Below are 72,089 nucleotides of genomic sequence, written 5' to 3'. Positions count from 1 at the left end.
CCCGAGGAAGCGACGTATACCAACCATGCCTTGTCAGATGGAAGGAAGGATGCACTAGTTGCGATCCTCCTGTGAGGGCACAGACCTCAACCTGCGACCATCATCATCCTACGGCTACCCCAGGCAAGGTCTCCCGCACCATAAGGTTTGGGGGTTTCTTTGTTTCGGGGAGCGGGCTTTTCCCAGCCAAGGGGTTCATGCAATCCGGCCTTTTCCCACTGGGGCGGGGTCGTAGTGTACATGCACCACGTTCGCACCACCCCGTTGGGTCGAAGCCTGACGCGAGCAAGTCTTCTAATATCTCACTTCTAGTTTTCCGTTATCTTCTTTGAAGATCACCATGGGGTGTCCCCATTCTTCAAAAAACTTCTTTCTCCCTAAGTGGCGTCTCTCTCTCTCTAGGTGGAACCATAGTTCTTTTCTGATTTTGGCCTTCCCTTCATGTAGTCTCGGAGTCTTGTTCGAATAGGCCGCTTTGCAGCGGGCCAACCACACCTGATGGTTGACCTCTGCCAGTGTCAAGACAAACTGCTTGCGCCCTTCCTTTAGAAGCGGGGTGAAGTAGCGCACGGTGGGGTATTTGATCCCGGGGAGGCCGAAAATATCTCTCAGACGCTCTAGGAGTGCTGCGGGAATTAGGCAGTCAAGAAAGATGTGCTCCGCTGTCTCTCGGGCCAAGAAGAAGGGACACAGGTCAATAATTCCCGGCGTTGCAGGGACGAAGGCACGCCTTCTGATTGGTAAGATGCCTTTTGCGAACCTCCACATCAGGGAGGCTCGGCGTGCATCGAGGAAGTGGGCGGTTATGTACTGCCAACTGGGTCTTTCTGCACGTAGCATGTAGCTTGATAGGCGGGCAGGGAGCGGAGGGGTGATCATATTGATAATATCTTTCAGGTGCATGGTTCGTGGGTCAACGTTAGACCAGTTTTCTTTCAGGTACTCATAGTCCGTGGCTGCAGTTCGGTAAAATGACAGGGGTTACCCTGCATGCGGGGTGTTGTGGTGTAGGGCGTTCTCAGTGAATGTTCGCAGCCGTGTCGACAGATAGTACAAAGCCATCGTTTTTATTAGCGGCATGTCGCTTTCGACGGCTCTGAATGTCCATTTGATGTGCAGAGCCCGTGCGAGAATATCCAGATCGGGCAGCCCCAGGCCACCTTTGAATCTGGGCAGGCAGACAATGGCTCGCTTTGCCTTATCGGGGGCTCCCTGCTACAAAAAGCGGTATATATGCTTCTGGAGCTGTTGTTTCTTGTCTGGGGGGATGTCAAGAATGCTGGCCACAAAGCTGAGGGTAGAAATCAGCATTGTCTTGATGATGGTGGCCTGCGCAGTCAGGGGACATTTTAGAGCACAAAGATTGTGGGTTTTGATTCTTAGTTGCTCTTCAGCACTATTCCAATTTCTAGGCGCTGGTCCAGCGGAATCGAAGAAATATCCGGGAATTCGTGTCTCGCGAGTAACAGAGATCGATTGGATAGCGGTAGGGGAGGGGGTCGTGTTCAAGGCCATAACAGTGGACTTCTTGCAATTGAGGCGAGCCCCACTCGCTTGGCAGTACTCCGTAGTTAGTTCAAGTAGTCTCTCCACTGATGTTGTGTCTGGCACCACCACAGAAACGTCATGCGCGTAGGCGAACACTGGAGTGCAGGGAAGGCCCACTGGCAATGGTGTTTTGCGGATGCCGCCATCTCTAACAACCTTTTGCAGGAGGGGTTCAATCGCTATGACATAGAGCAACGGGGAAAGGGGTAACCTTGTCGGACACCCCGTTCCACGGGGAAGGGCTTGAGATGCGCCCCTGGACAATGACTGCTGCTTGTGGTGCGTCATAAAGTACCTTGCACATATTAATGTATTGTACGGGAATGCGCGCGAGCTCAAGTGTCCTAAACAGGTACTTGTGACTCAGGCGGTCGAATGCCTTCTCTTGGTCCAGGGAGCAAAGAAAGCCATTGAGGCTGCGCGATTCCATCCCTGTCAAAGGGTCTCTCAGAGCCATGCCATGGAGTTCTACCGAGCTGCCTGGGACACAGCAAGCCTGGTGCGGGCCTACTATTGACGATAGAGCAGGCGTCAGCCGTAAGGAGAGACATTTGGCAATTGCCTTGTAGTCCGTGTTTAGAAGGGTTATTGGCCTCCAAGCTTTAAGGTCGCTGCTCCTGGAGGTGTCCTTGCATAGGAGTGTAATAAGGCCTTCGTTCATACTTGGAGTTAGTTCCCCTCGCTCTAGGGCGTCGTTTGCTAAGTTGGTGAAAGCGGTCTGTAGCGACAGCCAAAACTTTATGTCAAAGGCTGGCGGGAGTCCGTCCATACCCGGGCTTCTGTTTGCCTTCATTTGTTTTAGAGCTATGCGTAGCTCTGCAGACGACAGCCATGTGTAGTGCAGGTTAGGTGCGTCAGTTGCTGCCTGCAGCTGAAACGATATGGGGGTGCCGGGCTCAGCAGCATAAAGTTCGATGTAGAAATCGCGTGGTAAACTCAATACCTGCTCAGGTTTCCTAATAATATGGCCGATGAGTGCATCTTCGACTGCAGAGAGGGTTTCGTTCTTTCTGGCAAGGCGACGGCGTAGCAGATGACGGGAACACCATGCCTCGGTTTCCCATCGTTCAGCACGTGGTGTTCCGCGAAGTCTGTCCCAGCGCCGATTTAGAAGACGATGGAGCTCCTTACGCAGGGTGGCCAACGCCGCAGGGATGCTGGGTCCCTGAGAAAATTGGACCGATAGCGCGATGATGGCATCCGAGACTATTCGGATTTCTTTTCTCTTTTCCCGCGCAATCTCCTTCCCAAACTCTCGGAGGCAAATCTTGATGGAGGTTTTCATATAAGCCCAGCTTTCTGCGTCCATGTTAGGGGAGACGGAACGCTTTATAACTTTGATGACTTCCTGCTGGACACGCTCGTCATCCAGAAGTCCCGAGGAAGCGACATATGAAGCGACAAAGAGACATACTTACTGCCCATGGAGGCAGCTATCTGTGACTAATTACAGAATGTTTTTGTATGAAACGTATTTCCACGCAACAAAGCAGGTTACCTACTTCTTTGTGACCTAACAGTTGTTTACCTTTGCGTCGGCACTTGTTCATTAGTCGCATCCCCTCTCCACAAAAGTTCACGCCTGTTAGCCTGGACAGTCGAATGATGCAGTTAACAAATATTAGCAAGGGTTTAACTCCGTTTATATCTATTATGAGAAGAGAAGTCAATATTATTATTAATAATTGGTTCGCAGGAAAGGAAAGGAGCAGTATCTGTCAGGCTAGTTTTGTGGACACCTGCCCGCGCCGCAAGGGAAGGGACGAAGATGGGAGCGAGAGAAGAAAGAGAGAAATGGATGCCCTAATGGAAGTCTGCGGAGTCTTTTAGGCCACCTGGTGATTTTTTACGTGCCGACGTTGTTGTGGCTGTAGGAAGAAGGAAACAAAAATTCACAGGCCTGCTACTGGCTCTGTAGCTGAGCCACCTCCGCTGCCTCGTGCTGACAGAGAGAAAAAGTAGAGAAGAAAGAAAAAGAAAAGGGAGAGAAAGACGCACGCCGCAACAGCCGTCGTCCACCTAGAGTGAGAAGTGGTTCACTGCGGCAGTGGTCCACAACACACAGTGTCAGGACTCACGTTTCAGGCCCACAACACAACATACGCGGAGGAAATCGCGATTGCGCTCGCCATCTCCTTCCAATAGTAAAACGCATCATTACTGACTCCAAGGGGCCTGTCGGAGTTATGTGCTGGGTTGGATACCTCTTCTAGCCAAGCGCATCTTACAAAATTCCTGCTTAAGCGACCCTCAAAATTGTTATTTCATCTGGGCTCCCGGCCATCAGGGACTCCTGGGCAATGAGTTAGCCAATCAGCCGGTCCGCGCGCTTTCTGCCCTGGCACTCAAACTTTCTCGGGAAGTCTACTCCGAGCCCACGCAATGTCTTATTACATTCGAAGAAATTATTACATATTAAAAGGACAGCCATCGCCGTTTTCCGAAACCTTGTAAAGGTTTCCGGAGAGCGGACGAAAAGCTCCTTCTTAAAATTTTTACTAAATCAATGCTGTGCCCGGCAGTCTTGAAGCACTTCAATACAGACTTTGAGGGGGGCTGCAGCCTGTGTGGAGCGACCTTTTCGGACGTTTTCCACATGGTCTGGGCCTGCCCGTGCAATCCCCACAGTTCCCAATCCTCCATTACCCACCCCTTCTATGGAGGCGTGGGAGGCGTCGCGGCTCAGCTGCCATCACCTACAGTCGCAGCGGACCTTGGTCGCCAGGGCGCGAGTGGCGTTAGACGCCATTGGGGCTCCGAACAGTAGCTCCACTTAGATTTGTGAGGGCCTGTACCAAAAGGGCCCCGGTCCAAACACCTCCTAGTAGTAATAGTAAATAAATGTTTGTCGTCATCACCACGATCACCTAAGCGGTGTCAGGTGCAATGACGGCCTACAACTAATAAAAAATTGGTGGCATGCTAGCCCCCGTCGCAAGCCGCGTTGACCTACCAGTTCCAGCCCTGTAGCCCCAGGAACAACCACCCTTCACCCAACGTGTCGAAGTCAGAGGCAAGCCTGAATTTTAATATAATAATTGTAATTGGTTGGCGAAGTCACTGACACAAGCCTAAATTTTTTTATAACTGTAATTGGTTGGCAGGAAAGGAGCAGGGTCTGTCACTTTTTATTCGTGGACACCTGACCGCGTCGTAAGGGAAGGGAGAAAGGTGGGAATGAAAGCAGAAAGAGGGACTGATATGGTTTACTGTAAGTTTGTGGATTAATTTCGACGCCTGCTGATTTTTAAGATGCATTGACGTCGCACAGAAGATCGGCGCCCCTATGTTCGCCTTCATCGAGACGTAGCCACAGGCGGACTGGTTGGTTGGTTGGTTGGTTGGTTCATGGGAAGGGAAAGGCGCAGTATCTGTCACACTTGCTCTGTGGACACCTGAACCGCGCCGTAAGGGAAGGGATAAAGGTGGGAGTGAAAGTGGATAGAGAGAAAGGGGGCCGTAGTGGAGGGCTACGGAGTAATTTCGACCACCTGGGGATCTTTAACGTGCGCTGACATCGCACAGCACACGGACGCCACTTCGTTTCGCCTCCATCGAAACGCAGCCGCCGAGGCCGGGATAGGCGGACTGGTTCGATTCGTTTTGAGGGGTTTAATTTCCCAAAGCGGCACAAGCTATGAGAGACACCGTTGTCGGGGACTCGGGAAATTTCAACCACCCGGGAATCTTTAACGTGCACTGCCATCGCACAGCATACGGGCGTCTTGCTTTTCGCATCAAACCCGGTCATTCGTGCACAGTCGTCGGGAGTCTTAATCACTGAGTTAAAGCGGAGGGGTACTTTAGCACTCAGAAACTATGAGGAAATGGGCCTGGCTGCTCCAAGCCTTCCAGTGCTGGTAACATAAGGGGCCTTCACCCGTGTTTGTGGATCGCCTTGACACCGGTGTGTCATCTTTTGCGCGCGCAGCAATTACACTTCTCGACACTTCATAGGCGCACGACGCCTGTTTTGATGCGGGTCTTTTTCTTTCTTTTAATATTTTTCTCTCATCTCTCAGTTCTTCTCTATACGCAGGCGCATGTGGTAGCCCAGCTAGAGCCCATTAGCAGAGCCGTATATTCTCAGGGCGAGCCTCTTTCTGATAGCTAAAGTTTCGAGAAGTTAACTAGGCTTCATCCGGATAGCGCGATCATGACTGACGGAGTATATGTACCATTTATCTTCCAAAGAAAGACAGGAAAGGGCAGACGAGGTGAGTGGTATAAGGAGTGAAAGAATGCTTTCTTGAACATTACTTTGTCTGAATCGGGACCTTGTGAGCTCCTGAGCAGAAGACAATAAATTAGAAGTATGGAAATTAACAGCATGAAAAACATGATCAATCGGCACAAGAAGCAGGATGAAAGTGTTTACGAGTTTGTAGGAAGAAATTATTGATTTCAAAGAACCTGACAAAAGAAAAATGCATCGAAATAGTTGAGACTGGTCCAGAAATGATTAAATGTCAAAATATGATCTCCGAAAAAGTTAATACCGAAAACTAAGGATAAATAAAAGAACGTGACTAAGAAGTGCAGGTAAAGTGCATTTCAGAACAGTGAGTACAAGGCGAAAATTCACCTAAAAAGCGGGATTCGAGTACACAGTCAGGAGTTCTGAAAACTCTTTTCAGTGAAGAGGGGGAGCAGAATTAAACGACAGGTTCCACAAAGGGAAGACAGGAAAATTAATTGAATAAAAGGAATTGGAGAGGCTGAAAAGGACAAAAATATGGTTTGCTACGCATGCAAAAGGGTGAAATATAAAAAAGAAAAGGTTTCAAGACGACATCAAGTTATTGAAAAGACAGAAATGGATAAAAAACGTATTTTGGAAAACCTTAGAATTTTGGCAGGGAAATATAAATGGGGGATATGCAGGAAATATTTACAAATGATGCTGAGCACATTTTCCTTCAAAAGAACCCTGGTCAAAAAGGTGTTTATTTCAAAGATAATTTTTTTCAAGACATTTATTTAAAGAAATAAACACTATTTCACCAGGCTGCAAGGGGCGCCTGGCCCTACGGCGCTGGGACTGGTAGGTCATCGCCGCTTGCTGCGGAGCCAGCCTGCCACCGGATTGTTATCTGTTAGGGCCATTTTGGGCCATTTTTTTAACCTACACCAGCTATATTAGTGTAGCAAAAATCATTGCAGGTATGCAAGACTTGCTCAACTAGTGTAGGTGGTATAGGTTAAACAAATGGCCTTGCTGGAGACCGTTATTGCACCCACTACCATTTTGGCGGTGGACGAAGGCTGTTGTCAAGCGCGTCTTTCTCTCTTTTCTTTATTTTCTTATTTTCTCTTCTGTCCGCACAAGGCAGTGGTGGCTCAGCTACAGAGCCAGTAGCAGGCGGCTGTAGACCGTCATTGCACCCCGGCGGTGTACGAAGGCTGTTGCAACGCGCGTCTTTCTCTCCCTTTTCGTTTTTCTTTTTTTCTCATTTTATCTTTTATCAGCACAGATCAGCCGAAGTGAGTCAGCTACAGAGCTGGTAGCAGGCCCGTGGGGATGGTGAAGTGTGGCGGTTCCTGGCTCAACGGGGCTGGGGCGGCAAGTCAACGCCGCTTGCGGCGGGCGCTAGACAGCCGCCGAATTTTTATCTGTTGTAAGCCGTCATTGCACCCGCCACCACTTAGGTGGTGGACGACGGCTGTTGCGGCACGCGTCTTTCTCTCCCTCTTCTTTTAATTTCTCGTCTACTTTCTTCTATCCGCACGAGGCAGCGGAGGGGGCTCAGCTATAGTCAGCGCACGTTAAAGATCCCCAGGTGGTCAAAATTACTCCGTAGCCCTCCACTACGGCTCCTCTTTCTTTCTTTCCACTTTCATTCCTCCCTTTTCTTACAGCGGGGTTGAGGTGTCTACAGAAAACAAGTGAGACAGTTACCGTGCTTGTCCCTTCCTATAAATCAATCAGCTACAGAGCCGGTTGCAGGCCCGTGCATGTTCTTTTCCGTCTTCCTACAGCCACAACAATAACAATAATAGCAGGCCCATGCATTTTCTCTTCCTTCAGTCGCAACAACAACATTTATTCCTGCTGGTTCTAATGTTTTCGATTTATGAATAAGAAACACCCTTATTTCCGCCTAAAAGATTGAAGCCAGAATGTATAACGTAATCTTATGTGCCTACTACCCACAGGGGGTTTATTTAGAAAGGGATCGGTTGAAGCAGGACCAAGACGAAACCTACAAGCGCCCTTCTGTCCTTCCTCTTCTTTCTCCTCTTGACCGTTTTCTTCTTCCAGCCCTGATGTGAGAAGGTGCGTGACTATAATTTCCTGTTTGCAATGATGAGAAAAAGGCAGTGTCTGATCATTGATTAGGATGGAAATTGAATTTTCTGAAAACATTTCTATGTATTTGTCGAATTTAGTATGTAGAATCACGGCTGTGATGTATACCAACCCGGGGGACGTTTCTGCATCCTGTTCTGTGTTGCGGGACGTCTTCAGAAACGAATGGTTAGACTTCAGTTACGGTTGCGGCTGGTTCCCGAGGTTTCCTGATGTGCGGTTCAATACCGGATGGTGATTGATTTGGTTGCCACAGTTACCAAGAGTCACCACCATAGGTGCCTTCACCCAGGTCGGCAGACGTCCCTGTGTCCAGCTCCCTTGAACTTATGTGGCCTGGATGCCTTTTCTATTCCATGACTTCATATGGTGTCCTCACCTGTAAAACATAAGACACTGATCCCCAGCGTGATGTCGCAGTTGCCTCCAACCATTTGAGACCTCGTCTAGCGTTTCTCACGAACACTTTCACTAACGGCGAAATTTCTGTGGAGTTCTCTTCGACTGTATGTATTTTGACACTGCTTTTGCTCGACTACTGAACAAGCACTAGGCTTTAGAAAATCGAGCCGCGTTCTGAGGAGTCACCCTATCAAAAGCGTTGCCGGCGAGGGCTGAATGGTAGCATGCGGTGTGGTCCGGTATGCTACAAGGTAAGAGGCCAGTCTCTTTTCAATGGACCAGACTAGCCACTGTAACCAGACTTTGATGTATTTTCCGAGAGCTTCCTTCAATGTTCAGATGAATCTTTCAGGTAAGCAGTTACTTTGTGGATAATATGGGGCTAATCGCAAATGTTTTATTCCGTTTATCTTGAGAAATAATTGAAATTGTTCGCTGCAAAACAGGCCTTTTATCAGAGACGATACCTTCTGGTAAACCGAAACGGCCGACAAGGTCACGAAGCTTACCGATGGTAGCTTCTGCCGAAGTAGAGTACATGAAGAAAACCTCTGGCCACTTTGAATCGGCGTCTATTGCAACTAGAAAGTTGGTCCAAGAAACGGCCCAGCGAAGTCCACATGGAGTCGGGCCCATGGCCTTGTAGGCCAAGCCCCCGGATAACGGGGACATTGGGTAGGCAGCGTACGTTGCTGCTGGCAGGCTGCGCACGTCTGTATGACGTTCTCTACGTCGACATCAATTCTTGGCCACCAGACGTAGCTTCTAGCAACTTCCTTCATCCGCACCACGCCTGGATGCCCCTCGTGTAGGTCGTCCAGGATAGTCTTCTGTAACGAGCGAAGAATCACAATGCGCATACCCCAGAATAAACAGCGTCGATTCACACACAGCTCCAGTCGTTTCGTAACGAAAGGTTTCATGCCAACATCTATTCATGTACGGGCCATTGTATCATGACTGCGTGAAGAACCTGTCGTAGGATGGGTCGCTTGAAGTTCCTCGGGCAATGTTCGCGCTTGTTGTCAGAAAACGTTTCCCAGCGAAGTGCGTAGAATGCGGTTACTTCATCATCCTTCTCGCGAGTATCGGGTAGTGGTAGACGCGACAGACAGTCTGCTGCCACGTTGCTTGCCCCTCAACCATAGGCCAAGTCGTAACGGTAGGCCGATAGCATACCCAAGACGCGGCAATGCTTGGTATGCCTGCCTTTGGGCCAAAGATGGTCTCTAAAGGCTTATGATCAGTTACCAGGCTTATTTTTCGGCCATAAAGGTAATAATGTAATTTCTCAATTCCGAAGACCAAGGCTAGATGCTCGCTCTAGCTGGCTGTAGTTCCTTTTACTGAGTGACAATGTAGCCGACACAAACATGCTCGGCCGTCTAGAACCATTTCTATCCCCGTTCGCTAGAACGGCGCCCAGCCCAATGATGAAGCTTCACACACTGTCCAAAGCTGTGCTTTCGGTTCACAATTTGACAACACTAGGGCTCTTGCTAGCAGTCTTTATCTTTTTGAAAGCCATATCGCACTCTTCACTCCATACCCAAGGCGCATTCTTACACAGCAGGTAATTTTGTGGAAACATTACCGTTGACAACTCTGGCAGAAATTTTCCGTTGTATGTTAGCATAACGCGTAAAATTGGGCGGGTTGGCACATCTCTTGATATTTATCATACCTGTACGTTTCCAAACCCGTAAAAGTTATCAGCTGCTTTTTAATCTTGGGGACCGGAGCTTCTAATACGGCCTTGACCTTCTCTGGCGTTGCTAAAATTCCTTGCTTTCTAACCCCATGACCCAGAAACTGCAATTCTGGTTTTAGATATTCACACTTCTCTGCCTTAACAAGTACTACCCTCTTCCAGTAACCGGGTTAGTAGCGCACCTAAGTTCTAGAGGTGTTTCTTTTTGCTTCGCCCCATGACCAGAAAGTCATCTAGATAGCATAGGGCTCCGTTTAGCAGTTGCTAAAATTCCTTGCTTTCTAACCCCATGACCCAGAAACTGCAATTCTGGTTTTAGATATTCACACTTCTCTGCCTTAACAAGTACTACCCTCTTCCAGTAACCGGGTTAGTAGCGCATCTAAGTTCTAGAGGTGTTTCTTTTTGCTTCGCCCCATGACCAGAAAGTCATCTAGATAGCATAGGGCTCCGTTTAGCCCCTTTAACATGTTTTCCAGGATCTTTCGAAAAATGGATCTTTTGAAAAATGCACTCTAGCGGGTAAATGGCCAAGCAGGCGAAAATTTAAAGCTAGTTTGAAGCACATGTGCGGGGAGTGGAAGTCGTGATAATTTTACCGCGGCCACTCTTTCGGGTCTGCGTATTTTGCCACCGATTAAGCGCGTCAGGCGGTATCGTTGTTGACACCGAAGCAATGATCACGTAGCGTTCTTTCAAGTAGCACAGATCGGCACCATGGACTAAGCGATGCAACTCCCGTCTGCATGAACATGGCGCGGTGCCGCGACTTCGAGGAACGCGAGCGCCCGAATTACGCACTGCGCTGGTAACCCAGGCAATCTCCATTTGGTAATCGACACCTTCGAAGGCCTATGAGGAGACATGCGGCATCTGGGCATGCGTAATGAGGTATTGCGGAAAGGCAGGAAAGCCGGAAGGTTAAGGAGGGTGGTGAGGAGGGGGTCTTGGCGCCTACATATGTGGCTGACTGTTTTATCAACATACTGTGATGTTTACGAGATACGCATGGGTCACAATGCGTGTGTAGTATCGTGCGACTTTCTATTCGATTGTCAGGATGTAAACAAAGCACTGAAGAGATTTAATGCTGCAAAGGCATTGCTTGCTTCACTTGGCGTCGTCACTGAGCAAGAACATGAAGCGGTGACACGTTACGCATTGGGTGGAGGAAAAACTTCCGTTCAGATTTTGACATGCAAGGTCTCTGACCGATGTGATGCTCCGTATATCCAGGTGATTTTCGCGAGTCTCTCAACTCCGGAAAGTAAATCACGTAATGTTTAAAATGCCAATATATTGTGCATTGCACGTTAACCTGAGATGGCGCCACTAAGTATGTCGGCTGCCTAAATGCTGCGTATGAGTATAGCTTAACTATGAAAGTTGAACTCCGAAAATCATAATGTTTGCATTCTTCCAATGTTTGTGAAAAAAGGTTATAATGGTTCATATATGTGCAATGCTATCAAGTGCACAAGCTATCGGCAGCATTGTGAGTTTCGGGCTGAGTTCACTGTTAAATAGTCTTCGTCATGTCGCATGTTGCATTAACAATCTGTTGGTCACCCGTTAATAATTAGGGGGATTATTAACGATGCGCCCTTAACGATGCGTACACTCCCAGACACCCTTAGAGTGAGTGGGGGTAGCTGTTCCGGTCGCTGAGCAGATGCCCTCGACCTGCGTGGCAAGCTCAGCTGGAATTCAACTACATTGTACTGACAGAAGGGGGTGGCCGTTTGGTGCCCGGCTGTCGCCGGTTCAAGCCAGAGTAAAGATCGGAGTCAGAAGTAACAAAGAAAACAAACTTTATACACAGCAAGAGATGATACAGAGGAATGCACAAACACTAAAATTGCACAGACGAGAGGTTCACAGAAAAATAAAGGCTAAGCATACAATTACAAAGGTATTCAATAACACAGAGGATTTACAACAGATCAAACACGAGAGAGTCACAAAAACAAACACCAAATTGTTCACCGGGCCCAGTGAACGCGCCCGGGAAACGCGCCAAAGCTAGCGCGCACATGTGCGCGCTAGCTTTGGCGCGTTTTAACTTACAGACGCGGCGCGCCCTATTTAAAGATACCGCGCCGTTTGCGTAGTCAGTCAATCAGTCAGTCAGGGGTTGCGGCGTGTTCGCCAGTGCTTCGACTGGACTCCCGGGGATCACCTGCTGCTGGCAAGCCCACGGACCTGCGAGGGAGCGGCGCTGGTCTTGCATGGCGGCCACATCGTGACTCTCGAGGCGTCGGACTGCATGTAGCAGCCGCACAGCGCAGTGACCCACAGCTGCATCGCCTTCGATCCTCGTCCACGTCGCTGTCCTTTGCTGAAAGTACGCGGCCGTTTTCCTTCATTCTGACTACTGCGAGACATATACTGGTGTTCCGCGCCCCTACGTACCTTTGGCTTTCCACTGCGCCATATGTGACAATTTGCACCACATGAGCAACCCTGGTATTCGTGCCACACAGAAGCTGGTAACACTTCGCTTCATTTGGCCGAGCACGATTGCCGATGTCCGTGACTAGGCACGAACCTGCCTTCAGTGTCAACGAGTGAAAACTCAATGGCATAACGTCATGCCTGCCTCTCTTTTTCAGCCTCCTGATGCGAGGTTCTGTCACATCAACATAGACATCGTGGACCTCTTCTGTCATCACGAGGGACATCGTACCCGCTCACATTTGTGGATCGTTTCACCCGCTAGCCCGAGGTTATACCTATTTCTTGCACTACTGCAGAGACAGTTGCTACGGCTTTCATGGCCGTCTGTTGTCATCACCGACTGCGGCCGCAACTTTCATTCAGCCCTGTTCACTGCGCTTGCCAAAATCCTGGGCGTCCAGCACCGCCTACCGTCCTTGTGGCAATGGCATGATGAAACGTTTTCAACGTCAACTGAAGACTACTCATACCACTTATCAAACGAGGAAACACTGCTCCGACCATATTCCCTCATCCTTCTGGGCATCAACTGAAGACTACTCATACCACTTATCAAACGAGGAAACACTGCTCCGACCATATTCCCTCATCCTTCTGGGCATCCGCTCAGCACTGAAAGCTGACATTGGCTGCTCTTCTGCTGAGTTGGTCTATGGCGTTCCCTGCGAATTCCTGGGGAATTCTTATCTCCTTGGTCCCCTTCCATCATCTATGATGCTTCACCCTACTTCCTCAACCTCTGGAACACATTTCGACACATCACTCCGGTCATCCTTGCAAGTCGTCACCCTCAATCCATGTTTGTGAGCCAGGATCTCGTTTCCTGCAGCCATGCTTTTGTTCGCCGCAACCACGTCCATGCTCCCCTAACACCGGAGTATGACGAACCGTTCCGCGTGCTCCAGCGAGCGACGAGGACATTCACCAGAGAAATCAATGGTTGTGAATATGTTGTGTCTGCTGACAGGCTGAAACCTGCCAATATTGCTACTACTCCAATCGTCATCTCTACACTCATTCTCGCCTTTATTCTGCGGACTCGGCCACCAAACTCGTCCACTGCATGCGCAGATCCTGTGGCTTCCGCTCTACGGGGGGAGCCCTGTAGCGCCCCTCGCGTCGCGCTCTAATCGCAAGCTACAGCCCAGCGCTGGACAAAGAAGAAGAGGCTGGAAGTAGGCGCATCAGCACGAGCAGCGCGACAAACAAACAGTTAGAAACATAACGCTGTCGAAGCTGCTTATTCCTCGTCTTAGCTCCGACACTGCCATTGAAGTGCACCCTCAACATCTGAATTTTATGATATATAAAAACTAGCAAATAATATATCAGGAGGTATCAGGGCGAACCTTTGAAGATTCGGTATTTATGCCACTTACGCTGGTTTCATATTCGGCAGCCTCGAATGAATTGATCTTTAAGCACCCAAAATATTACGCAGGTACGCCGCTGTTTCATATGATGAGCTTTAAAGAACCGATTAGATTGTGTCTGTCGCTTAGCGCATGTTTTAGCTTGTAAATAATATGTCACGTGCCAACAAAGCACAAAATTGCAGGTTGGATCTTACGCAACGTAAGTGCCTAACGCTCTGGCATTGTACAACCAATCTCTAGCTTTATTCTTTTTTTTAAAGCACTCAAAGCTGATAAATGTCCATCTTGCATTAGTCAATGTATAGAGGCTATACATATGCATCGGAATAGGAAGGCTCTTTTTTTTTCAAAGAACAAATAGTTTGCAGGATGCATTCATTCAGTGTAAATAAACGTAATGCAATCGACAGAATAAGTAAAAGAATCCTGCACTATACTTAAAAGGTCTAGACTTCAAAGAAAGAACCGAAATTATTTTTGCAGTGCGTACCGCGCTTCTTATTCCAAAACCGCTTTTCTTTCCGAGCCAAAGAGGAGGAAGAAGATACCGAGCCAGTGGGAGGAAGATGACGAAGAGGAAGCGTGAGCTGGTGAGCGAGGACATGGTTGAGTCGCAATCTTGAGCTTAAACTAGCGCGTTAAATACAGTCTTTCTAGACACCATCCCAGACCTCAGTCTTTGGGTGCGTGCTCGTGGCCCATTTTTGAACACCGGTGGCAGACTCGCGTCCTTTATAGGGACTTTTGTTTGGGATGGCAGGACAGCGCTAATTGCCCGTCACATCCTACACCTTCCGAGGAGCAGGGGAGGCCTTGGCTTGCCATCCATCCCGACAGGTGGCTCGCTCATCCTGTACTGGAAGAACACGGTGTGTCATGTGCCTACACCCGAACATTACCTCGGTCCACAGACGGACAGACCACTACATGTTTACCGCGAGGTTGCCGAGACAAAGGCTACTCTCAATGCAGACCTGTCAGATGTTATTGTAGTCGACCTACCAGCTATACGCATCAGCGATCTAGTTGCATCCAGATACATGGACGGCATTTGGTAGGTTAATCCGCAGTCGGTGCCTGTGGCAGACTCGCGTCCCTTATAGGGATATTTGTTTGGATTGATTGGGCAGCGCTAGTCGCCCATCACATCGTACACCTAGTGCGTAGTAGTGCGATGGGTGATATTACATTGCTGCAGGAGGGAGGAAACCAATTCAGATAAGAATATACGACAGCGATCACTCAACAGTTCCCGTGGCGCTCCCTGAGAAAGTATGAAGTGGTATAAGATGAAGGTTGCAACATCGCGTGCCGTAGCAGCAGGTAGAGCAGGCGGTTTCGGCATAACGGGTGAGATGATCAACCGCTATAATGACCCATCGGTTTCCGATTGCAGTGTATGGAAGCGGGCCGTAGAGGCAATGCCTACTCGGTCGAAAGGTCTTGATGGGCAAGTAAGAGGCTGCATGGGGCTGGTGGAATGGCGATGGGCGACATTCCGGCGTTTGCAATTAAAGCAGGAGCGAACGAACTTGCAGACGTAAGTGTATATTCCACGCCAGCAGAAACGCAAGCGAAGCCGAGTATAAGTCTTGAATGCGCTAGCGTGAGCGGCTTGCAAGTCAGTGTGAAATGAAGCGCATATTTCGGAACGCAAGTGTCGAGGAATGAAGAGCAGCCATTTGCGGGTGGAAGATAGATAATTTCGGCGGTGTAACAGACCATTGCTTATTGTAAAATGAGCAGCTTGGCGGCGAATTGCACGAGGCATCGAAGTGGGTGAAGGGTCCGAAAGGAAAGCGAGAAGGGAGGCGATGCATGGATCTCTGGGCTGCTCGACTGCCATGTTGGTCATAAGACAAGGAACTACAGTCAATGAGGAAATTGGAAACACTTTCCGGGGGTAGCGGGGAGCGAGACAGTACGTCGGCGTCGTTATGCTTCCTTCCAGAACGATACACAACACGAATATCATATTCTTGAAGCCGTAATGCCCAGCGAGTGAGGCAGCCAGTTGGATCCTTGAGGAAGGACAGCCAACATAGCGAATGGTGGTCCGTAACGACTTCAAAGGGTCGGCCGTACACATAAGGGCGGAATTTCCCTATCGCCCAAACTATGGCTAGGCACTCCTTCTCTGTAACTGAGTAGTTTATCTCTGGCTTCGGAAAGGTGTGGCTCGCGTAGGCGATCACATAGTCAGCACACCCGGGTTTGCGTTGCGCGAATACCACCGATATCTGTGCCGCTTGCATCAGTGTGGATCTCTGTACGAGAATCAGGATCAAAATACCGCAATATGGACGGCGAGGTAAGCAATCAGCGTAGTGTACTAAACGCCTCGTCGTAGGCAGAGTCTTCCCGTTGAGGATGCGCAATGTGCTGTCCATCATGCGCTCGAACGTGGCAGGTGCGTTACACAGTCCGAACGGCATGACGTTGAATTCGTACAGTCCGTCTGACGTCACGAAAGCTGTCTTGGCACGGTCTGCATCTGCAAGCGGGACTCGCCAGTATCCAGAACGAAGGTCCAAAGATTAGAAAAATTCTGCGCCTTCTAAAAAGTGAAGAGCGTCGTCAATACGCAGAAAAGAATAGACGTCCTTGCGGGTGATGTTGTTCAAGCGCCGATAGTCAACGCAAAAGCGGATGGAGCCATCGTTTTTGGTGACAAGAACGACGGGAGAGGCCCAAGGACTGTGCGAATGTTGAATGATTCAACGCTTAAGCATGTCGGCCACTTGTTCGTCGATATTTTCTTTCGGTCGCGGAAACGCAGTAAAGTCGTTAGCGCAGGGGCAAATGGGTACCGGTGTCGATCCGATGTGTAACAACCGATGTGCGGCCTAAATTATGATGTGGCAAAAGCTGCACCGGGCGGAAACAGATTGCAGATGTAGCAAGAAACCAGTATACCGCACCGAGTATGAAATATATGCAGAATGTTTTAATAAGGCAGCGCCTTTTAGGATAACTTGAAGACTTGCCAGATAATTTACTTTTTCCAGAATCATTATGTCCCATGTGAGATACGAACACAGAAACGACCGCCCTGATGGCTGAATACTTATGATGCCCGACTACTGTATCGGAATACCCGGGTTAGAAGCCGACAGCCAGCAGCTACGTTCGATGCAGGCTAAATGGAGTGGCGTCCGTGTACTGTGCCATATCTAGGCACTTTAAAGAACCCCGGGTGGTCAAAATTTCCATAAGTCTTCACTAGGGCGTGTCTCATTGATGAATAGGTTTGAAAGGTTATACTTCAGAAATTTAACCGCACACAGACAAGAATAAGGAAAGATTGTTGTTGCTGCAGGTCATGTATCCTTTTATCGGTCCCCGTACGTCTCTTATATGGCCTTTAATGATTATAGAAGACAGCCACACTGTCACCGAATTTCGAATCCTCAGTCGTTATATGTATATTTTAAGCCGTAAATTGGTTTATAGGACAGCATATGAGCAGTTTCCGCCGCGCTTCTCGGCAGACACTCGAACAGCAAAGTAAGGGAAGCGAGGAAGATGGCAATGAAAGAAGAGAGATAGGGAAAGATAGTGGCAAGGTGACATCGCACAGTGCAGTGACATTGCACAGCATATGAACGCCTTCGCTCTTCGCTTTCATCGAAACGTGTCCTCCGCGGTCGGGTTAGAACGCGTGTATTCTGGTTATGTAGATCTGCGTCTTAACAACTAAGCTATTGTGGTGGGTACGAACATTTTTTTATTTAAAATTCTGCGTATATTTTGCGGCTGCATTTTAATGGAGGAGACACGGAGCGGCGTCTGTGTGCTGAGCGATGTGAACACACCGTAAAAAATACCATGCAATTAAAATTACCTGCGCCTTCCATTATGCCACCTCTAATCGCCTAAGTCGCTTTCAAACTCAAATTCAGCTTTGGGATGTTAAACTCTACAAACTAAAGCAAGCATTACCAGAGCCTTCATATGTGTTGCGTGTGTCAAACTTTGGAAGCTTGATTTTCTTTTTATTTTGCTCATTTTCGCTTCAAGAATGCAATCGATGATTACAGCTGCAGGCGATCATGGGAAGGCAATCAAGCAGGCTCGTCAGTGCTGCACATAACCGGGGGCTTTTTTCTCTCCCTCGAGGAGGACACAATCTAACGTGTAAACTAACACATGTATACCGGCATCACTTCCAAATGCATAGACGGCAGTTGGTAGGTTCATGCGCAGTCGATGTCCTTGGCAGAATCGTGTCCCAGGGACTTTTGTTTGGGATGGCAGGACAGCGCTAGTCGCCCGTCACATCCTACACCTACCGAGGAGCAGAGAAGGCCTTGGCGTGCCGTGCATCCCGACAGCTCGCTCGCTCATCCTGTACTGGATGAGCACGGCGAGGCGTGTGCTTACACCCGAACTTTACCTCGGTGCACAGGCGGACAAACCTCTACATTTTTACCGCGAGGTTGCCGAGACAAAGTGGACTCTCGATGCAGACCTGTAGGCGACCTACCAGCCATACGCATCAGCGAACTACTTGTATCCAAATATATAGACGGCATTTGGTAGGTTCATCCGCAGTCGGTTCCTGTGGCAGACTCGCATCCCTTATAGGGACTTTTGTTTGGGATGGTAAGACAGCGCTAGTCGCCCGTCACATCCTACACCTTCCGAGGAGCAGGGGAGACCTTGGCCTGCCGTGCATCCTGACAGTGGCGCGAGTACCTCTGCCTTTTTACCGTGAGGTTGCCGAGACAAAGTCGACTCTCGATGCAGCGGCACTTGTGCAGTTTCTGCCTACTCATGCGCTGCCACGAATTCGGCTGGCCGCCACTCTTGCAGTGTCGTACGTTTGGCTGGGACGTGTTCGACACGAGTGGCGCCATGGCTGCCTCGTGGTGCAGCGAATATTGACAGATGCACCTCTCAGTGCAGCGATATTTTACCCTTAATGACTGAAAACAAACTGCGACGACTATCATGAAAGAAATGAGACGAAGCATGTTAATTGGCACATTCGAAAGAAATGTTCAATGTGATATCAATCTCAGTACCAAATTATTTGTGCTGGTCTTGTCATCGTCATCATCATCATCAGCCTGACTATACCCACTGCAGGGCGAAGGCCTCTCCCATATTTCTCCACTTAACCCGATTCTGTGCTAGCTGAATCCACTTGACTCCTGCGAACTTCTTAACCTCATCCGCCTACCTAACTTTCTGCCGCCCCCTGCTACGCTTTCCTTCCCTTGGAATCCAGTTTGTTACCCTAAACGACCATCGGTTATCCTCTCTTCGCACTGCATGTCCTGCCCATGCCCATTTCTACTTCTTAATTTCCACTAGAATGTCGGTAACCTGAGTTATTTCTCTGACCCACTCTGCACGCTTCCTATCTCTTAATTTTACCCCTACCATTACTCGTTCCAGAGCCCTCTGTATTGTCCTCAACTTAAGTAGAACTCTCTTGGTTATCCTCCACGTTTCAGCCCCATAGGTGAGTACAGGTAAGATGCAACTGTTATATACTTTCCTCTTTAGCGATACCGGTAAGCTGCTTGTCATAATCTCTGAGTGCTTGCCAAATAGGCTCCATACCAATCTTATTCTTCTTGTTATTTAATTTCATGGTCCGAATCTGCGGTTACTACCTGTCCTAAGTAGACATATTCGCCTACTACTTCCAGTACTTCGCTACCTAATGTAAACTTCTGTTTCTTTCCGAGGCTGTTGAACATTACCTTAGTCTTCTAAATATTGATTTTCAAGCCTACCTTTCCACTTTTCCTGTCTAGGTCACCAATCATTATTTGCAGTTCATCCCCCGAGTAGCTTAGAAAGGCAATGTCATCAGCAAGTCGCAGATTGCTGAGGTATTCTCCATCTACCCTTATCCCTAACGGCTCCCATTCCAAGTCTCTGAATACTTCCTCTAAGCAAGCAGTGAATAGTACTTGGGAGATTGTGTCTCCTTGCCTAATACCTTTCTTTATGTGAATTTTGTTACTTTCTTTATGCAGAACTATGGTTGCTGTGCAGCCACTATATATACATTCCAGCACTTTCACGTACGGCTCGTCTACCCCCTGATTTCGCAATGCCTGCATCGCCGCCGCGGTTTCAACTGAGTCAAATGCTTTTTTGTAATCAATGACTGCTATGTATAAAGGCTGGTTATATTCCCAACATTTTTCTATCACCTGATTGATGGTATGGATATGATCGATAGTAGAGTACCGTTTCCGAAAACCTGCTTGATCCTTTGCTTGATTGCAGTCTAGGGTTGTCCTGGTTCTATTAGCGATTACCTTAGTAAATACCTTATACGTAAAAGACAGTAAGCTGATTGGTCTGTAATTTTTAAAGTCCTTAGAGCCCCCTTTCTTATGAATGAGGATAATGTTTGCATTCTTCCATGGTTCCGGTACCGTCCATGACACCAGGCACTGCGTATACAGGGTGGCCAGCTTTTCTAACACGATATCCCCGCCCCCCGTCCTTCAACAAATCTGTAGTTATCTGATCCTCTCCAGCTGATTTCGCCCTTTTCATAGTTTCTAATGTTTTCTTGACCTCGTCCTTCGAAACTGGTGGAACGTATGACTGTGTTTCCCTGCCGTCAATCTCCATACGGTCCTAACTACTTTGGCTGCTGTAGAGATCTGTATAGAACTCCTCAGCTACTTTGACTATAATGTCCATATTCGTGATGACGTTGCCCTCCTTGTCCCTTATCGCATACATCTGGTTTTTGCCTATGCCCAATTTCTTCTTTACCGTTTTAAGGCTTCCCCCGTTCTTTACAGCATGCTCAATTTTCTCCATGTTATACTTCCTTATATCGGCCACCTTGCGCTTATTGATTAGCTTTGATATCTCGGCCAATTCAATCTGGTCTATTGGATTGGAAGCTTTCATACTCTGGCGTTTTTTAATCAAATCTTTTGTCTTATTAGACAGCTTACTGGTATCCTCTTTAACTATCATACCGCCTACTTCTACCGCACATTCAGTAATTTTATCACTGAAATTATTGTTCATTGCTTCTAGGGTAATGTCGCCATTCTCGTTTAGAGCTGAATATCTATTCTGTAGCGAGGTCCTGAACTCTTCTGCCCTCCCCCTTACCGCTATTTCGTTGATGGGTTTCTTTCTTACTAATTTTTTGCGTTCCTTCTTCAGATTTTGACTAATTCGGGACCTCACCATCCTGTGGTCACTGCATCGCACTTTCCCGATTACCTGTACATCTTGCATAATGGCGGAGGTTGAACACATTATGTGCTGGTGTGGTGCCCTACAAAGCTGAAGCGCCACAATCACAAGAATTAGCGAGAATGCGCTGCCGTCCCTCGTTACCCGCTATTTGTATGAAGATAAGATAGCCTCCGAGACCTGCCGATACTCCAAGGCCCCGGATATAGAAAGCAGAAATATTAACGGCACGAGTATTTCTCACGTTCGTCTGACTCATGTAGAGCCGTTCTACAAATGCCTCGTTTGACATACGTACTTCCTGCACCTCGACGCGGAGACATCTGCACCTCAGGAGCCATGCGCTTCAGCTACAGTGCATTTCAGCCGACGAAACGCACCATCAAACGCTCTCTCTGCATTACAATTCTAGAGTCGGATACAAAAATAGTCTCCAACAAAGGCCACGCTCAATTGCCCCGTGGAAAACAATAGTTTGCTGTTTAAAATTTTCTGGCTACCTAAGTACAAAGGTCATTATCATAAGATATTTCATTATCATTATCATAACAAATTTTAGGCTTGGGATTTTGGATGCATCTGGCTTTTTTGGTATAAGTAAATATCAAAAACTGATTTTGTTTACTACTCAAAGGAGTAATACGCACGCTGCATACAATTTTCCATAATTAGCAACTGCTCTAACCTTACGTTTATAGTGTGGCGACATTTTTGGGAATTTGCAAAAAAATATGTCTACTTTTTGTGACATTTCGTCCGCTATCTCGCGACATTGACTCAAAACTAAGGGGCAAGCCTGATCCTTCCTCTACACTTGCCTTTTGGACGGGCAACAAGACGTTTGTGCAATATCTCTGGCCGACGACCCCTTTTGTAATTCAAAAGGTAAATAGTTTTCGTTGTATGTGTAAATGAACGCGTCTGTGTGTCTCCCTGCATTCTCAGGCAGGATTCATTGTCGCTCGATTCAACGCATTGTATTTGGAGATGTTCGCAAACTGCGGAAATGAAAAGTCTCATCTGACGCGTTGTGAGAACGCCAGCGCAGCTCAAAGCTATGCCTGGAAGACCATATATGTGAGCAACCCCGTCTTTTCATCTCGTCATACGTGAAGTACATGCTATATATATGGGCCATTTGCACTCTTTCAGCAGGAATAGACAATGGGACTACTTCTTGATAACCTCTTTTTTGGAACTGTCAAGCTTGACAGGGGGGGGGGGGGGGGGGGGGCGCTAAACAACGCTGAACGAATAGTCAGTATTTTAATTTTCGACTTTGGTGAGACGGATCTTCAGAATATGGACCATATCAGTATATCTACCAGCGGGTGCGTCGGGGAGCACGTCGGTCATCCACCGCTCCTTCCTTAGATATCATAAGCGCTTGCTCTTGCAATGCTCAGGCCAGTTAAGGCTAGTTCACATGCAAATGATTGCCTTTTCGTCATAAGCGGCGGCATTAAAGCCAAATATTTCGAACCTGTTGGAACCTTGTCGTTTTCCCTAATTGATCCGCCGCAGCCGCTCGGAATACTTTTTTCTGCAATGTAGCCGCAGAAATGGTGAGCGTTCTAATTTGCATTGAATCTCCCTTACACTTTTCTATCCGTGAAAAAAGGGGTGGTTTTTGGGTGGTGACATTATATTTTTGTCAAGAAACCTTGCTTGGTACAGAAGTGTCTAGTATCAACTTGTAGAAGAGGAATTTCTCTTCACAATGGTATTAGTGACAATCAACGTATTTATTGAATAAGTGATGAAAAAACAACAACAAATATTTTAATTAGAAAAAACAAACACACGGACGCATCAAAAGTTCTTGAAGCAAATAAAAAGTTGAAAAAAAATTCAAATTATACGTTTTTACAGGAGGTACCAATGAAACACAGCAGAAAAATTCTAGCTTTCTGTGTAAAGTATTTGCTGAGTTAGGAAAGAAAACAGTGATCGATGTCGACTACCCCGAAGTCGACCTCTGGCATTCCCCTAGTCCTCTAGCGGAAAACGCGTCTCCTTGAGCAACCGGCGGCAAGTAATACTGCCAAACGACGCTGTCACTCTGCAGATAACAGTTGTGACCTTCAGAACAGTGATCGCTTTCGATCAGCGCACAGCGAAAGCGGAACGTTTTGGGAGCGAAACCGAAACTAATCAAGGCATGGCTGTCGACTTTTCTGGTCGGTTTCATGTAGTTTCCCTGTCAGTGCTAAAGTCTGAAGAACTGAATTAGTCTTGCGAGTCATCAGTGTTGCTGTTTGCATCCCAAAAAGAGCTCTCCGATGTGTCAACTTCTGCTGAACCGCGCCGTTTCCGCGCAGCAGGAGCGCGCGACCTCACGCTTTGGTGTAAACACGGAGCGCCGATCACCTGACTCCGGAAGTCATCTGGACAGGCGCGGCACGGCGGAAAAAATAAAACCAAAAGCAAAACCTAAAGAAGGCTTTCTCATTGTTGTTACTTGATGACGCCACTTGTCAAGGAGCGCTTCAAAGCGGGAAAATTCGAATCATGAAACCATCGATAGCGCGCTATTGATTGAAATATGCGGGGACAGGAACATTGGTGCGTAATGCTTACGTACTGTTTTTTTACGTGGGCAGTTTTAGGCGCACAAAAAATCTTCCAGGTGTACAATTCATACCTTCAGCTTATTCTAAGTTTTCTTTCAATGAGAAACCCATAACTGCTTTGTCAGGAGGGTGTCACATGGGATTTTTCAATTCATCATGTCTTTTTCCGAGCTACGGCATGAGCAGAGACGTAAGTTTCTGTTTGCTTTAAATTATGCTGTAAAAAACAAGGCTGCATTGAAGTTCATGCATTCCGCGGATTTAGCCCCCTAGGCGAGCGCCTTTGCATGAAATTACATTTACAAAGTGAAACTGTTCAAAAAAGGTAGACATGTTACCCCTTGTCTCCAATATATATATATATATATATATATACAGATCAATTAAGGGGAAATGAGGGTGCTCGTTATAATACATGAAGGTAAGAAGACAACAGTCGGCGAGGCCAAGGAAAGCGTTGGGGATGGTCCTCTTACGTCTTTTTTTTTTTTTTTTTGGTGAACACTCTCAACGTTCGTATATAGACAACACAGATACCCAAGCAAGTAGCAGGGGGGACAGCTGCCGATGTAGCTCAGTTGGTAGAGCACCGGACGCGATATTCGGAGGTCGTGGGTTCGGTTCCCACCATCGGCACGTTGTTTTTTCTTCTACTTTGCGTTTAATTATCTTTCCCGTAAACAGATTCGTTACTCATTTCTGTGATTATTTAAGCAAACATTAAAAAAAAAAAGACGTAAGAGGACCATCCCCAACGCTTTCCTTGGCCTCGCTGACTGTTGGCTTCTTTCCTTCATGTATTATAACGAGCACCCTCATTTCCCCTTAATTGATCTGCTTGTAGCTTACGGGGGTCTCGGTTCTGGCAGTCTTGAAGCCATAGGTAGCGTAAGAGGGTTCTAGCACAGCGTTCGCCCTCGCTCTCGATCACGTTCTACGTGACGCTGGCGGTAACAAAGGACGTTCTACGTCCGCCGCTATGGCTGAGGGTGGCGCTGGTGAACACTCTCAACGTTCGTATATAGACAACACAAATACCCAAGCAAGTAGCAGGGGGGACAGCGGCCGATGTAGCTCAGTTGGTAGAGCACCGGACGCGATATTCGGAGGTCGTGGGTTCGGTTCCCACCATCGGCACGTTGTTTTTTCTTCTACTTTGCGTTGAATGATCTTTCCCGTAAACAGATTCGTTACTCATTTCTGTGATTATTTAAGCAAACATTAAAAAAAAAAGACGTAAGAGGACCATCCCCAACGCTTTCCTTGGCCTCGCCGACTGTTGGCTTCTTTCCTTCATATATATATATATATATATATATATATATATATATATATATATATAGTTTGCTTTTGGCTATTGGGCCAGGAAAATTCAAACAGGATGTCACACAACTTTCCTGATTGTCTATTTTATTCTATCAGTTTCGGACGGTGGACCGTCCTTCTTCAAGGTAGAATATATATATATATATATATATATATAGACATGGATTGCTTGTTACTAATGGGCCAGAGTTAAATTCAAACAGGGTGTCACATAACTTTCCCGATTATCTATTTTATTCCAACAGTTTCGGACGGTGGACCGTCCTTCTTCAAGGTAGAATTGAGTATGGAGAATACGTCTGCACATTACGCCACTGTTAGGAAAGGGAGAAGGAATTCTCGCTCTCCGTCTTTGGAGAAGCAAACATTACTGAATAGATAGAAAGGGCGAAAAGCTCCAGTTGATTATTGGCTGGTGATGTAACAAAGACGGAGAAAGAGAGAAACAAAAAAAAAAACACAGAACACATAACTCTTATCCCAACGGTTTCTTGAACACCTGCACCGCTGGGGAGCGGGCCGTCCTGGTGTGCATGCTCGCGTTGTCTGTTTTTAATTTTTTTTTTCTGTTTTTTTTTATTACATTTTTTTATTTTTTTTATGTTATTCTGAACTTTCCTTCGATAGAGACTTGTCTTGCTTGTAGTGTCGTCTTCGTGGAAGCACGACGCGTATGTAACATTCGTCGGCTCTCCACTTTCTCTTTTTGCCCCTTTTCTCTCCATAGCGGCGGACGTCCCACGTCCGCCGCTATGGCTGAGGGTGGCGCTGGTGAACACTCTCAAGGTTCGTATACAGACAACATAAATACCCAAGAAAGTAGCAGGGGGGACAGCGGCCGATGTAGCTCAGTTGGAAGAGCACCGGACGCGTTATTCGGAGGTCGTGGGTTCGGATCCCACCATCGGCACGTTGTTTTTTCTTCTACTTTGTGTCTAATTATCTTTCCCCTTAACAGATTACATTACTAATTTCTGTGATTATCTAAGCAAACATTAAAAAAAAAGACATAAAGTACCATCCCCAACGCTTTCCTTGGCCTCGCCGACTGTTGGCTTCTTTCCTTCATGTATTATAACGAGCACCCTCATTTCCCCGTGATTGATCTGCTTGTAGCTTACGGGGGTCTCGGTTCTAGCAGTCTTGAAGCCATAGGTAGCGTAAGAGGGTTCTAGCACAGCTTTCACCCTCGCTCTTGATCACGTTCTACGTGACGCTGGCGGTAACAAAGGACGTCCCACGTCCGCCGCTATGGCTGAGGGTGGCGCTGGTGAACACTCTCAAGGTTCGTATACAGACAACATAAATACCCAAGAAAGTAGCAGGGGGGACAGCGGCCGATGTAGCTCCGTTGGAAGAGCACCGGACGCGTTATTCGGAGGTCGTGGGTTTGGATCCCACCATCGGCACGTTGTTTTTTCTTCTACTTTGTGTCTAATTATCTTTCCCCTTAACAGATTACATTACTAATTTCTGTGATTATCTAAGAAAACATTAAATAAAAAAAAGACATAAAGTACCATCCCCAACGCTTTCCTTGGCCTCGCCGACTGTTGGCTTCTTTCCTTCATGTATTATAACGAGCACCCTCATTTCCCCTTGATTGATCTGCTTGTAGCTTACGGGGGTCTCGGTTCTGGCAGTCTTGAAGCCATAGGTAGCGTAAGAGGGTTCTAGCACAGCTTTCACCCTCGCTCTTGATCACGTTCTACGTGACGCTGGCGGTAACAAAGGACGTCCCACGTCCGCCGCTATGGCTGAGGGTGGCGCTGGTGAACACTCTCAAGGTTCGTATACAGACAACATAAATACCCAAGAAAGTAGCAGGGGGGACAGCGGCCGATGTAGCTCAGTTGGAAGAGCACCGGACGCGTTATTCGGAGGTCGTGGGTTCGGATCCCACCATCGGCACGTTGTTTTTTCTTCTACATTGTGTCTAATTATCTTTCCCCTTAACAGATTACATTACTAATTTCTGTGATTATCTAAGTAAACATTAAAAAAAAGACATAAAGTACCATCCCCAACGCTTTCCTTGGCCTCGCCGACTGTTGGCTTCTTTCCTTCATGTATTATAACGAGCACCCTCATTTCCCCTTGATTGATCTGCTTGTAGCTTACGGGGGTCTCGGTTCTGGCAGTCTTGAAGCCATAGGTAGCGTAAGAGGGTTCTAGCACAGCTTTCACCCTCGCTCTTGATCACGTTCTACGTGACGCTGGCGGTAACAAAGGACGTCCCACGTCCGCCGCTATGGCTGAGGGTGGCGCTGGTGAACACTCTCAAGGTTCGTATACAGACAACATAAATACCCAAGAAAGTAGCAGGGGGGACAGCGGCCGATGTAGCTCAGTTGGAAGAGCACCGGACGCGTTATTCGGAGGTCGTGGGTTCGGATCCCACCATCGGCACGTTGTTTTTTCTTCTACTTTGTGTCTAATTATCTTTCCCCTTAACAGATTACATTACTAATTTCTGTGATTATCTAAGTAAACATAAAAAAAAGACATAAAGTACCATCCCCAACGCTTTCCTTGGCCTCGCCGATTGTTGGCTTCTTTCCTTCATACATATATATATATATATATATATATATATATATATATATATATATATATATATATATATATATATATATATATATATATTTATATGTCTCGACACTAAGGAATGAACCTTAGTTTTGAAGATCTGCATTCAATTTCTCGAAAAAATTTCGTATATCACAAGAGGTGGAAACGCCGTTTTTGCCATTTCAAAACGTTCCAAGTTTGGAGCATGGTTGTATACACACTAAACGTTTGTGCCAAATTATTTTCTTAATGAATACGTTTCCGCAACTTTTACTAATAAAAACACTAAAACTAAAGCGTTTTGATGCATTGTGTTTAATTGTTATTAAAAAATCGCGAACTTTAATGCAGGAGCAGTGCGCTGCACAAAAGTCAAATTTCAACCCTCTATTCTGGCATTATGCTCCTTAATATTTCCACTGAAAATGTTTGTCTGCAATATGGAGGTTATATGTTCTATTTCAAAGAAAAAGTGCAGTTGTAAGGCTGTAAAATTGTTTTCCATGGCGCCTCAAATTCTGAGGTTCAAAAACATCAAAAAAAGCAAATTTGATTTGAATTTAAATAAAAGATCTTCAATTTTTTTAAAACATTCTTCAGAATAATCCCACGTGTCTCATAATTACAATGCCCTGAAAAAGTGCTGAATTTTATTGTTTGCAATTATAGATATATAGATGGATTTATTGAAAGGAAAAGGCAGAGAGGCTGGCCGGAAAAATTCAAATCTGGCCTGCTACTCTGCACTCTAGCTCATGACTGAACTCCTGGGAATTTCGTAGTATTACCCTTGAAAAGCTTAACTGCGAAAGGGTAAAAAACTTCGGCGCGATGAGAATGCAGGCACATTTCTTTTCACACGGTTTGCAAAATCCTCATCAACCCAATGGTTTATTTTTTGCGATGACTGTATGTTAAAATTGGAGCAAATTCACTTTTTGGCATAATGTTTTAGGAGCCGCTTAACATCGGTCAAAAGTGTCCGCACTGTGTAAGTTCTACATTATATAGGGCGCTTTTGTATGCAATAGATCATTTATTTATAGAGAATAACTGTACTTTTAAAATATTTTTTGAATTTCCATACATAACAGAAATCTGTGGGGATCTCGCCAAAAGTGTTAAATTTAGCGGTTTTGATTGCTATGCGCTCTAACCGATGCACGACCGCTCCAGCTTCCTGTCTCCTTCGCGCATACAAGGTGGCCGTTTCTGAGATTGCTACTACGGCAATGGCTACAAGCGATACCCATGATAGCGGCGCGGGTTAGAGTAATTTGATATCTTCGCCGCAGATGGTGACGGCTCACTCATATGGCTCACACATATCGGAAGCAATGTGTAGTAGGTTCTTGGCATACGCAGAGACTCACATCTTCCGGTGAGAGGGAATTTCCGTACTCATTCCGCAGTCCTACGAGGCACAACTGAAAGTTCACGCAACACGCACAAACACACACTTCACCCATTTAGGACGCAAAGATATGAATTTTGTGAGTCCATCAACGGAGGCGGGGTGAGCTACCTTGTACAGGCGGTAAGTTTCTCGCAATGGCCCCGTCATGAAACGTTTTGCTACCCATTCTTTCTGCCCGTCCTTCCTAATTCGCACATCTTTATTGGCGGACTTTGTCTGGAGCAATCGAGTTCATCCGTGGTGTAATATTCTAAAACCGCGGTGATGTCGTCTCTCTGTAGCTTACACCTAGTGAATCTCTCGAAAGTGGACCACACGTCTTCCTGCTCTGCCATCTTCCTCGCTTTTTGAAATATGTACCTTGTTGCCTCAGGTATGATGCATCTTTCACAGTCAGGGCGGATGGTAGTAGTGTCGGCAGCTGGCAACGTTCTTGAAATGATGAATATCGGTTGTAGGCGCCTGAAGGTTGCTTTCCCAGCTACTAAAATTCGCACACTCGTCTACTGGTACAACAGAAGTCCCGGGGACATTATATGCTGCCTCTATCTCTGATCGGATTTCCCTGGAAAGCTTAACTGCGAAAGGGTAAAAAACTTCGGCGCGATGAGAATGCAGGCACATTTCTTTTCACACGGTTTGCAAAATCCTCATCAACCCAATGGTTTATTTTTTGCGATGACTGTGTGTTGTCTTGTCACATCTCGCTGCTTTTGCTTTGCATAGGAAAGTCTTAGACGTTTCTTCACAATTCTCAATGGTTTTGTAGGGCGAATGTTTGGAAGAAAAACTGACACTGGCGTTTACGTTTTCCACAATTACCTGCTCTGGGCGGAATTCTTCGCCTACTTCCACTCCGTCTCTTTGCATGTTATCTGTCTTCCTTGTAGCGGCGGTAACTGTTCCGACAGATTACGCCGCTAGCACGCACACCGAGAGCTTCTTCGGGACTAAGGACTTTTCTGAGAGCCGCGCCATTGAGATCCACTACTCTGCGAACATTTCGTCCACTTTCTATTTTCTTCTTGTGTGTCTTTGAGTAGTCAGCGCAATTGCCTCGGATAGTTCTTCATGGTGCGAAACGCTCACCTCTTTTGAAGTGTGTTTCGAATAATAGTTGTTAGCAAACGCAGGTCCCAGGGCGCATTTTCCTGTCGCACTTCACTGGCTATAAACCGGTGAAAAAACCTGGTCTTGTGTACGCCGTATGCAGTACGTATGAGGTGATATGCCAAGCACTCTCGCTGAGGGAGCTCTACAGCGTGCAGAGAAGCCTGAGAGAAAAAGCGACCTCACTGAATTCGAAGCCCGATAACATCTGCTCACGGATGCATTGGGCTACGTGTAAGGCCATAGCTCAAACAGATGTGTTAGGCCTTCGGAAAAGAGGTGGTTTGCAGCTGAGAGCGATGGGATCGAGCTTAACTGCCAACCCAGCGGCGGCAAAAGGGGTTCTATCTATAGTTCTATCACACCCGAGATCACGCCGGGGGTTGTACGCCTACGGAGCGGATGCAGTCATGAGCAGCGGCATCTCGGTAAAGATATCTTTATTGCAGTAACGTGCGTCTTGAACGCATATTTAGACTAGCACAAAATGACTCAGCTCTAAAATTACGAGCTAAAGTATGCTACGAGTCAAACATGCCCCAGTGTCATGCACGTTTTCAAAGCGAACACGAGTTTTTGTGTGAATGATTGCTAAAAACACAAAGAATTCGCACTTATCCTCTAGAAAACTACACCGCTGATTATGTAGAAATATAGCTAGCCTTTTCTAGGTCGAAGTTTTGTAGAAGACACTTTCCAAGAGCAAAGTTTCAAGAAATTCTAATGAATGAGAACAATAACCTAAATTTGTATTTATTTTTATAATTTCAAACATTATAAAGCAACACGTTTTTAGAGCGTTATAAATATAATTTATTTGGGAGTGTTCTAATAAATTTTAAAATAAATCGGAGAGGTGGTTTTGTTTTTTAAATTAAAAGTAATTTTTCTCGTTTTTCGACATTTTCGAACTTCAGCAGCGTTTGAAGCACCATGGAAAACAATTTTACAGCCTTACAACTACACGTTTTGCTTGAAAAAGAAAATATAACCTCCATATTGCAGGCAAGGAGTGTCAGGGGAAAAATTTAGGAGCATTATGCCATTATAAATGGCTGGAAATTGACTTTTGTGCAGCGCGCTTCCCCTGAATCAATGTTCGCGATTCTTTAATAAAACATCATATTGCAGCTAAACACTTTCTTTTTAGTGTTTTTATTAGTTCAAGTTGCGCAAACATATTCAATAAGAAAATATTTTACGATAAATGTTTAGTGTGTATGCAACCGGGCTCCAAACGTGCAACGTTTTGAAATGGCAAAAACGGCGTTTTCCACCTGTAGTGATATATAAATTTTTTTCCGAGAAATCTCTACTTCATGTCTTGAAAAACTAAGGTTTATTCCTTTCTATCGAGACATTTGCCCACCACATATAAAAACTTCATTGAAAACAGAACATGGTCATGGGACCTTAATTTTTTCAATTTTCATTCTTTACTGAACATACCCATATATATATATATATATATATACCTAAGTATATATATACCGGGTGTCCCAGCTAACTTGAACCAAGGGTTACAAAATAATATATTTGAGGTAGGTCAGTGAAATCAGTTGCATACAACTACCAGCCTGCTTGCGCACTACAGGCAATTTTTTGTTTCGCAATTACTTAATTGGCTAATTATGTTAATTTTTCTAATTTAATAAATATCGACTTTAGACCAAACATGTGAATTGGAAACTTGTAGAGCACCTTCAGAAACCCCCATTCCATTAATTGCGATAAAGAAAGTCTTACGTGTATCTTTTTTTCCGGTATCAAAAGAAAGCCCGCGAATAAAAATAATACCACGTGACTAGCGCATTTTAGCGCCGCGATTGTGCTGCTCTCAGTCGTGGTTTGAGCGAACGAAATCAGCTGCGGCCGTGACCCGATTTTCCCGTTGCAGCGGGAGGCAGAAATGTTGGCGATTTTCCCGTCGCCACCGCGATCTTGGCCAGCCCTACGCACCGCAGCAGCTTACATCACGACAAGCGGATGACGATAAAGAACCGGCAAATGAAGATGCAGCGATAATTTTAATCGAGTCACATGATGTCATCTCGCCCCTTTACCCAAGCCTGTATGCTCAGATTCAGTGGCTGATACCGTATCGCTCATCCGTTTGTCGTGACGTTCGCTGATGGGAGAGAAGCAGGCCTTGTTAGCATTCTGTGGTGTCGGCTCGCCGCTCTCGCCGCTACTTGCATCGTCACGTGGGCCGGCTGTCTGACGCGGGCGAAGAAGCCATTGCAGGCATATCGGCCTGCCGCTTTAACGGGGCCAAGACACGGCCGCCGCTAATTTCGTTCGCTCAAACCACGACTGAGAGCACCACAATCGCGGCGCTTAAATGCGCTAGTCACGTGGTATTATTTTTATTTCGCGGGTTTTCTTTTGAGCCCGGAAAAAAAGATACACGTGAGACTTTCTTTATCGCAATTAATCGAATGGGGGTTTCTGAAGGTGCTCTACAAGTTTCCAATTCACATGTTTGGTCTAAGGTCTATTTTTTTTAATTAGAAAAATTAACATAATTACTTAATTAGGTCATTGCAAAACAAAACATTGCCTGTAGTGCGCAAGGAGGCTGGCAGTTGAATGCAATTGGTTTCACTGACCTACCTCAAATGTATCATTTTGTATCCCTTGGTTCAAGTTAGCTGGGACACCCGGTATATATATATATATATATATATATATATATATATATATATATATATATATATATATATATATTGCCGCGTGCCTCTCTGAAAAGAGGACAAAGAGGACGAAATTGAGTGTAGCGCGTGGAATTGTCCCGATCAGTGATCGCTGCCTTGTACTCGTTACATTTTCTGGTGGAGCAGCCGGGTACGATTTCCCTTTTTGCTGAGTGCAACCCCTCAAGGGCAACCGAGAGCCACCACGGATTTGACACCGGTTCATCGCAGTTGCAGCTTCGAGGTCAGTCGCTAGAGTTCGGGCCTCTTTCCTGCACGCCTGTGGCCAACATGCGTAGATCCAACACAAACATTGCTGCTAACGGACAGTCTTCACCCCAGTTCGTCGTCCTCCAGTCTCGAACGCCACCGTCTTTCCATGGCGAGCTTTATGAGACGCTGAAGACTGGCTGGACCAATTCGAACGGGTCGCCAATTACAACGGCTGGGATGAGCAAAGGAAGCTCTATAATGTCTACTTTGCTCTCGAAGATTCAGCGCGGACGTGGTTCGTGAACCACGAAACGACACTATCAACATTGGACCTCTTTCGTCGCCAGCTGTTGGCGACCTACACCGCCAACGGCCGAACAGAGCGTGCGGAGTCGGCGCTGAAATCTCGTATCCAAGCCCCAAACGAGAGCATTGGAATGTTCTATGAGGACATGATCCGCCTTTTTAGGCGTTCTGATCCAAATATGTCAGAGGAGAAGAAAGTGCGCCACCTAATGCGCGGGGTGAAGCAAGAACTATTTGCTGGGCTTGTGCGCAATCCACTTGGTACGGCATCAGAGCTTCTAGCGGAGGCCACCACGATAGAACCAACACTTCGACACAGGGCTCAGCACTATAACCGTAACGTGTCCGCCATGTCACCGGTCGTCTACGGTTCCGGCTTCAACGGTTCTGATGATGCCTTAAGGGAGCTTATTCGATCTGTGGTCAGAGAAGAGCTGAGACGTGTTCAGCTACAGGGTCTAACATCGTCGTTGAGGCTTCCATCACTAGCGGAGGTCGTTCGCGAAGAAGTGAGGCAAGCCGTCCCGGAACCGTCTGTGCCTGGTGTGCCGCCACCGCCACCGAGTGTGCCAACGTACGCGGCCGTGCTTCATCAGCATAACCTCTGTGATCCTCCAAGAGGAAACCCCACTGTGCCGTATCCAAACCAGCACCATAGTGGGTACGGCTCTCCCAGAGCCAGAGTGAACGCCCTACTCTTGATCCAAGCCCACGCCATCCTCCTCTTCTAGCCGAGGCACGATTTCGAAGGACTGACGTCTGGCGTGCTCCTGACAATCAGCCTCTTTGTTACCACTGTGGTGAGGCCGGTCACATGTTAAGGTTCTGTCCGTACCGCCGCGCCGGACTTCGTGGCTTCCATCCGCGTGCACGATGTCCTCAGAGTGGTGAACGACCACCCGAAATCGAGGAGTACCTGTCGACGCATACGAATCCTCCGGACGTCCCACAATACGGGTCCCGCGTCATTATCTCCTCCCGTTATCGTTCTCCAAGTCCACGGCCCTCTACATACCGCACTAGCCGCTCGACGAGCCCCCGCTCCCCGAGGCTTCGGGAAAACTAGGAACAGCGACCTGCGGAGGTGAGGCCGCTGACGAGCGAAGTGCCGAACATCCTCCATCAAGTTTAGTACAAGATAACGGCTATCAAACGGCGACATATAACGATGATCCTGAGTGCGCAGTTTCGGACATACCGGTTTCTATCGACGATTGTCTCATTACAGCTTTAGTTGATACGGGGGCGGACTATTCAGTTATGAGCAGTGGGTTAGCCAGGAAATTGAAGAAAGTTTTAACAGAGTGGACTGGGCCTCAGATCCGCACTGCAGGGGGACACCTTATTACCCCGGCTGGAAGATGCGTTGCGAGAGTTGCAATTGACGGATTTGTTTATGTTTGCGACTTTGTTGTACTTACCCACTGTTCGCGAGACGTCATACTCGGCCTGGACTTCTTAAGGCTAATGGTGCGATAATTAATTAGCAAGAATCACGAGTGACATTTTCGCCGAGCCAAGCCATTGCGAGATCTAGCGTCGACGGTTCATCAACGTCCGCCTTACGTATTACAGCTGCTGACGTTACGGTCCAGCCACGGTGCAGCACTATGGTCTTGGTAGAAAGCGACTCACCAGGCGACCGAGACGTACTGGCAGAGACGAACGTGGGCTTGCTTCTTGAGAAAGGGATCTGCGCTGCAAGAGGACTTGTTCGCTTACGGGACGGTTGTGCGAAGCTCTGGATTACGAATTTCGGGACCGAGTTTCAGTACATTGCGAAAAGAACGGCCATCGCGTATGTTGCCGACTTTATTGAGCCAGGGAACATCTGTACTCTGGCGCCGCCGTCGCCAGCCAGATGTAATGCACCCGACATTCTATCAACTGTGGACATTAATGCCAATCTGTCGGTGGTTGGGCGGCAGCGACTCCTAGACCTCCTTCAGGAATTTGCTGGATGCTTTGCAACGTCTTCGAAAGTTGGGCGTACCCCAGTAGCCAAACATCGCATTATGGTTGACGCGGAGACCAGGCCGATTTCCCAACACCCATCCCGAGTGTCGTCAACGGAACGAGAGGTGCAGGAAATGCTTACCGATGACGTGGTACAGCCGTCTACCAGCCCCTGGGCTTCGCCTGTAGTGTTGGTGAAGAAAAAAGACAACACCTTGCGTTTTTGCGTCGATTGTCGAAAGTTAAATCAGGTAACGAAACGGGACGTATACCCGCTCCCACGTATCGACGACGCATTGGACCGGTTAAGCAATGCCAAATATTTCTCGTCGCTTGACCTGAAGAATGGCTACTGGCAGATAGAAGTGGACGAAAGGGACAGAAAAAAAACAGCGTTCGTCACCCCTGACGGCCTTTATGAATTTAAAGTGCTTCCTTTCGGTCTCTGTTCTATACCAGCAACCTTCCAGCGAATGTTGGACACCGTTCTCTCTGGACTGAAGTGGCAAACGTGCTTAGTGTATCTCGACGATGTCGTCATTTTCGCGGCTAGTTTTGAGGAGCACCTTGACCGACTGCGAATGGTACTACAGGCACTGCGTTCAGCCCAACTGACTATAAAACCACAGAAATGCCATTTCGGATTCCAGGAGCTCCGCTTTCTTGGCCATGTTATTAGTTCTGAGGGCGTGAAACCACATCCTGACAAGACTGCTGCTGTGAAAACTTTTCCGGGCCCAACCGACAAAAAGTCCATTAGAAGGTTTTAGGGGCTTTGTGCCGATTACAGGCGTTTTGTAGAGAATTTTGCAGTGATTGCCGAGCCTCTTCCGCGTCTTACCCGATACAATGCTCCTTTTGCGTGGCAAGATGATCAAGAGGATGCTTTAAACGAGTTGCGCCGGCGACTGCAGGCCGCCCTTATACTTGCCCATTTTGACGAAAACGCCGCTGCGGATATCCATACCGATGCCAGTAATTTTGGACTCGGTGCCGTTCTGATTCAGTGGTAAAATGGCACTGAGAAAGGTATCGCTTACGCACGTCGCTCTCTTTCAAAAGCAGAGACAAACTACTAAACCACGGAAAAGGAATGTCTCGCGGTAGTTTGGGCCATAACTAAGTTCCGACCCTATATTTACGGCCGACCTTTTAGGGCTGTGAGCGACCACCATTCGTTATGCTGGCTAGCCAACCTCAAAGACCCCTCTGGACGGCTTGCAAGGTGGAGCCTCCGTCTCCTAGAATACGACATTACGGTTGTATACAAGAGCGGCCGTAAGCACAGCGACGCCGATTGCTTGTCTCGTGCACCAGTTGATGCTGCCCCTCCCGACCGAGAAGACGATGACTTCCCGTTTCTTGCTGTCTTCACGACCACCGACATGGCCCAGCGTCAACGGGCTGACCCCGGTTTACGCCCGCTTATTGAGCATCTCGAAGGCCTTGATGTGTCTGTCCCACGTGCTTTCGCACAGGGTTTATCCTCCTACAGCATTCGCAATGGCGTCCTATATAAGAGAAACTTTCAGCACAACAAGGAAACCTTTGTTCCCGTTGTGCCGTCCGACCTCAGGCCAGAAATCCTGCACGCATGCCACGATGAGCCTTTGGCTGGACATTTAGGCGTCACGCGAACACTAGCACACATTCGACAAAAGTACTATTGGCCTAAGTTGCTGCCTTCAGTCCAGCACTACGTGAGAACATGCCGAGATTGCCAGCGGCGAAAGACACCTCCGCTGAAGCCTGCAGGGCTCCTTCAGCCGATACCTCCGCCAACAGGCCCTTTCCAGCAAGTGGGTATGGATCTTCTGGGCCCTTTCCCAGCGTCCGCATCAGGGCACAGATGGATAGTAGTGGCGACGGATTACTTAACGCGATACGCCGAGACACAGGCACTTTCCCGTGCAACTGCTGCAGAAGTAGCCCAGTTTTTTCTTAAGACCATCGTACTGCGCCACGGTGCCCCATTGGTTATTATCACTGACCGCGGTACAGCCTTTACGGCTGAACTAATGCAGGCTCTTTTCAGTCTTACCCGCACAAGTCATCGTAGGACTACTGCTTACCATCCTCAAACAAACGGACTGACTGAACGCCTCATAGAACGTTTGCAGACATGATTTCCATGCACGTCGACGTTGAGCATCGCACGTGGGATGAAGTCCTTCCGTATGCAACTTTTGCATACAATACGGCTTAAGAGGAGACGACGCGTCTTGCGCCATTCCAGCTAGTCCACGGTCGTCCGGTCACCACAATGTTGGACACTATGCTACCCATAAGTCATGGCGACGATGTCACCAACGCCTATGCAGACGTCGACATATTTCTACAGCGGGCCGATGAAGCGCGCCAGCTCGCACGATGCCGTATTCAACAACAACAACATCGCGATGTCCGTCGGTACAACCTCCGACACCGAGACGTTCACTACCAACCTGGCGATCTTGTATGGGTGTGGACACCAGTGCGCCGTCGAGGACTCTCCGAGAAACTACTTCGCCGTTACTTTGGGCCATACGAGGTCATTCGGCGTCTTAGTAACGTGACTTACGAAGTTGTTACTCAGAGCCAACGACCTTCAACACGGCGGCGCTCAAGTGCTGAAACTGTTCATGTAGTGCGGATGAAACCATATTATGAGAGGCAGTGATCTTTTGCGCGTGTGTGGCTTTGTGTTCCCTGCTTCTCCTGTGTGCATAATCTGAGGACATTCCCAGCGTCGAGTCGCCGCTTTCGAAGAGGGGGGGTAATGCCGCGTGCCTCTCTGAAAAGAGGACAAAGAAGAAAAGAGGACAAAGAGGACGAAACGGAGTGTAGCGCGTGGAACTATTCCGATCAGTGATCGCTGCCTTGTACTCGTTACAATATATATATATATATATATATATATATATATATATATATATATATATACAAGTGAAAAATTGCTTCATACTGTTTCCAAGTTTATTTGTAGTCGACGTTTCGGCAGGAGCCCTGCCTTTCTCAAGACTACACGAAACGTCGACTACAAATAAACTTGGAAACAGTATGAAGCAATTTTTCACTTGTATGTAACCTCTAGCAACCAAGTACGTCTATTTACTTATGCTATATATATATATATATATATGTATATATATGTATATATATATATATTGTATTGTTTGTGTGTGTGTGTGTCGCATTGGGAGTTAAAATAAGATATATTAGGTACCAGGCAAAAGTTCATTTTTTTTAATAGCGTAGATTCGAATTCCTAAAATGTCAAAGAATGATCACTTTTTTTGTAGCGAACGCTGCACTTTGGTAAGTTTTCAAGACCACGGGTGTCTGCAGCTACGTCGTGAAGATGCGTAACTACGAGAAGAAGAAGCGGAAGAAGAAGAAAAAGAAAACGACGACGACGAACAACAAGAACAAGAAAAAATAAGAAGACGAAGAAGAAGGCGAAGAAGAAAACAAGGCGAAAAAAATGAAGACGAAGAAGGAGAAGACGAAAAGGAAGAAGAAAAAGAAAAACTAAGAAGACAACGAAGAAGTAGATGGGAAAAGCGCAGAAGAAAAAGAAGGCAAAGAAGAAGGTAAAGAAAACGAAGAAAGAGAAGAAGAAGACGAACAGGAAGAAGACTGCTTGGTCACCCGAAGCTAATGCTCTCGCTCTACATTCGGTTCAGCCGATTTGAACCCTTGTAATTTTTTTACATTACGCACGTATTGCTGCAATTTTCTATCTTGTTTCTGTCTTTTTTCACAGCCTTTCCGTCGGTTTGTACGAGGAGATAAATATCACTTTGCTGTAAATATTTCTGAAGATATCTGAGATTTTACAGCTAGAAACAACTCAACAGGGTAAAAGCAAATACTCTTCTATCGGAGCAGAGTTCCACTGCCATTCTTGTCCACCTCTTGTCAAGGCGCTGTTGCAGATTTCCAGCCGACTACAATGTCACCACGACATCATTAAACACAGCATATCAACCAACGTAAAAAATTAGAAGTCGCAGCAGTAGCCCATAGCAGATTTTTATGAAAGAGCTTTCTCACATTTTAAGATTAATATTTAACTGATTTTTAATGTTTGCAGCATGTCACCTTTTTTCGAAGTGACCTGTATTCTCCTCCTTTTTTTCTTGTGCATTTTAACAATTGATCAGATTTCTACGGGGTATAAATTTTTTCGTGCAGATGCCACAGTGAAAGCGAGGAACGGCTGCTTCTAATTCCCAGGCTTTCATCTTCAAATGTTTGCCTGATTTTTTAGATCCCGAAGGCGCAGGAGTAACTGGTTTGCTGACGCTGTGCATCCTGTCCAGCCAGACCCTGTTCCCATCCCTACAGAACATCTAAACCACTGGGTCACGCGGCGTAGCCCAACCTCCCTGGACGACACAAGCCACGTCTCATGAGGTCTTCATGCATTTTAAACATAACGAACGGTCTCTTATAAGTACTGGGCTTCATTGAATCGCGTGCAGCTGGATAATAATACGAGATAGGCATACAATTTTGAATAAATATACACTGGAAATTTTAATGTTGACATTGTAAAGAAATAGCCAGTAGCTGATCCTTCCCCCCCCCCCCCAGTGCGTGTTGTGCCAGCAGGCACAGGAAAAATGTATCCACGAGTGAAATAAACCTTTTTTCTGAAAGCTTTGCTGCTTCTTTGTATCAGTGCGTCCTAGTTGCATGTGAATAAAAAGGTTCCTGTACTGGTTGCGATCGAAATTCAAAACTTAAAGGTTTAGCAGTGAGTGGAGATTTAACTGTCTTCCCTCCTTACGCTCTCGAATAGGAAAATTTAGTCGCACCACCATCAGGATATACTTCTGCGAAAATTGAAAATGCCTGTGAAATGCGCAGGTTTATCATGGGACATGAATGGAACAGCCATTGATATGATAACCACTGTTTTCCTGTTGATAGGAAAACCACTGTTTTCCCAACCTGGGCAATGCCAATATATTATCGAGGTTATCATAAAGGGGGTATGACTGGATACACCAATAGTAAACGCATATCGGTACTGCCATAATGGCTCAACACTGGATCAGTGATAGCATGAACGATGCTACAGTGTAAGAAAAAGTAGTAATTTCCCCTAGAGGAAATGTAGGCCTGAAACTGATACCCTTGCATTCCAACATTGGAACACCGATGGCCCAATGGTGATGTGCTGCTTGGGAGCCTAGTGAATAAGGTTTTCAAGCGAATTCCTTGAAAGCAAATTAACACTGCAGATCGCTTTTCAAACACGAAAACGTGAAATCTGGTACTTTCATATGTTATTTAACAACGGTGGCCTTGAGAGGGCAATACCATTACCTTGATTCTGTCGTTGTATTTATCCTACACTGTGATCGCATAATAATTCATGGGACGTCAAAGTGTGTTCCACGAAACCAAACGTTTGCGCAAGTTGCTTTTTTTGGGATCTCAATGCTCCTATGGGCACCCCTTCCTTCCCCCAGGTAGCACAAAGTGGGCTATGAAAGAGGGCCCCTGGTGGGTCCAATGTAGGCAATACACGACTACCCGGTGGGCTCAATGTGGGTGCTGCAAGAGAGGCCGACGTAGGCCTGAAGGGGGCTGTCGACAAAGCCCCGATGGGCCCCACTAGGGACCGATGCAGGCAGCCGCTGCCCACATTTTTCCCGCATTGCCAAAGGGCACATCCCGCCAACTTCCCACGATGGTCCTACTTTGGAGAGATTAGGCCTCAGATAATGACATAGGACCGATGCGAGCTCTATAGCGGAAGCCGCACTTGGGCTTGCCCACATTATTCTCATAGGGGTCCGATGTAGGAAAATGATGGGAAGCCCTTGTCCAAGTTTTTCCAATCATTATTTATGCATATAAATAAGTAATTATTTTATGCATGTCTGCCCTTTCTAAACAGCCACAATAATAAATTTTACAATAATTCTTAACATTAATCTAGCCTAAATGACTTCTTGCACATCTTATCTAGGCTATGGAGATGTGTGTTCTGAACAGTAATTTTGTGCAGTGTTGCAGGCTATCCTAAGCAACCACATTAGGAGCAACAGTTAACAATAAGTATGTTTTCGTATTTTTAGCGCAATTTGCATGAGCGCGAGAACTAAAGCCACGTAATATTTGTAACCGACTAAACATGGCAACAACTGTTGTACAAATCATCTATAATAGTAATATAGGACAGCATCTAATACAAATAAAGGTTGGAAAGAATCATTACACAATTGCACACACGCCTTCTAGTCCCATTGCGGCCGATGTGGGACCTACAGCAGTTTGGTGTGGGCAGCCCCAGTTGGGCTGGGTGTTGTTTTTGAACCTAGAGCCCACCTGCGGTTGCACGTGCCTTCATATTTCCCACAAAGGAGCAATTTTGGTACCATGCAGGCACGCCCGCATTCTAGCCTCATTACAGCCTATGTGGGACCTAAAGCGGTTTAGCTAAGGCTGCTTCATTCGGGCTTCACGAGGGCTTGCCCAAATTGAGCTCCTATTCATATTTTGCCTGCCCTCAAGTAACCTACAAGGGGCCGATTGGGGCAGCATGTGGCCATTTCCATTTTTTTGCCCCACTACGGCCGAAGTAGGTCCCACAAAGATTTCATGGGGGCGGCCTCATTTCGGATCTATGAGGGCTTTCCCATAAAGAGCCCACATTTAGGTTGGATTGCCCTCAAATATCCGACAAAGGACCCTTGCGGTCTGGATGCAGGAATGTGCTCTGCACTAGCCCGAGCAACGCCGCTATGGGAGCCATGCAGGAGGAACAGGGGCAAGCCCAAATGGGGCTTGCCCACATTTGCCCCATCGGGGACCGATGCAGGTTTTATGATCGTTGCCCCAGCCCCACTTGCCTACATCGGACCTACTGGGGCCCCACATTCTGTGCTACCTGGGCCCTTTCTTTCCTCTCTCCTGTTGCTCCTTTCTATCTGTAGACCCGACACAATCCATATTTCATTGAAGCAATTATTATAGCTTTAGCATTTCCTACCCTTGGTCCTTGCTCAGAAGTTATCCACAAGCGCAACCCATCTGCAACACAGACATTGCAATCGCACCAATAACCTGTACGCCAACGACTTGTTTGTTATGACGGAAGAGGGGGGGGGGGTTCAACAGGCGAGTTTGGTATTCTGCCAACTTATTCCGTTCATATAATACGTTTAGCAGCCGTCAATCAATATGGATGGCGAAAAAGGCGACGCACGCTGGCAGGGGATAAGTCTTAGTTTGAGAAAATCTTCCAACTAGTGTGCCCTCATTTTGTAAATTGCGTTCTAGTCTGGTAACGCGATTCGTCCCACAAAGTACATCTAAGCCCAATCGCGCAATAAATCTCCAATTAGGAACAAAGAAAAGCGCTAGTTTACAGTTAGGGCGTGTAGAGAAGCCCCGACTGACGTCACGGGAAAGAAAGAAATAGAGGTCTGCGTATAGTGAGAAAATTCATCCACGAAGCGAGATTGGTCTCTTGGGGTGAGATCGGTAACAGGCAGTGCAAAGGGGCGACAAGCTCTGCAAGCACAGGGGAAATCAGAGGACTACGGAAACTACCGGAGCTACCAAGACAACACCAGGGCGTGGTAGCTGTAGGTGGTGTGCGGATAGGTGGGGATTAAAAATAACAAAAAAACGTGCGCTTTAGAGTCCAATATTGAGAGGCATGAAAAGAAAAGGGGCGTGAATAATTGGTCATCCTCCTTGATTCGTGAGCCTTCGCTTCATTGTCCCATATTAGCTCTGTAGAATAAATGAGCGGACGTTTAGATTTATTCGCATTATCGCTAGCCTATTGTCTTATAATGAATGCAAAGACCATTCAAGGGGTGAGCCGTCGCTTTTCAATTACATCTACCAAGACAACTTTTTGTTTCTTTTTAGCTGCTCTTGTACCCAGATAATGCCCTCGTATTGAAACCAGGAACGCGTTTCTGAGCAGCCATTCTCCAATCGCTGGCCACAAAATAAATGAACGTGGCACAAAAGACGTGTGCATGACAGAAGCGCGCACGCATAACTGATATATGTGTATTTGGAAAAATAGCATTAAGAGCACTAGAGAGGGAAGATGCAAAGAAAATACTAGACGCCTCATCAATGAACTTATCAGAATGTTAAAACTCACACAAGCGGAAGGGTGGCCGGTCACGTGGCTTTCTGGATTTATGTCTTCACGCATGCTAGACCATGTGGTCCACTACATTTTATGGGTGGTCATGCGGTAGCTATCGAATACTTTTCAATGCTGTAGCTATGTTCTAATGAGTTGGCCGCCATGTTTAACCTCATAGCGACGGAGAAACAGACGGGAACCGACAAAGGTAAGTAGAAAGAACTGCACTCGAAATATTACTTGTCACGGAATGCAATTTAAAGACTTGTTATGGTGACAGAGATTTGGAGCACATGTGTTAATTGATTCTCCAATGTAAAAGGTTTCCTAAAGGGGGTGTTCTCACAATTTGGCACACATCGTTACGCTTTCAATATTTGCAATACTTGCAGTGCTGAGACGTATTATCCGTGTTCATCCTTGTTTTGCTGTCCTTTTATCTGCAGTGAACCTTTATGCGATGCAACCAACATGTTCAGTAGCCGTCATACTCGTATATTATGGTATGTACATGACTTTCCTGCGTTACCAAAAACAGAACATGAACAGTCATGATATTGACAATTTAATAGTGTTCAAAGAAAATAGTACTGGGCTGTCCTTCAAATTGAAACTTCAAAAACAGATAAAGCTCCAGCTTTTATACTTAAATTCCCACCTCTTTCTAATCACGTTGCGTTTCGCTTCCATAAGCTCAAAACTGCTGAAGAATTACTATTTAACTCTGTTCAAATACATGTAGTATGGGTCTGCATTATCTTGTCTGAGGTAGGCCCTCGTAAACTCATCTCTGTAAACGCTAAAATAGCTTTTCATGAACACGTTGCTAAAGATGAAAGCGTCGGTGTTCGCCGAAGCCGCCCTCTCAAGCCTCTTCGAGAGCCTCGCTTATCACAATAGCTTCCACACGGGCTGTAAACAATGTCAGTGCGAAAAACAAAATGTTGCCATAATATAGTACGCACATAGAACGTGACAATGATCAAAAAGTAGGTGGACGTTACAATGTGCACGTCGCTTTCTCCACCCCCCAAAACTATGCCGTCTGTGTGCGCTGTCCAAAAGAACAGTCGGATGATACATTCCCTTTCGCCAGTAGAGTATTTTGCAGCAGGAATGTAAACTGATATACTGAATGCTGCAAAATGTTGTATACAACATTTGCATGACTTGTGGCTGCGCTTACGTTGGACAAACTCGCCGATGGTTAAATATTCACCTCATGCAGCACAAGAAATCTCTTGGTCAAGAACCGCTCTAACCTGGCTGACGATTGCCGGAGTTGCAAAAGATTAGGAAAGCGTAAGGGATTTATGCCAGAATTTGAGAATACCACTGTTCTATACGCACAAGAAAGGCATTTCATACTAGAGCTTAAGGAAGCCTATTACATCCCAACTTTGACTGCAATGGGCGTCAGTATTCTATGAGTAATCGAACTACGCCCTGAAATTGCAGTCCTTGAATACAAATTATGTCTGCCCGTGGTTTGCTTGTACCGATGTTATCGGCTTCTCCTAACGTTTTTTCATGAGAGTGTTTCCGCCTCACAAATAATGTGCCTGATCTGTCATGTAGTTTTGTTTTCTTTGTAGCTTGTCTATCTTGTGTACTCCATGCTAATCTTTCGAATTAATCATTCACTTGGAGTAAGCACTCTCGAAGTAAGCAAGTGTCGAACTCTCGTCTTCTCCACCGTATTCGGCTTTCTCGCCGTCACTAATCATAATACCTACAATTTAGTCTAAATTATAACGTTAAAATCAGTTTATTTTTTCCAATTATTTGGACTTGCTATGCGTACCAGGCAAGAGACGTGCTATAACACTTCAGTCGCAGTAACGCCGAGTCTGTCACTTTCTTGCTTATTGAGAACCGTGTCGGGCGATTTCTGTCGACAATATTTTAAAGTTTAAATGCGTCTAGACTCAAAAAGCAATTGCTAAGAACAAAATGCGTTCAAGAGCACCAGTCCTATTTTGGAAGAGTGCCTTCGCCCCGGAATAAAGTTTTTTGCCCAGCTCAAACACGCTTTGCGCAATGATGGCTGGAACTCCGCTCGAATGCATGAAGTCCCGTTTTTAGCCAGACTCTCATTCTTGTGAGGGCGAAAAAATAACTGGTGAAAAGAATGTTTCGAGGATTTGGGGTTTCTTTAGCGCGACAGTTTGTTAAACACAGATCAAATTATTACTTTTGAATATGGGTAAAATATGTTCTTAAGATGTCATTTCCATTTCACAGCGCCTTGGGAGTTAGGAGAGGTGATATTATTCACCTAGGTCATAGCGTTCACCTCCGCATAATACATACATTCAATATGGCCCTTCTACGGTTCTCCTCTTCTCTAAACAGGAATAAAAAACGGGGACGGTTTGGCTCAGTTACCTGCGGACTGTCATGCAGCAGAACATGATAATGTTAAGTCTCTCTGAATTATTAACGTTATATTGCTATTGAAGAGGGGTTTATTGGGGATTATTCGGAGGACTGAAGACGGCGACCGGTGACACAAGGCGATCGTAGATCGAGGCACAATATCGTCCGAACAAGACGGTCCGAGCTGTCAGTGCACGCGCCAGCTGATCGGTGTCTTCATCGTCGTTAGCTTCGGCGCTGTATCATCTTCCTTACAATTGCCCCGGCGGAAAGACGGAGCCATCCTGGCGACTTAGGGCGAGGGTATGACAAGGGGGTCGTAGTAAGGCTTGAGTGGACTGACGTGAACAACTTCTCGCCCGCGGCGACGGTGTTCTCAAGAAGGCGTTGCTGGCTGCACGACGTAGTTAACTGGTGATGTACGCTTTAATACACGATAAGGGCCATTGTACTTTGCAGAGAATTTGGAATCAGCCGGAACACACAGCCAAACGAGGGTGTTGGTAGGAAAGTCAGAAGCGGGCTTTCCGTGAGCGCTCTCATGTCGGCGAAGATCTTGAATGTCCGATGTGAATGAGCGCCCCAGCTGACGGCACTGCTCAGCATTACGGGTAACAGCAGAAAGAGAACTGTACTCTGAACTGTCGGAGTGGTAAGGAAGTATGGTGTACAGTAGACAGGAAGGCTCACGACCGTATAAAAGAAAGAATGGGGAAAATCCAGTCGTTGCCTGAGACGCTGTTTTATAGGCATAGGTGATGTACGGAAGCACCTGATCCCAATTAGACGCGTCAGAAGAAACGTACATGGCGAGCATGTCACCAAGCGTTCGATTAAACATTTCTGTGAGGCCGTTGATTTGGGGATGGTAAGCTGTGGTGGTTCGATGTTTTGTTTGGGAAGCTTCCAACAGCTCGTTGACCACTTGAGATAGGAAGACGCGGCCGCGATCACTGAGAAGTTTACGAAGAGCCCCGTGACGTAGAACGAAGTGACGTAGGACGAAGGAGGCGACGTCACGAGCACTAGCTGTAGGCAGGGCTGCAGTCTCCACGTATCGAGTGAGGTGATCCATGGCGACTATTATCCAGCGGTTGCCTGATGTCGAAGATTGAAAGGGGCCATAGAGGTCGATGCCGACACGATCAAAGGGTCGCGCTGGACAAGGCAATGGCTGTAATGGGCCGGCGGAGGGGCGCGCAGACGGCTTCCGCTGCTGACAAGCAGTACAGGACCGAATATAGCGGCGGACAAAGTTGTGCATCCCCCGCCAGTAGTACCGCTGGCGAAGACGCTCGTATGTCTTCAATAGGCCAGCATGTGCGCTTTGCGGGTCGGCATGGTGATGGGCACAAATTTCTGTGCGAAGATGGCGGGGAATGACCAAGAGCCATTTGCGACCATCCGGGCGATAGCTTTTGCGATACAGCAGACCACTCCGGATCGTAAAATGGGAAGCTTTGCGACGAAGGGCTCGCGTGAAAGAAGACGTTGAGGACGTGGTAAGGAGGTCTAGGAGCGAAGATATCTAGGGATTCCGGCGTTGTTCAAAAGGCAGGTCGTCGGAAGTGAGGGCTGCAACGGAGGGTTCGGATATCGAGTGCGAGGGTGCAGGAGAAGGCAGCGGTGAGCGCGACAAGGCGTCAGCGTCGGAGTGTTTGCGTCCCGATCGATATATCAAGTCAACGTCAAAGTCTTGAAGGCGAAGGGCCCAGCGGCCGAGGGGCCCAGAAGGGTCTTTCAGGGAAGCCAACAAGCAGAGGGCATGGTGGTCGGTGATGACGATGAAGCGGCGGCCATATAAGTAAGGGCGAAACTTTGTTAAGGCCCACACGATTGCAAGACACTCCTTTTCTATGATGGTGTAGTTAGATTCAGCTTTCGTTAGCGCTCGGCTAGCGTAAGCAACTACATATTCGGAAAAGCCTTGCTTGCGTTGAGCGAGGACAGCACCGAGGCCGATGCCGCTGGCATCAGTGTGCACCTCTGTAGGAGCGGATGGGTCGTAATGGCGGAGAATGGGCGGTGAAGTTAGTAGACGTCGGAGCGTAGTGAAAGCATCGTCGCAGAGTGGGGTCCATGTAGACAAGTCGGCGGGACCTTTCAGCAATTTTGTAAGCGGTGCAATGATGGTAGCGAAATTGTGGAGAAAACGCTGAAAATATGAGCATAGGCAAACGAAGCTGCGCAGCTCTTTAACAGACATCGGTTTCGGGAATTCAGTGACCGCACGTAGTTTGTGCGGATCAGGCAGGACGCCATCTTTGGACACGACATGACCCAGTATTGTCAGCTTGCGGGCGCCAAAACGACATTTCTTCAGGTTAAGTTGGAGACCGGCGCCAGTGAGACAGCTCAGAATTTGGTGCAAGCGCACGAGGTGGATCGGGAAATCGGGAGAGAAAACGACGATGTCATCCAAATAACAAAGACAAAGTTTCCACTTGAGGCTGCGTAATATGTTGTCCATCCTTCACTCCAACGTAGCAGGAGCGTTGAAAAGACCAAACGGCATCATATTGAACTCATATAGTCCATCAGGGGTACCAAAGGCTGTCTTGGGTCGGTCAGACTCAGCCATAGGGACTTGCCAATAGCCAGAACGCAGGTCCAGGGACGAAAAGAACTTGGCTCCTTGTAAACAATCGATGGCGTCGTCAATGCGGGGTAGTGGGTATACGTCTTTACGAGTAATTTTATTAAGACTTATGGAGCCATCCTTTTTTTTTCACAAGCACCACGGGAGACAACCACGGACTAGATGAAGGTTGAATCATACCACGTTGTTGCATGTCGTCTACTTGGTCAGCAATAACACGGCGCTCCGTAGGCGAAACACGGTAAGGGCGCTGGCAAAGAGGGGCATGAGTGCCGGGGTCGATGGGGTGAACAACCTCGGTCGCACGGCCCAAGGAAGTCGTCTGAGCGTTAAACGAAGAACGTAACTGGTTTAGGAGAGCAAACAGTTGTTCACGGTGAGTCGGGTCGAGGTCACTGGCCGCAGACGATTGAAAAAGGTCCCAACTTGGTATTAATCGGCGTTACGGAGGCTACGTGGGCACTCTGTGGTATATACCCATCAACCGCAAACGGCGAAATGAGGTCAGCAACTTCAATATAACCAAGGCATTCTCCACGAAGTAGCGGGACCACAGCGGTACAGGCATTCGCAACAACTATGTCAGCGGCACCGCAGTTAATATCAATGATAGCAAAGGGAAGAAGGAGGTGACGGCGAGAGGCAAACATGGGAGAAGGCGCAAAAAGAGCAGTTGCATCGAAAGAAAAGGGTACAAATACGGGAATAATCACAGCACAGTTGGGCGGAATGTCGGTGTCGTCGGTGACAACAAGTTTGGCGCAAGAAAAAGACGGCGAATGGTCAAGAACCGCGTCACGGAGCGCAGAGAAGGCGACGTGGGCATGGGCGCCGTCAATAACAGCATTATGGCGGGAAAGGAAATCCCAGCCAAGAATTAAGTCATGCGAGCATGACGCAAGCACTAAAAACTCGACGACGTATAAGACGTCCGCGATAACTACACGCGCTGTGCAAGCAGCAGACGGACGAACTTCCGGAATCGGCGCTGGCGGTGCAGAGAAAGTCCAGAAGGCGGGGTGGTGACTTAAATGAAGCCAGCGGCAAAACTTTCGCTAATAACTCACAGAGTGGCCCCGGTATCGACGCGTGCAAGGGCACGAATACCGTCGACAAAAACTTCGAGAACGTTCGGCGGAGACAGACGAGGTCTTGTGATAGGCGAAATGTGCGTAGTTCGTGCCCCAGGAACTGCGGCTGCTAGTTTTCCGAGTCTTGTGTCACGCTGCGACGCCGCATTGGCGACAAGGACCGACGGCGAGGGGACGGCGAGCTGTGCGATGGAATGTTCTGGCGGCCCGATGACCTGTGCGGCTGCCCTGGAGATGTCCCCGAAGGTGGGCGCAAAGTGTCGTACTGATAACTGCTGTCAGCGATAGTGCGTGCAGGGGCAGAACGCAGAGTACGACGGCACAGGCGGGCGACGTGGCCTGGAATACCACAGGCATAGCAGATAGGCCGGTTGTCATTCGTGCGCCAAGGATTGTAGGAAGGCGTCGTTGACAGGTACCGTGGAGCGACAGTCGGTGACGCCATAGTCGGCACGTAGGCAATAGACTGTGGCGGCGGAGGGCGGGCGGTCACTTCTACATATGTGGGAGGCAGGCAGAGGCGGCACAACCACAGGTACAGGTAGAGGCGGCACAACCACAGGGGGGTTGTAACTCAATGGTGCAGCAAGAGGTGTGGGCTGCAGTTGAACAGGTCGACATGAGGTGTGACAGGCGCTGGCTGGCCAAAGCTGGGAAGTGCATCGGCAACCTCCTGTGTGATGGTGTGTCGGATCGCAGGGGTAAGTAGCTGGGCTGTAGACGACGGGCGTGGACCAGACAGAAGCCCAAGCTGTCGGGAGACCTCATCTCGAACAAAATCTTTGATGTTAGCCAAAAGGTCGCTGCTCACAGCCAGGCCAGAGATGGACGCAGCAGGTGCGGGAAAGTGACGAGTACAGAGGCGTTGCTTGAGCATTTCATCGAAACTCTGGCAAAGGTTGTATACTGATGCCACTGTGGTTGGGCTTTTTGCCCACAGCATGTGAAATGCATCTACATCAATGCCCTTCATTATGTACTTTATCTTGGCAGCCTCAGCCATGGACGGGTCGACATGGTTACATAAATCCACGTTGTCTTCAATGTAGCTCGTGAATGTTTCCCCTTCATGCTGAACTCGTACCCGCAAGGCTTCTTCAGCGCGTAGTTTCCGCACTGTGCGTCGACCGAAACGTCCGGGAACTTTGCCTTGAAGTTGGCCCAAGTTGGCATGTCTGCCTCATGGTTTTGATACCAGAGGTTAGCAACGTCACTCATGTAGAAGATGACGTTGTCGAGCTTCATGCGGTCATCCCAGTTTTAATGACGACTCACCCGCTCGTACGAGGCCAACCAGTCTTCAACGTCCTGGTCGCCCTGCCCGCTGAAAACTGCGGGATCTCGCTGCCGAATGGTACCAGAGCATGAGATTAACTGCGAAGGGGCTGCCACTGGCTGTTGGCCTACCTCGGTTGTCGTCATAGGTATCGTACGGCTGCGGAGCTCCACGGTGATCGTTTAAGGGTCGTACCTCGGCCCGCTCCACCAAATGAAGAGGGGTTTTTTGGGGGTTATTCGGAGGACTGGAGACGGCGACCGGTGACAGAAGGTGATCGTAGATTGAGGCACAATATCGTCCAAACAAGACGGTCCGAGCTATCAGTGCTCGAGCCAGCTGATCGGTGTCTTTGTCGTCGTTAGCTTCGGGGCTGTATCATCTTCTTCCTTACACTATATTAATCAGGCGGCCAGGCTTCCACGCCATACATTGCATATGTGCTGCACCTGCTGCACCACTAAATTTTTCGACAGGACTACAAGATCTGCAGTAGAGAAATGCGAAAGCCCGAGCGTTGCTGCTGCAAGCGGTACATCGCGTGCCCTTTGTCGAATAAAACTAGTTTTCCGTTGAACAAGTCAAATTTCACGGGTCATTAATGATTGGCTTCTTGAAAGAACAACCGCAGTATCTCTCACACGTGTTTCTTTGTACACCTGAAATCCTTCTGTAAGATAAAATGGCAAATCGGCTTCAGAAATCGGGTTTTTCGAGATTGCTGTTAGTATAGTTGCTGCACTAGTATTAATTCATGCTAGCGCGGGAGAATAGAATGTCCTTTTCATCGATAAGTTCCCGACGTCCCTTCTTTGATCCCGATGCTTGCATTTTAACTGCTATTTATTTTTTTGAGCAGTGTGTACAGCGCTCTGAACAGCTCGCTATTAATAGTTTACAACCATCTAAGACCGCTTTTAAGAATTGGTTACGTCTCTTACCATGTCGTTTTTTTTTCATTTGTCCATTAAAAGTAACCACAGTAGCGATTCCGCATTCTTGTAAAAGAAATAATTGTTAACAAAAATGTGAAAAAGAAAGAAAAAGAGCACCATTGGTAGCTAGAAAAGAGATAAAGCTCTGCACCACAGTCATCTCCAATCATAATTATGGAGGACGACAATATAGTAAGCAACAAGTGTTATCACCAACCATCACCGAGCACATATCGCTACTCGTGAATGCCAAAACCAACCTGACTTCGCATATGCTGGCGATGGCATCCATGATTATCTTCAATACATTACCTTTAATACAAGCGCACCGCAGGCCACTGACTGAATCATTTTTTCCCACTTCCCTGGCCGAGCTCTTCTGCATTCTCTCCGCTTGAGCCTCTCACCGCATGTCTCTGTCAGCCGCCCCCCAACTTCTATCTACACCCTTGCTATCAATATCCTTCCAAAGAACACCCAACCTGAGTAACAAGACATCCACCAAACTTCTCGCGCCTCCCTTAATTGATTCTATTATAGTGCTTAGTCCGGCACTGTGTATGTTGATGAGGCGTCATTACATTGTCACACTGCTAGGCCCTGGCCGCCGTTTCGCGTACACTTTCATCTCCGTCGCCACTACGTACTCTCCCCCAAAATTGCCATGGAGCAAGTACTCATTCGGATCTTCTTTGTCAACACCCAAGCTCATTTTGTACTGATTCACTACATGACTGCAGTCAACAACTTTACATCAGGTGTAACCACTTCCTGTGTGTTCAGCATGCTTGAGAACTTCCCTCCTGCTTCTCCTTCTGTCCGACTCATCTGAGCTCTGGATAAAGCGGGGCGCCTGGATATCAATGCCGAAAATTCCATCGCTTGCTAGATGACATGCAAAGCTGGCCCCTAATTTCTGGATTACACTCGTGACTCCCTCATCGCCCTCCAAGATATCCCCCTTCATTAGTGTATGTCCCGCCTACCTTTGCTTCTCATAAATTTCTAGCTTAGTGCCAGCAAAGAGCATGGTATTATTTACAGGCGGACAGTTTCCACTGCACTAATCTGTCCACATTTAACTACTCCAGTGCCTTCTCACCCCAACGCCTATGCTGCGATTTTCTTATTTATGTCGTTAACGTCCTTCCTCCGGCTTCCTGGCACCTAAACTGTCAGCAGCTGCTGGAGGATGTTCTCGCTTGCTAAGGGCTGTAAATTTCGGGTTATGACCATTTCAGCGGAAGTGACCTCAGGATATGACACGGAGAACACGACCAGGAGCTGAGCGGCCACTCATGAAATGGGAGAATAATTTTTCTTAATGTGTAAGCAGTAAGTGGGCATGTCAATGTCGTGCAACCAGAAGACTTTCGGATAGATTAGGTCCAAACGAAGCAAGTGATAAGGAAACGAACGGCTACACTAGATAGAGCGTGAAAAATCTCGCTGGGGAAACAACATTGTGCATGCAGAGCAATCACTTAATTACCTAAAACCGATTAGGTCAGTAGGACGTTGGGTACGTCTTCAAGGTGGTGTCGCCCGAAGATTGTCAGCAAGGTTACGTTCGAACGAAACAAGTTATAAGAATAGGAATGGTCGCACTAGATAGAAGAAAAATCTCGCTGAGGAAAAATTTAGTGCATGCGCAGTAATTAGTCAGTTAAATACAACAAATAATCAATGAGACGTCGAAATATCCAGTGGGGTAACATCTACGCCCAAGGGGGCGTTATGGTCTAATGTGACGTCACACACGGGAAGCCTCTTCTTCCGTGTCTCTTCTTCCACAAAACCTGCTTACGCATTCCCCCAAAGAATGCGCTACAGTCATCTTAAACGATTTTACTTTGCGATCTTCTTAGAAAAACAAATCACTACCAAAGCTGAGATACAGGACGCGTGCTTGTCGATCATTGAGTAATGGATTGCTTTTGTTTGGTTCGTGGAGTTTAGCTGATTTATTTATAGGAAGGAAAAGGCGCGGTAACTGTCTCACTTGTTTTCTGTGGACACCTCAACCGCGCCGTGAGGGAAGGAAGGGAGGTGGTAGTGAAAGTGGAAAGAGAGAAAGAGGAGCCGTAGTGGAGGGCTACGGAGTAATTTCGACCACCTGGGCATCTTTAACGTGCGCTGACATCGCACAGCACACGGACGCCTCTTCGTTTCGCCTCCATCGAAACGCAGCCGCCGAGGTCGGGTTCGAACCCGGGTACTCCGGCACAGTAGTCGTGGAGTTTAATTTTGCAAACCGAATGAGGCTATGAGAGATGCCATAGTGGAGGGCTGCGGAAGTTTAGACCATCTGGGGTTCTTTGACGTGCACTGATACCGCGCAGCACAGGGACGCCTTGCTTTCCGCCTCTACCGAAAATCGGCTGCCGAGGCCGGACTCGATCGAATCCGAATTTCATGCGGTAGTGCGAAATTTAAAATAAGTGCAGAAACCTTCCGGGTAAACTGGCCAAAGGATACTGTAAAGATTTGGAATCATATGTAAACAGCTGGGCTCTCCTCAAGCCATTCCACACTAAACTCAGATCATCACGTGCAGCAAAAATGTGATACTGGCGCATTTCTGAATATCGAATAAGAACAAACAAATAGCGTTAGGCGTTAGATCGGTCTTTTCGCTAAATCACAATCGCAATGATAAGGCGGTTTATTTTAAAGCAGTGTTTTATTTTAAGGATCAGCCACGTGAAACTTTCAATTCTCAGCGCCAAGCGAAATCGTTGATTGACGTCAAGAGGTCCGTCAGCGTATTAATGAAGCTAGAAAGGTTCTGTGTGTTTCGGAGATATCTGAAAATAGTTCGGTTTGTTATATGAGGATTAACGTCCCAACGTCCCAATGCTACTTCCCTCAGAGACAATGCAGTGTTGAACCCCGGAACATTTGACCACTTTGGGTTCGTTAACATGCATTGCCATTGGAGAGCACACAGGCGTCCAGCATTTCGCGCCCAACGAAATGCAGTCGCCGAGATCGCGATTCCATGGAACATCTTTCGGAATACTAATGGGGCGCCGAAACCACTGCGCCACCCTAGTGGAAGAGATGGCTGAAGAGCGAGCAGATCGTCTCGCCGAGTGGCGACGTCGAGACGCGCAGGTACAGATACGCCCAACCAATTTCAAACACGTAGGGGACTAAGATGAAATCCGCCGAGGACGCGCCAGATTGCCGAACACACAATTCGCCTGACTCCCATCGCATCGTCAACGAGGACATTTGAATCGAAAGTGAGACCAAAGCCAGAGCTGAAGAATTCATGCAAATATGAACGAGATTGATTTATTGAATGCATTGAATGTCACTACCTAAACAAAGCTAAGTGTGGCTGTCACTGCCTACATCCTGGCCTAGCTGAGCTAAGTCACCTCCAGTTCAGAAGGCGAAAGCATTAATGCCTCATCGTTGTCGACAGAAGGCAGTCAGCATTGCTGTCACGTTTTGGACAGCGGGAGTTAAAAATAAATCAGTAAATCCTGTTTCCACAGGGAATCTAACCTCAATCCCTAGGATCCCCAGCCTAGCGCTTTTTTATGGCAGATTTGTCAGAGTTATCATTTTTCTTTTCAAGCATGCAAAGTACCACAACAGCTGTACGCATTAGAGGAAGGAAATGCTGCCTCTGTATTATGGCTTCGAACTTCCCAAAGGTTATGTTCAATTCAGCAGGAAATTAAAACGTTACCTGGCGAGCTGTAGGCGCTTATGCACGTAGCATTTTTAAACTTTATGAGGTGAGCCTGGTTTTATTTACGCTCAAGACCGGGTGATTCTTTCAATGTTGTCCAACAAAATTGTCAGCTCTCGAACTCTTTGGTTTGTACTCCGCTTATAGCCTTATTTGAAGGCCATCATTACAGACTATAGTACCCAAGACCTGCCTCTCGCAGGCTGTCAGATGCTGCGAGTAACTGCTTAAGCGGATGACATTGTTGTAACTGTGTGCTGAAGTGAACCTCCAGCGCTGCCTTCATTTTTTTTTACAGATACGGCAAGGTAACAGGGGCTGCTCTGAATTTTGGCAAAAGTAAATATCTTTTAATAGGCAGGCCAGAAGCACGCCTCAATGGTCCCATACACAGCGACATAATCCGCATTTTTGGCATTGATTATGACGCACATGGGATAGCATCTTCGGTATGGTGTTCCATCTTAGACGAGGTGCGCAGCAAGGTGGCAGGGGGCGGGGGGGTTGTTCCTGGCCCTACGGGGCTGGGACTGGTAGGTCAACACCGCTTCCAACGGGGGCTGTTGTGGCTGTAGGAAGAAGGAAAAGAAAATGCACTGGCCTGCTACTGGCTCTGTAGCTGAGCCACCTCCCCTGCCTCGTGCAGGCAGAAGAGATAATAGAGAAGAAAGAAAAGGAAGAGGGAAAGAAAGACGCGCGCCGCAACAGCAGCCGTCGTCCACCAGCGAAGTGGTGGCGAGTCCAATAACGCCTACAACAGGTATAAATTCGGTGGCAGGCCAGCCCCCTCCTCAAGCGGCGGTGACCCGCATTTCCCAGCCCCGTCTTCCCGGCGGGGGCAAGCCTGCCACAAAATTTTTATCTGTTGTAGGCCGTCATTGCACCCGTCATCGCTTAGGTGGTGGACGACGGCTGTTGCTGCGGTGCGCGTCTTTCTGTCCCTCTTCTTTTTCTTTCTTCTTTACATTCTCTCCACTGTCCGCAGGAGGCAACGGAGGTGGCTCAGCTACAGAGCCAGTAGCAGGCCCGTGCATTTTATTTTCCTTCTTCCTACAGCTTCAACACACACACACACAAGGTGGTAACGGCTGGCGCTCTTGAACAACCGATGCTGTAGAAACGCTACCTTGTCCACACTGTCTTCTGAGGCCGAATATGGTACCTTCGCATGTAATGTATCCTTCTCTCAGGTTTTACGTTCCCTTCAATCTCTTGTCAGCTGATTTGATTCGGCAGGGCGCACGGAACTCTTATGCCGTGCGGCACTCGGCCAGCAGCGTTCGAAGGGTGGATTACCTTCCCTTCTTTGTCTGTCTGCTACCGGCTTCTGGTCCGCGCTACATTTCCTGCAAAAAGATGAGTGCCCAGCGCAGGTGCTCGCCTACTATGTTTTAGGCTCAAGCTTATCCCTGATATACCACTCAACAAGGGTCCACAGGCCTTTCGGATGTCGGTTTTTTATCCAAGTATGGTGGCCTTCTGGCGCCACACTCGCCATGTCTGTCCGGATTTACACATCTCGGCGAACAGAATAGTTTAGTCATGGGAACTTTACTTTTTTTGCTAGTGCCTGCAGAACGCAGGCGAAAGGCGGATTTTATTTCTTGGTGTCCAAATCTAAATTTGCGCGCATTCGCCCATCGCCTAAGTGCACCACTAAAATTGAACCATCCCTGGCCAGCGGTCCGATACCCGAACACGATGAGATTAGAGTACTTGGTCTCCTTATCCACAAGCATCGACGGGCTGATACAACACTATTAAAACTGCGCAAGGTGGGGGACCAGGTGGGCCGGATGATGCGCCGGGTTTCCAACAAACGCGGGGGGTTACGGTGCACAGACGCTTTGCGGCTGGCGCATGCATTCGTGACCAGTCGATTACTCTACTCGACTCCTTACCTCCACCTGCGCAGGTTTGATGAGAACGCTCTCGAAGTGATTCTCAGAAAGATGTACAAACGTGCCCTCGATTATTCGATCAACACATCCAACCAGCGTCTTATGGGCCTGGGGATGATAAACACATTCGCGGAGCTCCGCGAGGTGCACGTGACTAATCAATACACAAGACTTTCAAAAACGCCGTCGGGACGCCGCCTATTAGCCCGACTACACTTCCACCACCCAACATTTACGGAAGAGCGCGTACGCATTCCTGAAATCTGGATTTACGCCCTGCACGTACGCCCTCTTCCGGCCAAAATGACACGTGACGACCACAGTGGCAGGCGCCTTGCGCGGGCTGAGGTACTGGCCCGTCACTATGGGAACAAACATGGAATTTTCTACGTGGACGCCTTCGGCCCTCACCATGGGGGGTGGTACACAGCCGCAGTCGTCCATCAAAAAATCACGGTGAATGGCCTAACGTTCCGAGCTCAAGACATAACACATGCGGAAGAAGTTGCCATCGCGTTAGCCACCGCAGACAAGGGCTCACAAGTCGTCATCACCGACTCCCCGAAGGGGGTCTGCAAAAATATTAAACGGGGGTACAGTCCTCTCTTTGCGCACCGCATCCTTCAAAACGGTGACTACCTCGGGGCCCCCGCGTCTCGAACGATTGTATGGGCTCCAGCTCACATGGGCCTCGAAAGCAATGAAACGGCAGACGCCGCCGCTCGCGCGCTCACTCTCCGGGCAACGCCTTCAGACCCTTATGATACGGATCTCGAACCCAATCCGGCTCTCACTTTTCGAGAAATTACTGATTTATTTCAATTCGGCCATGCAATTTATCCTAAGCCTTGTAAGGGCCTTACAAAGGTGGAGGAACGCACACTCCTCCGACTTTACACCAAAACGCTGCTGTGCCCGGCTGTCCTAAAACACTTTGATCCTGCCTGTACAGGAAAGTGTCCGCACTGTGCGGAGAAGTCTTCGGACATCTTCCATTAGGTGTGGGCATGTCAGTCAACCCCGAACCTCACCCTCAAACCCAACCCCACCCGGGAGGACTGGGAGGCAGCCCTGCTCGGCTGCTACGATCTGGCAAGACAGAAGGCCCTGGTCTACCGAGCCCGAGCCGCAGCGGTCGCCAATGGGCTCCTGTAATGAGGAGCCCACCTAGTGTTTGCGTGAGATTACTCCGGCTACCTCAAGCTTCCTCCGAATAAAGTTTTCACACACACACACACACACACACACACACACACACACACACACACACACACACACACACACACACACACACACACACACACACACACACACACACACACACACACACACACACACACACACACACACACACACACACACACACACACACACACACACACACACACACACACACACACACACACACACACACACACACACACACACACACACACACACACACACACACACACACACACACACACACACACACACACACACACACACACACACACACACACACACACACACACACACACACACACACACACACACACACACACACACACACACACACACACACACACACACACACACACACACACACACACACACACACACACACACACACACACACACACACACACACACACACACACACACACACACACACACACACACACACACACACACACACACACACACACACACACACACACACGCACACACACGCACACACACACACACACGCACACACACACACACACACACACACACACACACACACACACACACACACACACACACACACATACACACACACACACACATTTCTGGGTTATTACTCATAGGATCGTTTTTGCCAGGGCATTTACTTGACTGGCTCTCGGAGTGGGTTATTGTTCCCCACATGAAGGGGGGAGGGGTGGGGGAGACCGGCTGGAACGATTGGGCACTGTGCGGACAGCGCAGTGCCCCAACTGCCCACTTCAAGAATCTAATCGTCACAGGACCAATGCGTCGTTGCTCGTGTCGTCTGGAGGGCTGCTCATGCCGGTGTCAGAAGTCTTTTATGAAACGACTTCAGATATATGGGAAACGTCCTCGCGGTCGCTTTCCACTATTGCTGATTGTAACTGGCGCTTTCGCATAATGGCACAATCGTTGTGAGGCTGTCGCCTCAAGCTGGCGCACACATGCGTTTGTGCCCGTCCTGGCGCATATGCGAGACGGGATAGTCGGCTTTCTAGCTGAGGAACTTTTCTACCTTGGGGAGCGAGAGTTCTTTCGCCTGGTCTTGAACTTTAGTTTTCTTGTCGAATGGACGTGTCAGGGTGGTTTTGAGTTCACCTTGGTACTTGTAATATAATGTAAATATGTATGTCAGTTCGCAGCTGTATAAATCTCAAAACACCTGAAATCCACACTGTGTATGCGATTGTTGTATATGTTTGTTCCTATATTTAGTGTCAAATTAGTGTACACTGTGTATAAATTCATTTACAATGTCATTCAAAATTGTACGTACCATCATTAAGATAAGCCAATAATTATTTTTTCCGGAATATTATAGTGAATTTTGATGTGTTTCCTTGACATGAGAGATGTTATGTCAGTGTCTCTTGTTGTTAACCATGTACGTTTTCAGAGTTGGTCTTTCGTTATCACACACTTCAATGTATAGTGTCTAATAAAACGTTTACTGAACGAAATTGGAAACCTAGAACTGTTTCAGTGTCTCAATGAATTTAAACCATATGAAAGTGTTGGCTCAACAAACTTGGCGAGCCAATCAATAATTGTTATAATTGTGTTTTAAGAATAACAATAAAATTACAGAATCGGCCTTAAGCCTGCTTGAGACTAGAAATGGTGGAAGCCACTTAGGAGTTTTTTACATAAATGCATTGTTTTATTATCGTTGCTACCATTATTGTCAACTAAATGCACGTAGCTGTCAAGTTCCCACTGCATTCATTATATTAAACTATACGGAGCGTGATTTTCTTCACTACTATCAAATTATTATACTGGTATTCCCAGCGGCACTGTCACAATTACCACATATCGCAGCATCATTGTTATCGCTACGCTTACTCCGAACGAATAACGCTGGAAAATTAGCCCTGCGGCGCCGGTCAGGTGTTCAAACAAAAGTGTGACAGATACAGAACCTTTCCTTTCAATAACCTTTCCGTTCACTTTGAGGTCATGTCATAAGAGGGGAAGACAGTTTGGTAATAACTAGTTCGCATCAAGGGAAAGGCACTGTATATGTCCCGCATATTTCCTTTGGACACCAGATCCATGCCGTGAGGCAAAGGAGACGAGGGGAATGAAAGCGGGAAAAAAGAAAGGGGTGCCGTAGTGTAGGGCTCCAGAGTAATGTCGACCACCCGGGGATCGTTACCATAAGCTCACATCGCTCACCACACGGATACTTCTTCGTTATCCTCAATGCAACAACCGGCGGTTGGGATGGAGTGAAACCAGAAACACAGAAAAACACTAAAGAGCACTGCAGAATTTGCATGACGTAATCCGAAAGCACGAATGCTGCCATTGGTTGCTTCTGGTTGCTTCTAGTTGCTTAATTCACTTGTTTGCCCATATTAGTCTTTGGTACTTTAAAATAGAGCGCCAATCTAATCTATGGTCGTTTTCGGCTCCTCTTCCGGTTGCGTGATGTCGCATCCAGTACGTCACATTAATTCACTTGTTTATTCATTTTAGTCATTGGTACTTTCAAGTTGCGTGTCAATCCCTTCATATGCCATTTTTCGGCTCTACTTCCTGTTGCGCCACGTCACATCTTTGACGTCACATAATTTACTCCTTGTTTACCCATTTTAGTCTTTGGTACCTTCAAATTGTTTGCCAATCCCTTCCTATACCTTTTCTCGGCTCTACTTCCGGTTGCGTGACATCATCTTAATTGACTGCCTTAATACCTATTAAGTTTTTGGCACTTTCAAATTGATCGCCAGTCCCTTCCTATGCCCTTTTTCGGCTCTACTTCCGGTTGCGTGACGTCATATCCTTGACATCACATTAATTCACTTGTTTCCCCTTTTTTGATCTTCGGTACATTGAAATTGCGCGCCAATCCCTTCCTATGCCATTTTTCGGCTTTACTTCCGCTTGCGTGACGTCACATCTTTGACGTCACTGTAATTGACTGATTTAGTTGGCTCGGGTTGCATTTAAGTCGAATGCCAATAAAGGTACGACATTTGTGCCAGATGTTTCCAGTGCTGAGCCGGTATTGGTTCGATGCTGTTGTGCTGCTTGGGGAGCTTCGCTCTATTACTTCACATTCCTTAGATATTTCGGAAGTGAAGCCATTTGGCAAGAGAGGCATCCTATGCAGATCATCAAACGTTGAGGTCCTGAGTGACCTTCTGGCGTGTGTCAGGTTCGGCAACTCAGCCGTAAGGACTTTTGTCCCCCCGCTCCTTGCATGCGTGTAAGGCACTGCCCGTGGCGTTCCTGAAAGCAATTTTGAAATGCTTGTCCCTGCTGGTGTAGTGTTCATTTATAGGTGCACTACGCCTGCAGGTGACTCTCGCATATCCACATAGAATTCGATAGTAGCTTTCGCCGGCCTCACCTGCCCATCTGAAGTTAAAGCGTGGCCATACCTGTTTCGAGTTGAGCCCTTGGCTCCACGTCCGCTGTAGTGCCTCAATTGCTGGCGTTTTGGCCGCAGTCCAAATGCCTGCAGGTCCGCAGTGCGCTGTGGCTCATGTGGTAGTCCCCATTCCCCCACATATTGTACATCTGATGTGTTGAGTTGCTGCCTTACACGCTGCTTCTGATTTTAGTTGCCCTGCTCGCACCAATGAGATTGCGCTTCTTGAAATAATCGAATAAACGCCGTGGTTCACGTGGGAAGGCTGCGGCAATATTGAAAGATTGCAACTCTGGTTTTGCTGGGTTGGCTGCGCGTCAGTCAGCTTCCTTAGAATCCGCTGTTTCTTCTGCTGTGACCTCTACCATTGAAAAGCCTATACCGGTTGTGATGGAGCGCTTCTTTGTTTCTTTTGCGGACACCTTTCCTTATATGTTTGTGACAAGGATGGAAAAGTTTTTCCAAACTCTGACAACCGGTGCTTGTGCAGTCCCTGCTATGCCCCTGGTCTCTAACATGAATGCAGCTCCCAACAAAAAAACCTCTGCTGCAACCCATGTAATCAATTCTAAGGCGTCTGGCTCCCTAAATTGCGGTGCTTCTAGTTCGAGGACCGCTGGAGCATGCAGCAAGTGCAGTAGCTCCTCACTTGAAAATCTCCCGAATCAGCCCTCTAAATCTCGACCCACGATAATTCCTGAGAGTGAGGCCCAGCAGCCACAAGATGTTCTGATGTGTGCTTTAGAGTGCATCTGATTAAACATACGTTTTTTAAACGTTTTGCAATGAAACTGCCGCTCAGTTAATTCTGGTTTTGACGATCTCCCCTCCTTAGTAATGAAAATTCACCCTTATATTGTTTTATTTCGAGAGTCCTGGCTTTCCTTTCAAAAACGATTCTCTCTTATCAGCTTTCGTGCGTTTAGATTAGATCGCCCAGGCACGGGCGGTGTGTTATTGGGTTTAGTTTCATGAAAACTGTGTCATAAGGTTTCAGTTTAATATAATTTCATTTCGCAAGACTGTGAAATACTTGGTTTGGGGTTTGCCCTGCCCGGTAGTGCCCCTCTCACATTGGTCAATGCGCACTTCCCAAATGGCATTTGTTGTACTTCACAGCTGGATGCTTTGTTAACTCGTTGTTCTCAAGACCTAATATTACCTGGTGATTTCAATTTGCATCATATTTCTTGGGTTATGACAACTGATTCTCGTGGGCGTAAGTTGTAGGACTGCATTCAGGACAATAACCTCCACTGCCAAAATTCTGGGGATATCGCCTTCATGAGGTGTCAGTGCTCCTCAGCTCTAGATATTACTTTTTCAAGTGCAGGTCTTCTTATATTATCGTGTGACCATAAATAGCGGGCCCAGAAGTGATTATCTTCCTATTACCTACAATTTAATGCTTTCAAAATCTGTCCACAGGGCTCACCAAAGGTGCTTTGTAAATTATGTTGAATACGAAACCGCTCTATAGAACTTTCCTTTCGTCTATTTCCCCTTCTGATGCTTATTCACGGACGGCGTCTGTTGTGTCATGGTTGCACGATGCAATTAAACCGGCTGAATTTTTAGTTGCTTTATCTAATCAGCACTCAAATTCATCTTGGTGCATTCCTGACTGCACTCGTGCTTATCGGAGCCGAAAACCTGCATGGAAGAGTCTGTCATAATTACTCCCCCTCTATTTGGTCTTCAGCATTTTGGTGTTCAAGCCTACCTTCCTACTTTTTCTGTCTAGGTCATCAATCATTATTTGCAGTTCATCCCCCGAGTTACTTAGCAAGGCAATGTCATCAGAAAATCGGAAATTACAGAGGTATTCGCCATCTACCCTTACCCCCTTACTGCTCCCATTACAAGTCTCTGAATACTTCCTATAAGCAAGCTGTGAATAGTACTGGGGAGATGGCGTCTAATTGCCTAACACCTTTTTCTATGGGAGTTTTGTTACTTTCTTTATGCAGAACTATGGTTGCAGTGCAGCCACTATATATATCTTCCAGCACTTTCGCGTACGACTCGTCTCGCCCCTGATTTCGGATGCCTGCATCCCCGCCGAGGATTCTATTGAGTAAAATGCTTTTTCGTAATCAATGAATGCTATGTATAAGGGCTGGTTATATTCCGAGCATTTTTCTATCACCTGTTTGATGATATTGATATGATCGATAGTAGAGTACCGTTTCCGAAACCCTACTTGATCCTTTGCTTGATTGCAGTCTAAGGTTGTCCTGATTCTATTAGCGATTACCTTAGTAAATACCTTATATGTAACAGACAGTAAGCTGATTGGTATGTAATTTTTAAGGTCCTTAGAGTCCCCTTTCTTGTGAAGGAGGATAATTTTTGCATTCTTCCATGGTTCCGGTACCGTCGATGACACCAGGCACTGCGTATACAGGGTGGCCAGTTTTTCTACCACGATATCCCCCCCGTCCTTCAGCAAATCTGTAGCTATCTGATCCTCTCCAGCTGATTTCCCCCTTTTCATAGTTTCTAGTGCTTTCTTGACCTCGTCTTTCGTCACTGGTGGAACGTCTGACTGTTTTTCCCTACCGCCAATCTCATTACGGTCCTGACTACTTTGGGTACTGTAAAGATCTGTACAGAATTCCTCGGCTACTTTGACTATATTGTCCATATTCGTGATGATGTTGCCCGCCTTGTCCTTTAGCGCATACGTCAGGTTTTTGCTTATGCCCAATTTCTTTTGTAACGCTTTAAGGCTTCCCCCGTTCTTAACGGCATGCCCACTTTTCTCCATGCTATTCTTCCTTATATCGGCCACCTTGCGCTTATTGATTAGCTATGATATCTCGGCCAATTCTATCTGATCTGTTGGATTAGAAACTTTCATAAGTGGGGCTTCTTAATCAAATGTTCCGTCTCCTTAGACATCTTACCGGCATCCTGTCCAACTATCATACCGTCTACTTCAACAGCGCAATCAGTAATGATATCTTTTAAATTATTGTTCATTGCTTCTAGGGTAATGTCGCCATCCTCACTTAGAGCTGAATATCTATTCTGTAGCGAGATCCTGAACTCCTCTGCCCTCTCTCTCACCGCTAATTCGTTGATGGGTTTCTTTCTTAGTAATCTGTTGCGTTCCTTCTTCAGATTTAGGCTAATTCGGAACCTCATCATCCTGTGGTCACTGCATTGCACTTTCCGATTACCTCTGCGTCTTGCATAACTGCGGGGGTTGAACACAGTATGAAGTCGATTTCATTTTTAGTCTCCCTGTTAGGACTTTTCCGTGTCGATTTCCGGTTCTTCTGTTTGCTGAAGAAGGTATTCATTATTCTTAACTTATTACGCTCTGCAAACGCAACTAGTAATTCCCTCCTGCTATTCCTAGAACCAATGCCATAGTCACCTACTGCCTGGTCTCCTACCTACTTTTTCCCTACCTTGGCACTGAAGTCGCCGATTAGTATAGTATACTGGGTCTTTACATTTCGCATTGCCGATTCTACATCTTCGTAGAAGCTTTCAACTACCTAGTCATCATAACTACATGTAGGTGCATAGGCCTGTACAACCTTCAGTCTATACCGCTTATTAAGCCTAATCACGATGCCTGCCCCTTCTCATTATTACTATAGAGTTCAACTATATTACCCGCTATATACTTATTGACAAGGAAACCTACTCCTAGTTGTCGCATCTCTGGTAAACCTCGATAACACAGTACATGCCCATCCTTCAGTACAGTATATGCCTCATTCGGCCTCCTAGCCTCACAAAGCTCTACGACATCCCATTTCATACCCTCTAGTTCGTCTAACAGCACTGCTAAACTAGCTTCACTAGCTAGGGTTCTAGCGTTAAACGTTGCCAGTGTCAGTTTCAAATGGCGGCCTGTCCAGCTGAGCCAGGAATTTTTAGCACCTCCTGCTGCGTCACAGGTCTGACCTCCGCCGTGGTCAGTTGTTCCACAGCCGCTGGTGACTGAGGGCCGGAGTTTTATGGAACTAATCATAAGAAGTTGCTAATAAGGGAGTTATTACTCATTGTCATCCACCCAAGAGCAGCCATACGTGGATGAGTAATGAGTAATTACTCCCTTATTAAAAATCTACTCCACCTTGGGGGTTTCCCCTAAATATTTGACAATCATGAAACGTTGCGGCCAGTTACTGTACCAGGGTGGCCAACTCCTCTTCTCGTGAGGGAGTGCGCTGCCGGAGGTGTCCACCGGCATCAGGTCAAACCTCACACCTCACACCATCGACACGCGGATTCGTTTTTTCTTTCCGGTGGAGAATTACGGGGCACCGGGATTTGAGCCCCGGTCCTCTTGCATGCGAGGCGGATTTTCTACCACTACGCCACCGCTGCTTAACGCTCAACGGTAAACAAATTTGTTAATGCCTCTGGTCGGATTCCTTGCTAGGTGTAGAAATTCCGCTGTTTCTCCTCTTCAGGTACTGATTGAGTTGAAATTATTTTTTTGTTTAGTATTTTTTTAAAAATCTCATATCTAACAGCACAGCAACCTCAATACTGGTTTTACATGTGGCCAGTCACCCACGTGGGTATGTGCCATTATCCTAGGGCACAACAAGAACAACAGCTAAGCCACCTACGCTGCTTCGTGCAGAGAGAAGAGAAAATAGGCAAGGAAGAAAAAGAAGAGGGAGAGAAAGGCGCGCGTCGGTAACAGCCGTCGTCCACCACCGAAGCGGGGGGGAGGACGAGGGGGGGGGGGGGGGGGGGGGCGGTGCAATGATGGCTTACAACAGGTAAAAATTCGGTAGGCAGGCCAGCCACCACCGCAAGCGGCATTGACGTACCGGTCCCAGCCCTATAGGGCCAGGAACAGCCACTAGTGTACGCTGGAACATTGTAGAAACACACGTGAATGATTGAATCATTCAGATATATCTCGGCGCACCCGTCGACAAAAATAAAATGATATGACTACTTCTCGCGACAAAATAAACAAACAAAACAAATAAAACATAATCGAGCAACGTTGAAATTTGGGCTTGTTGGTTCATACTTTTTTTTCTTATAGCGCTAAAATACAAGGTACTAAGAACGCTGTGTGTGTCTACTCATTCCTTGTCCCTTGTCCTTTCGAGCTATAAGAAAAAAAACACATAATCGATGCTAGCGCTGGGATCGCAGGGATAAAGCCACATCCCGGCGGCCGCAGGTAAAACAAAAAATAAAGTGTTGAATGATCCGTGGCAATATAATAAATTTTAGTTGCTAGAAACATATTACAAGCTGTCGCTCTGCCGAAAATAGAGAGACCATGAGAGATAAAAGTCTGAGCGTAGCGCTGAAGAGTCGGCACACGGTCTTTCCAGTAAGCCGCCTTATCTTTCAGGCGCTCAAAGGGACTCCAAGGTACTTAGCTGGCCTAGATGTGCATGTCACAGCAGCATATTCAGCAGGCATCGAAACCCACATTCCAATCCAGAGATCGCAACTCTTAGATCGGTTGGTTCGAGCAACTCACACAGAACCGAAGTTATCTGTTAAATGAATAACCTCATCAATTCTTGGCTTGTAAGCGCAGAAAAATGCGAGGTCATCTTCATAAGCTAGAACTTTCAGTTCGTGATCCATAATATAAAAACGACTTACTGCTCTGCGGTTTATGACACTTATGCAACGCGGCCCGAAGTACAAAGCGAACAATAGCGTGGTTTGTTGGCAATCTCGTTTAACAGAGGGCTCGATGGGGATAGGTTGCGATAGACAGCCATTTCCATTCAAAGTGCAGTACAATCTTTGTAACAAAGGCGTATAAATCAATCAATCAGCCTTTTATTTTCTCTATATGAAAGAAGGAGGCAGGACTAAAAGCTCGCAAGCTTGACACAGGTTCTGCCCCCCTTTTTACATTGGCATTGCATCAGACAAGCGGCAATAAATTCTGCGCTATACATTATAGCACAAAAGAAGATAACACATTCTGCCCCCTTTTTTTACATTGGCATTGCACAGGCAAGCGGCAATAAAGTCAGCGCTATACATTATAGCACAAAAGAAGATAACACACCTTGAAAAGAAGGAAAAAGTACCAACACAAAAATACATGCAGCGTCATCACACATATTTGTTTAGAAAAAATTCTTAATAACAGTGTTTGAATGCTGGAAAGGTTTAAACATTTCTTTGTTTAATTGATTTAATATCACTGGCAGTGTGTAAGAGATAGATTGTTCTGAGTAATATCTCTAGGTGTAGGAACTAACCACATTTCTTTATTTCTGGTTTGTGGAATATGGCTGTTTTTTGCAAGTCCTGCCAAATTACCCAAGGTAATTTCATTGCTCCGCGAAGCACTTTTGGAACTCATTAAAAGTATGTATTCGTGTAAAGCGAAGACTGGCAGGATTTCGTATTTTAAAAACAGGTCAGTCGTAGGGAAACAATAAGGAACACCAGCAATGCATCTCACAGCTCCTTTTTGGAGAAGATGCAACGTGGTCACGTTTGTGATGCCAGTGGTACTCCAAACGATAATACAGTATTGTAAGAGAGATAGAACTAAAGAGTTTTACACCAACTGCCTATTTTTGACAGGAAGAATGTTGCGCAAGCGCGATATAACTCCGACAGCTGAGGATAGTTTAGATCTAATATAATCAACATGATCATTCCAAGTCAAATGCACTGAAAACATGGCACCAAGGATTTTGACAGAATTCACTATCTCCACGGGATCAGATTTTAAACACACAATCCACAAATCCCAGTAGAAACAATAAAACCAAGATTTTCACGATTTAATAGCAAAAAAAAAAGTAACGAATGGGACACACAATCAAACACCTTTGCCAGGTCATTTTACAGCAGCATCAACTGCTTGTGGGAGTCACTGCAATATTAGAGAACCGTAGGCACCACATGTAGATTAGAATGTATTAACCGGCCTCTCAAGTCACTTCTTTGACAAGCTACAGTCAGAGTAGACATTAGAATCTGTAGTCGATTTGAGAGGAGTTTAGCGAAAATCTTACAAACAACATTTTAAAGTGTGTTAGGCGTCCTAAGATTGGAAATTTATTGCGATAGCAATACTGCGCAAGGTTTCGAGTCGTCGCATGGTCCCGGCGGAGGCCACGCTTGTTTCTTTATCATCAGTTTTTGGCATCGCCAAAAAAAATCAGACTTATCCTTTTCTACCGTATTAGTAGCGATGACAATGAAGCTCAAACTAGTGATAATGACAATGCTTGGATTACAAGCGCGATTGCGGTGTATTTAGTTCATGATGATTAGAGCAATTGTGGCGAACAGTGTGCACCATCCACGCTTAAGTTTTCGCACTTATGCAGTGTGCAGGAACATCTGCCGGCTTCGCAGGCTTCCGGCATATAAGTTGATTCTGCCAAGAACGCCGGTGAACTTTGTAGCGTTTAACGAACAACTGGTTGTGTCTGATGCAATGCTCGGTACCTCCCACCGCCCAACCCGAAACGCATACCCGCCGCCGCTAGCCACTGCGAACTCTCTGCTTAAATAAATAGTTAATTCTCTGCTACCTGAGCTATAAGCGAGGAAACCGGTGGAAGTCCGTCTGCCACTACGTGCACAGTTACTCCGCCTAGTGCCACCGCTGCCTTTCCTTTTGTAGCGTAGGCCCCATATGCGTTTAGATCACGAACTGTTAGTGAAGTGCTTCAGGGAGTAGAAATATAGGGGAAAAGTAAAAGGTTTTAGTTCTGCACACGTCTTCGAATGCTTTACCTCCATCTATAGAAACGCTGAAACAGCTGATGAGCAGCGCACCACTACCGCATTAGTAACGTAATCGTCAAACATTTTTATAGAGAGATTTGTAGCTTATACGTTCTTCTTTTCGAGAGTGCAAAGTAGAACAGCTGTACGTATTATGCGGAAAGAGATGCCCTGCCCGCCTGCATAATTGCGCCAGCCTAAAGTTTCTTCTCACTCCAGCTGGAAATGCAAAATGTGTTCTGCACATCTGTGGGCGTTTTTGCGCGTGGCACTGGAGAACTTTCTGAGGTATTAGTGCACCTATTTGCACTGTATACTCTCCAAACGTCCTCTTCTGCTGCCGAAAGGCCTCACAGGCTCTATCAAACGGCAGCAGGCTTTAAGACAGCGGTCGACAGCAACCTGCTTCCTTCAATATTTTTGAGGTGCTCGCAATGCAAGTCAGCGCGATGGTTGCCTCCTTTCGTCGACGACCAGCTCCGCACGGCCTTTAACAAGTGGCGTCGGTGGGTAATGAGCCGGGTGCATTCCGAGGTCCGCGATTTCGAGTGGCGCCGGTGATGGGCGTGTTACCCACACGACAACGCCTCGCCATGTGCAATATTAGATAAATAAATATGCTTGAGTTATCAGCATTTGCGAGTCTAAGTTGTTTTGAAATTGAGCGAATTGTGGTGACTTCAATTGGAGTTATGCGTAACGTCCGTTTGTGATCTGATATGCCATCTAGGACTGCTAAGTTAGTTTTGAAAATTGAAAAACGATTGCTGAGGAAGATGAGATAAATAATTTTAGATGCATTACCTTGAACACGTGCGCGTTCGTTGACAAATTGCGACAAGTCGAAACTAAGCATAATATCAAAAACAATTTAAGGAACAAAGATTGCAGTAGCACATAGTTTGCCAGTTTAGATCTCAAAGATTGAAGCCGTTAAGAAGGATAAGTCTGCTTTTTGTATATGACGCTGAATATATTCATACAGTAATACCATTCTCTCTAAGTGCTGTGGTATATGCAACTAACAGTGATGGTAGTGGAATCAAAAATCAATTTAGAAGTCGTAAAGAAGGATAAGTCTGCTTTTTGTATATGACGCTGCATATATTCATACAGTGATACCATTCTCTCTAAGTGCTGTGGTATATGCAACTAACAGTGATGGTAGTGGAATCAAAAATCAATTTAGAAGCCGTAAAGAAGGATAAGTCTGCTTTTTGTATATGACGCTGCATATATTCATACAGTGATACCATTCTCTGTAAGTGCTGTGGTATATGCAACTAACAGATATGGTAGTGGAATCAAAAATCAATTTAGAAGCCGAAAAGACGGATAAGTCTGCTTTTTGTATATGACGCTGCATATATTCATACAGTGATACCATTCTCTCTAAGTGCTGTGGTATATGCCACTAACAGTGATGGTTGTGGAATCAAAAATCAATTTACAAAACAGTGCCTCAATACTCTCAACATCAGACAAGACTAACAAGGAATGTTTTTTTATTTAGTAGTATAGCCACACTTCTTCCGCATGTTAATCTATCTCTGCGTACATTGGCGTAGTTTGGGGGTGAAATTTTATTTCCACATAAATCCTCAGAGATCCAGGTTTCTGTAATCGCCAGGAAATCAGGTTCTAGGTCTATAAGAAGCGATTTCAGTGATTCAAGCCCATTAGGAATACTAGGCGTGTTTGCGTTTGCAAATGTTCTTGCTTTCGTTTTGGAGGCTGCAGGGGGCGTAGGCTTGGTCCAGTACGTTGATGTTTTTTTTTTCTTTTTATTCTCGCTTGTATGTGCGTTGAAGTGCACTCGGCATTTATTTTCTACATCCCATTAGAAATGTTCCCCGTTAATGCGTACATTTATCGTAGACTAGAGCAACCTTTGCATCACAATCATTCAATTCTTTTACACTATTCCAAAACTTTTTTTCTTAAGCCGCGTACTCGGGCTGAGAATTATAAACTGATCGAATAATGTGGATCTGTAGGTTTACGAGAGTTTTTTAACACCAGTGTCTAATATTAATCAAGGAATTTTAGTATTACAGGCCTGGTTTGTCAGTCTTGCCCAAACTATGGATGCGTTCACTATTGGCAGGTTCAGTTTCAAAAATGCCTTTAGCAATGCTTGAATTGAACGTCTGTTCTAAGGTGTTATTTTCATTCAGATCTTCAAGAATGCAATATACGAACAGGTAACATCTTCTCGAGCGGGATTCCTGATCATCCAGTATTAGTTCCAACGTGGATACAACTTTCTACAGGCTGGCGGCCTGGTTTGTCAATTCCTGTAATTTTTTATCAAGAGCTGCCCCATTTTCCAAATTTGCCTCAATAGATGTCAATCGTTCTTCTTTGGTGCATTTTATGTCGCCAGCAATTGCTTCACTTGTGGCAAGTTTTGGTTTGTCTTACTGACGCTGGCCTACAACTGAATCATAAGAAGTGTCACTTCGGTGCCCGGCAGTTGACAATTTTGGGTCACATCGTCTCTATGCTAGGTGTTCGCCCTGATACGGCCAGGCTGCGCGCAGTGGCGGAGTTTTCTAAATTGGTCTCACTCAACCTACTACGAAGCTTCATAGGTCTGTGCTTGTAGTTTCG

General features: G+C 46.8%; 2 non-coding genes and 2 pseudogenes across 2 annotated transcripts; 3 read left to right on the top strand and 1 right to left on the bottom strand.

The window, feature by feature from the left end:
* The first annotated feature begins 24,128 nt into the window (after nucleotides 1–24,128).
* Nucleotides 24,129–24,201, top strand: TRNAS-CGA (transfer RNA serine (anticodon CGA)). The gene has a single exon. It is a non-coding gene; the product is annotated as a tRNA-Ser (tRNA).
* Nucleotides 24,202–24,629: 428 nt separating this feature from the next.
* On the top strand, nucleotides 24,630–24,702 carry TRNAS-CGA (transfer RNA serine (anticodon CGA)). Its single transcript has one exon. It is a non-coding gene; the product is annotated as a tRNA-Ser (tRNA).
* A 4,079-nt stretch (nucleotides 24,703–28,781) lies between these two features.
* On the bottom strand, nucleotides 28,782–30,413 carry LOC146181174 (uncharacterized; annotated as a pseudogene).
* Nucleotides 30,414–56,869: 26,456 nt separating this feature from the next.
* Nucleotides 56,870–58,309, top strand: LOC146181173 (uncharacterized; annotated as a pseudogene).
* The last annotated feature ends 13,780 nt before the right edge of the window (nucleotides 58,310–72,089 follow it).

The sequence above is a fragment of the Amblyomma maculatum genome, chromosome 8 (genome assembly GCF_055883805.1).
Source record: "Amblyomma maculatum isolate TAMU_Amacu chromosome 8, ASM5588380v1, whole genome shotgun sequence".
Classification (NCBI taxonomy): Eukaryota; Metazoa; Arthropoda; class Arachnida; order Ixodida; family Ixodidae; genus Amblyomma; species Amblyomma maculatum.
The sequence above is the reverse complement of the archived record's forward strand: the minus strand, read 5'-3'. Positions and strand labels throughout refer to the sequence as shown.